Source organism: Fulmarus glacialis, unplaced genomic scaffold (assembly GCF_000690835.1).
Source record: "Fulmarus glacialis isolate BGI_N327 unplaced genomic scaffold, ASM69083v1 scaffold2353, whole genome shotgun sequence".
Lineage (NCBI taxonomy): Eukaryota > Metazoa > Chordata > Aves > Procellariiformes > Procellariidae > Fulmarus > Fulmarus glacialis.
In genome coordinates this window covers 64,305-119,940 of record NW_009202094.1, presented here as the reverse complement: position 1 = coordinate 119,940, position 55,636 = coordinate 64,305, and the positions used below count along the sequence as shown (strand labels likewise).

Below are 55,636 nucleotides of genomic sequence, written 5' to 3'. Positions count from 1 at the left end.
ATTCCATGATTCTATGTTTCTCCCCTCCAGTCAGAGCTGTGAAGTGTTGGTATTAGGTACAGGGTGGAGAAGCTTATAGTGTCCCTTACAGACAGAAATTAGAGGCCTTCATCACATCAAGAACCACTTGGGTTTCACATTTTTACTTGACGTAACAGTAGCTTTCCTTTGATGGGACAAAGTCTGTGCCTTATCCTGCCCGCTAATGGAGTTCACATTTGAATTGTATCAGTGTGAATATCCTGTTTAGTTAATGGACCCTTTTTAATTGTCCTGCCAAACATTTGCAGTCAAGTAAACTTCATAATTTATATAGTTGGTGCTATGATACCACTGTCACTATGATTTGTTTAGACAGCAATTAATTGAAACCTAACAGTAGAATTACAAGATTTAAAACATTCCTAAGTATTTAGTTTATTTATATAAGACCTTTATTCATCCAAAAGTAAGGTTTTCTCATCCTGTAAAATACAGTCAAGCAGTGTAAGTTCATTCAATTAAATTAATGGGGAAATATTTGAAAGGATGAGGAATCTGAAAGTTTGCTGGCAGGAGGAATGGTTACCTGGAGGTGTAGAGCTTGCTGCCTCTGCAAGTTCTCGTGAAATCTGTTTCTCCACCTCTCCCCAACCCCAACAACTCCCAACAGAAACTTCTGTCCTAGGTTTATGTATGTTCTTGTCCCTGTCTGCAAAGACTGAGGTAACTGCAGTAAGGTCTTCCCCCCTTCCTGGTTTAGAGCAGGTGATGGAGTGTGCTCAGGTTCTGCAGGATTTCTCCCCCAGGCCAGAGGTCTCATGAAGAGTGGGAAGCAGAAAGCCAGTTTTGTGAGACATGGAAAGAAAGGGATGGACACTGCCCTTCTGTGAAAGTGGTATTGTGAGATTCTTCCGTCTCTGATTCCTTTATAACCACTCCCCATCAAACCAGAAGAGGATCCCCAAACTAACCCTCTCTGCTCTGAGGAGAGAGTTGTGCCAGTCTCCTGCTCAGGCTGTGTCTGGTTATTTCACCCAGGAGAGGGGAAGGTGGAGGAAGCAGCCAGTCCGCAGGGGCTTCCCTAGGCGTGGTGAGACAGAGAGAGGAGGGCTGGAGCTTTTCTTATAACCGGAGCAGTATTTCTTGAACTGATACTCAATTATGAGAGTTTGCAACACTGTTTCACACATTATTATTACGCCTTGACAACAAATCTGGTTTTGCTACCCCAGCCACATTCACAGGACAGTTTAGTTTAAATGCATAAGCATCTACTCTGATGATAATCAAGGAGCAGAGATGTTTAGGTGAAGCTGCTTTTTATCTCTGATTATAGACTTCTAGATAAGCCAGATTTAGTAATGGTATACTTAAATTAGTTCCTGTGGTAAAGTCTAATTTATATTTCTGGCAAGCTCAAGATGACCTACTGACCACTCTCAATGCATAGAAAATATTTGAAGACATTTCTTTGAAAAAGCAAAAAGCCTTGGATTAAAATTTGTACAACCTGCATATTGAAAACTCAATCATTAACTAAACATAGCTTTCAGGTGTATCTATATCATGGAAAACGGACCTTCTAACTGAGGTATGCTGTTCACCTGTTGTCCTTCAACAATATGTTAATAGCCTACAGATAAATCATAATTTTTCTGAAAACAGATTTCTACTACTTTAAAAATCTACTACTTGAAAAATTTGAAAACATATGTGGATATTTGCATATGACCAGCATGGTTTGGGCTTGAGAGTTTTTTCCATACACATTTCCCAAAAAAACATTTCTGATGAATCTTGTGGTCAGCAAGTTGTGGCATTTCAGTTTCTGCCACCCCTAATTCATATGCATCTCAGTTTGTTAAATACAATTGAAAAGTTACAGCAACAAACTATTACATTAAGGTAGTTGGCCTTCATATGCAAGCATATTTTCCCTAGACCTCTGCATGTCTTGTGCTGCACAGCTTGCAGCTGTGCGGTTTACTGTGTATCTGCATGTTAATGTGTCCAGTTGACTTAATGGGCCAGATTTTCAAAGGCTACTCGGTGTTTGTAACAGCCATTCACTCTGAGGAAACCTGCAGGTCTTCAGCACCAGTTCTTTGGTTGTGTAAGGTTCATGGTTACAGAAGAAGCTGCATGATGTTATGTCTCATAGATGAGAATTAGTATGGGCTCATGTACATAATGAGGTTTTAATGTCTTGTAAAAACAGAGACAGAGTTTAGTCTGTATATACAGCATTATTCACTGGTATTTCCTGATTTTTGACTGTTTAACTGCATACCGTAAGACTTCTTGAAACTTTGTTTTATTAACACAAGTGGTTTTTGTGTAGCATTTCCTCTGTTTCCTTAGAAAAAAAAGATTGAAAGGTAGAAAAGATTAGGAAAAAACACCCCTTTGTTCCTCAGAGATTTAAAAGTTTGAAAATAGTTTGCATGTTGCATAAACTTAATCCCATTGTCTAGACAGCATTGTGTCTCTTCACTCTGAGCGGAGCAAAGATGGGATCTCCTTCCCCACACACTGCGGCGGGTGTCGAGAGTCCCTTTTCCGAGCAGAGCTGAAGAGAGCGGGTTGTGTGGCGTCTTCCTCAGCTGCAGCACTCCCGAGCTGTACTTGCATGGTCCGTCCCTGGTACATCTTAGGAGATCCACATGAGGGAGCCCATATGCTGTGTGCACCACCATACCAGCAAAGGCTGTTGGAGGAGTGTCAGGCTCTCTTGATTCAGGAGCGCACATGTTCCAGTCTGGTTTGCTTGAGCACCTCATACGCAAAAGCAGCAGAGCTTTTTTGCACCAGAACAGCATCATCCTTAGCCGGGACAGGTGATACCCTGACCAGTGGATTTCCTCACTGGCAAACAATATGTATGGTTGGTATGATCACAAAAGCCTCCTGGTGCAGCATCCTTGTCCAGTCTCTTCTCTAACTCTTTGTACGACATTTTCCTAAGACGTGGCAAGGCAGCCTATCCTCAGTTCAGCTGCACAGCACACCCAGGTGGCATGCCACAGCTGGAAAGGCGGCACTTGGCATGTGTCTCACTTTCCTGAGAGGTATGTCATATTCCATTTAAAGACCACAGCTCCTTGATCACGTTTCAGAAACGTGTTCATAATCTGGCGTTAACCTGTTAATACGAACAGGACTTGAATTATTCCCGGTGTATAACCTTAATGAACAATTGCAAGATCATATTTCTGAGGGTGGAATCGTGTTTGGATTTTTCATTTTTCTCAGAGTTAAAAAGCCTTGTGTCCATGCGACGGCTCTGGCAGTGCTATCAGAAATGCGCATGCCCTATTTGGGTGCATGGTTCTGTTGGTTTCAGTAGCGCGTTGGAGGACCCATCATCTCACTGATGATTCTCAGCTTAGTTTTTTCCTCACTCCAGGATAAGGAAATTTGAGAGTGTGGTGAGAAAAGTTGACGCCTGCCAACGGCATGGGAACAATTCGCCTTGCTTCCAGTGCCATTCCACGACAGCTTCAGCCAGGCTAGCAGCTGACACCAACCCATCTTCTTTCCCATCCCTGGTCACGCATTTCCATTCTCTTTCTTGTGCCAGTGCTGATGTGGCTGCTCAGGGAGCTGCTCTGGCTGAAAACTAGCCCTATAGAACGAAGTGATTAATTTTTAACTTGATCTGCTGTCTTGGTTAGCTCATCACATGGCTATGTCTGAAGAGGGCAGGACTGCCACAGCCCAGTCGTAGGCTGCCTTGAGCTGCCCTGGGGCAGTCCCGGTACTGCGAGCTGCAGAAAATGTGGCAAATCAAGTCAAAACAGAGAAACAACTCCCAAACCCAAAGCCTCTTCTAACCGGCAGAAATTCAAGCAGAACCAAACAAAACTGACCCTAACTCAGCTGACTGGTATCAAAGCGAGTCCCGCTACAGATGACAGGCAGGGTTTGACCGACAGGCTGCTGTGCCGAGCGCTGCATTTCTGCGCCCTGTATTGATGCAGGGAGCAGACCTGACAGCTCAGCAAGGTTTGCAGTGCGGGGCGTTGTTCTCCTCCAGTCTTTCTTTCTTTCTTTCTGAAAGTACAGTGGTCCATACTCAGTCCCGAGCTACTCGCTTCAGTTAGTCAATAAAGGCTGGTTTGGGGGATTTGGAGAACCTCCAGCAGCCTTTGACTCCAGCAGAAGTTATGGGTTGTGAGCACATCTGGGACGTATTGAGGGCCAAAAAGGACAATTTGGCCTCGGTCTGCAAGAGCAGACCAGATTCACCGTAGCTGTGCATCAAGGAATAAATTACAGCTCTTGATCTCAGCAAAACTCTGTAATCCCAAATGGGGGGAGTTATCTTAGAGCAGAGTATCGACTTCTGCTGTCATCAGACTGCCACTGGTTTTTCATCAGAGGTAAATTTGGGCTTGAGAAGGTCCACTCATTCACATCTGAAGCTGAACTGTCCCACTGGCGTTTTCTCTAATACAAATGAGGTTAGGGTCTGCAAAATGTTCTTCTGGTGAACGGCCAGCTGCTGGCCCTCCCTATCAGGATTTGTACTGACAGATGATAGGTCACATTATCCAGAGTAAAAAAAAAAAAAACAGACAGATGTAGCTTTCACAAAATAAACTGCATAACTTTCTGAGTACGACTCATTCCTGCAAGTGTGTGCAAAGGGTTTGTCTGGAAGCTCAACTTTACCCCAACTGTCATAAGTCTTCCTAATTTCTTTCATCTTCCCTGAATGGAGGATTGCCCTGGTCATGCCAGCACTGCCTGTATCAGAACACTACTTTTGTCTTTCACCAAGTGCACAAAACTTTTAACCTTTCTTAATCCCGTTGAAGAAGGGGACTGTAGCAGAAGGAAAAAAAAGGAAAACCAGCATGACTCTTTGCCATGTTCATCGTCTGAATCCCCTCTAAAGAAAGATTGTGACAAGAAGAAGAGAAAGCAAAGAAGACCGGCCTTGAAGAGTAGGAAGGGATTGGTACACGAGCAGCGGTACATGAGGATTTCTCCAAATAACTAAAACTCAGTGAAATGATACCAAGTGCGGAGAACTCTCTTGTGTTCAGCAGCGCAGCCCATGTGCCGCAGTGAAATTCAGGACTCGCCACCTCTCTGGGGTATGACTTTGCTAGCAAACCAGCGCAGAGCAAGTCAGCCGAGTGAGGCCAGGTGAAGATGCCTGCGCTGCGAATAGACTCCGTCTGCACCCAGGGAGAGAGAGAAAGGCAGTTCAAGGCAGCAGGAAAATCAGACTCTGGCTGGGCTAAATTTTCTTCTGCAAGTGCTGGTCTCTCTCCTCTGAGTGTACAGGAAGTCAAGGATGATCTGGCTTTGAAGAATATACTTCATTTAAATGCTGGAAGATATGTGGGGCCATTCTGGACCTTAACTCAAAAGACTGGCCCCTGTAAGACTGGTATGGTAACCCAGGGATGGAGCTGTGCAGACCCTGCCTACGGAAACAGCCTGAAAGACAGAAAAGTTGTTTGTAGAAACTGTTCAGTTTCTCGTCAGAAACTGGGGATAAGGTAATACTTCCCTGCCTTATTATGAAGATAAGTCCATCTTGCTTTGATAAAATCAAAGTATAGTTATGGAGGACATAACTATGTGGAGCCTGTGTGGTACATGGAAACATTATAGTGATACCTGTCCACATACTCAGGTCTTTTCTCAGTAGACAAATCAGTGTGATTTCACGTACAACAGTAAACACACAAGTTCCTTTTCACATACACTGATCAAACACTCTATTTAAATAATGAATTCTTTCATGGTAGTATCTAGAATTTGCTTTGGTCAATGGCAGCCCGTAAAACAAGAACAAAATTACTCTGGATATTCACGAAAAAAGGCATTTAAAATCCACGCAGCAGATGTTAAAAGACAGCAGTCAGGAATTTTTTTCAAAACCTTTTCACTGTAACTTTTAAAGACTTGTTTGATTGGAATACAAGGCTAAAGACCATTATCTACTGAGCAGTAAATAAAGAAACTCTCACTCAGAGGTGCTGCAAACTTTCTGTCACTTGGGTATACTAAAGGGGAAGCATCCCTCTTTGAGATCGAGAAGGACTCCAGTCTGACAGAAGCTGCTGTGAGATTTCATAACTTTTGAGAAAGTTCATTGCTTACATTTTGGAGAGAGATATTTATTATACGGGAGTGCCAGTTAAAGCCAAGAGTGAAACACATGGACTCAATAAAGGCCCAATTACGTGACCTTTGCTGTTTGCCACGCTTTTAACTTGTGTAAGTTATTGATTACACTTTCATGAGATCATAATCAGAAGGTTGTTCTTTGGTAATGGTGTGCTAGAGGAGCTTTATCCTCAACTTCAAAGCTGTCCTGTGAGGCTTAAGAATAAAGGGTTGGAAGTTTGAAGCACAGCCAAAATGAATCTGTGTGCATTATCCATGTTTACCACCATGCAAGAGGTGGATTAGCTTATTCTTCAGCTGTGAACTTTCTCTTGTCACATCAGATGAGCCACCATCTCTAAGGTTTACATCTGTGCTTTTAAAAATACTCTGTTTAATTAAATGTAGTGTCTGCTCAGATCTCCATCATAATTAGTCTAAATACTTGTTAGTGCAATCATTTCCCTAATTGTAAAGGTTTTATTGAAATTATTTTATGTTCTCTGAAAATAATTTTAGGGCTAATTTATTAGTTATAAATAAATCTATCCGGAGCCTGAAACTGCAGACAGTCTGTAATCTATGTAAAGATGCACTCCCAGGACCAGCCAGCCCAGGTTTTCACTTATTTTTCAAGCTGTGAGGGGAAGAAAATAACCTCACAGTTTATTTTCAATGTAGATAGGGCCGCATCGATGTGTTGCAGGTGCCAGTAGCAGACCTGTACAGCATTGTTTTGTAGGAACTAACCTGATGAGACCATATTTTAGGTTTTTTCTCTAAGGAGCAGTGGTAATTTCCCCCTTTTTTATTAGCCTTAGGAAATTGGCATTTTGGACATCCCTGATCATGAAATCTCCACTGGAGAGAGCACTGATCTTTTGCTGAGTGACAAAAGAATGAATTAGCCCTTGCTAGCCCGGAACAAGAAATAACTTTTCAGGAGAAGAGCTTTTACCAATTCTCAAGATACCAGAACAATACGTTTCATTAAATATTTTAAGATAATGAACACTTGTGTATCTTTTACTTTTTTTTAATTTGAACTCTTAATGCTATTTCTTTTTTTTGTGTATTGCTTGCTTCTGTCCCCTTCCCCAAAGCAGAGTTATCTAATTTTCATCTGTAAGACACAGGAGAAAACAATTTAAAGGAAACTTGTGCACCACATATACATGCCACCCTGGTTCATGCTGAGAAATATAATTCCTTGCTAGAGGTTTTCAAGATGTAATTAACTGTGCATATTTATCAAAACCCTAATGAATGATTTTGTCTCCTTTTAGCTTAATTTTCTCAAAAGTAACTCTAGTGAAGCAGTAATAAAATACATTACAGAAAATCTGTTAAACAAGAAAACATCTAAATATGGGGAGTTGTGCTCTCTTGCTTTCTCTTTTGTTTCTGAATAAAGCAAGGTAGAGAAGGAGTGAGAAACTCCAAGACTTTCCTCAATAAGGAGCTGTAAATTTGTTGTGACTGTTTTTTAAGAAATCCTGCATGCCACATGCCTTTGTATCAGTGTACTTCTACTTACCTGGAAATTGCTGTGGATCTGTTTGCCTGTATGCTGCTTTCCAAGGCTTTAGCCTTGTGGAATGGCCCCACCGTCCCCATTGCGGTTACCTACTGCGTCAAGGGATTGACTCTCATCTAAACCAAAATCATATTTTCATTAGCAGGCTAATGATGGACAGGAATGTGCAATAGGCATTTATTTGGCCCTCTGTTTCAGGTAGCCTGCTTTTCCTGGCCGTGAGGATGAGTTTCAAAGTTAACGCTCTGCTGGTGTACTTGGATTTTTCTTTTTCACTGGTGTCCCTCTCGAACCCCACTCTTTCTGCCAAGCCCTTCAGCTTCCAGTCTCGGGTTGGTTTCAAATGACCTCTTCAAATTCTAAAGTGCTTCCAGAGGTCAAGGTCTGGTGAGAGAAAACATCAGCTCAAAGTAGCCACCCTGTTTCCCATGTCTCCCAAAGAGCAGACAACTGCCAGAAGCTCAATTGCTAAATGTAATCTAAATCTATTACTTTGTGGCCTCACCAAGCTTCTTGACAGTGATTTCTTCGTATTACTTATCTTTACAGAAATTCTTTTCTCATTACTTGGAGGAAAGGCTAATGTATTCTGCAAAGATTTCTGTCCATCTCTCCTGTGCAAAGCATTCTTGGAAGCCTGCAGTGTCACTTTTCAAAATCTGGGGCTCCTTTTGATAGCAACCAAGAAATTTCTCTTTTCCAGCTTTCTAAATCATTCTGTTGGAGGATCTGATCTGCCATCCACAGTTGCAGGCGACAGGAGACATTAAGCACCAGTTAGTCATCTTGCATTGACAAAATCAGAGAGTTTTTGTACCGTTCTTCTTCTAAAACCATTAAAACCACAAGTGGTTATTGTTGAAAGTTGCATGCAGAGATTCACTCTGTTGTTAAAAAAGTCTTGCTCCTCGTGCATGGATTTTCTTCAGTCTGCCACAGTTTTCTTAACATGAAGAAAGCAGGCATAAAACAGGCTCTGCAGAGCTGCGTGCATTTCACTACAGCATTGTGTAATTAACACTGTCACGTAATGTATTTTTCTTTGAGATTGCCCGTTTCACTGAATTCTAATTTGGGTCCTTCTTTTTTAGAAACACCAAAATGCCTCTATTTTTCCTTCTGTGTGCATCTCTGCTTTTGTTAATCCTTCTGCTTTGGTTCATTCCCATACCCTTAGCAGCCGGTACTGGAAAATGGGCCAGTTATCCCGTCTTCTGTGTAAATCGGTTTTCTCAGTGTCTTTCTGTATCACTTGATATTGTTAAGCATGCCTCCCACTTTGAGACTACCTTGTGAGGCTGATGGCAAGTCTCTTTGAGTGTCACACTGAGGTGCAAAAAATGGTTTACCCACTCTGTGACAGGGCCAATTAACAGGTAAGGCAAAGCTACCTTCCCTAGCAAAAAATAAAACTTTGTAGGTAGACAGTTTATCATCTGCTTGTCTAAGGAGGCGTCATTATGTTGTTCATTACAGCAGTGTCTAGACTGCACCACAGTAACAAAATGTGCTGCTGACATACATATACATACTCTGGCCAGACTCCTTCAATAGCCTGGTACGGGCAGTACGGCTACGGCCTCCCCTCTTTGTTGAAATTCATCTCTTTTTGCTTCATGCTTCATCCTGGAACATAGACCAACTTCTCTGACCTAATGCAGTTAATATCTTGGAGAATCAATGGTCCATACTGTAAACACCTAACAAACACATACATTGCCTCACTTTGTGATTTTATTTATGGCATATGCAGCTGTGAGCATCTGCTATGGATAATGCGTGCTAGAATCTTCTAGTGTGTGCATAGCCAGAAATATCCACGGATCTGGGATAAAAAGGAACTTTTTTCATTAGTTTCTTTCTTTAAATGTAGAAAATTGGTGTTAGGGTATATTTGTAATTTAATTGATAACAGAATAGAACAATTAGCACTGATCTCTTTAAAATAATGAGAAGAAAATATAGTTAATTTCTTACATCTACTTGCAAAGTTAGCACACATTCTCTTTTTTTTTTTGTTAGAAGAGCTGCAGATTTCATTAGGTTATTGAGCTGTGACATACAACAGTTTAAGCTACTCTTGCTTCGCTTCAGGTACTACCATTACTTCTAATCCTACGTATTTCATGTAAAATGAAGAAAACATAAAGCATATTCCTGTGAATGCTTTGATTAAATATGAAACAAAAACAAGGTAGGCACAACATGGCATCCAAGTGATAAGAAAACTCTAACACAGTAGATCTTGTACTGAGGTAGAGTTCTGTAGGAATTTTAAGTGTATATCCTTTAAAACCAAACTGCCGACAGATGTTTGCTACAATACTTGTTAGAGGGCTTCGTTATTTTTATAACCTTTTAAATTCCTCTGATTTATAGAAAACAGCCATTTAAAGTCCATAAAAGTTAATCCCGACCATGGAATTATTTGCCTAAAACGAAATTTCCTCCCTTTGCTGAGGGCTTTGCCCACATGGGGAAGTGTTAAAGGGCAGCTGCGCAGGGCTACCTGCTGCCTGAGTCCCCAGACTGTTCACACAAGGTCTGCAGGGGCCCTTGCCTCAGTTTCTGAGGGTCTTTACACAAAAGTAAAGCGTATTCTTCCTTGGGTGCTTCCTGAAGTCAAGCCAAAACCAAAAATGCTTCCATGCATGCAGAGTGCGCAATTGTCAAAGATCAACAATTTATCTCAAAATCCTCCATTACCTCTGATAACACCGTTCCTCTGAGATTTAGCTTCAGTACCAAATTTTGCCCCTCATGTACCAGACAGTTCATAGGCTGTCTTAAAAAAAAAAAAGTCACAAGAATGTTTTTGTAATGGAAAAGGGATTATAGATTATGGGGTTTTCCCCTTTATCTCTCAACAATATCCAAGGAAATTTTGTTCTCACTACCAGGTCACTCACAATGACCACTTGCAGCACAAATTATGGTAGTCACTAGACAATATTTTAATTGCACACACCTATCTCTTCAATTAACCATCATGACTAAATTTCATGCTAGGCTGGAGCATGGGAAATATTTGCTGAGAGTGTGTTGTTTGCTTTTCATTCATGATGATTAATGCAAGTTAATTGGCAATCAACTCAAATTACAGCAGGACAATACTGGAGACTGGATGTAGGGATTGTGTCAAGACAGATTTTTTTCCAAATAGATATGATTTATGGCAGCCAAATCTTGTTTTGGATTCACAGGTTTGAGGAGTTAAACTACTCTGCTCCACTGTGCAGCTTCTCTAGACTGTGATTTTTGTATATAATTTTTATATCAAAATTTAACCAACTCAGTCCAGCACACATGATTTGCAAACGTACTCTGCAGCACATGGCTTCATAACTTTGAAGTCATGCTAGCTGGATCTACCTGAGGTGTTTCAGGTCTTCTTAGATACTATCATTTCAATAAGTTCAGTTTTTGTCAACTCAGCAGATGTACAAACCTTTGTACAGAATTAGTGAGAGCAAGTATCTCCCCCCAGTGCAATGCGTGGTTTTCCTCCTTAGCAGCCTGCTGCTTGGGCAGTGTCTCTTCCCATCTTTTTAACGTGTGAGCAGAACGTACTCCTGCCTTAGGCACTAATCACTGCTATGCCTCTACTCTGGTTAGAGGAATTCCTTCACTGAAAGGTGGTGAGTATTGTGGCTCATGCAGCAATCAGTCCTCTTTCCCACAGCGATCTTTCTTTTTGTCTTTGTCCTCAGGCATCGTTTCGACTCTAGAAAATGGGATACCAGTTCCTTTCCTACAAATCAGGGCTCTGGCTCACAAGCTGACCTGCTACAACAGCGTGGCTGGAATGGAAATATGGGCGTGGAGCTATTTGGTCTAGTTACCAGTTGTTGTTTACTAGAATAGTAAGAACATAATGTTTTAATATCCCAACCCATTATGACCTGGTTTAGATACAACCAAACATCAAAGCTAACCAATGAGAAACAGACAGTACAGCACTGACTCACTCACTGTACTATTCTATAGATGTGTGGAGACATATAATTATTTTTCTGAACCAAAGTTTTATTTGAAAACAAAAATGTTCACAATCTGACTTTATGGCTTGTTTTCATATTTTGGCATGGTATATTGTATTGGAAAAAATGTCTTTAATTAAAAGCAGCCTTTTGAACATTACCCCAGACTTCAGTTTTCATCTCCTGTTTAACTGCTTCTCTCCATGTCCCCTCTCCCTCTCACATACCCTCCATGTGTTTAACCCACCCTTAAAAACTTTCATTGCTTCCTTCCCTATTGTTTTGCGAGTCCTCCTCTGAGGTCTCCATGCCTACACAACACCCTCTGAAGACTGTCTGTGCAGATTGTAGCCCCTGCATGCTGTTTGGGGTCTCCTTGCTGTCCCCACAGAACGAGTCGATGTGCTGCCAGGGCTGATGAGGAATTTCATAATGACCTTTCTACCCAGCCCACAAGTGCTTTGCTGGTGTCATCAGGAGCTACAGGGAGATGTCTCTCACGCTGCCGGGGCTTCTGCTCAAGTTAGCAGAGCACAGCATCACAGAAGGGCTGAGCCTGATCTGAGCCAGGATATTACAGGAGAAAAAGGATGTCTTCTGGCTAAGGACATTGACTGCCATCTTGTACACATAAATTAACTACCATTTATCAGCCCGAAGCTCTCATCAATTTTTGGCTTTAATCTCTCTTATTCCACTATTTTAGCTAAAAAGCAGCTAATACTGTGTACTATCAGTGGGTTGCTGGATGAAGACACATATTTGCCAGTGCCCATGCTAAGGTTTCACGTGCTTTTCTGAGAGCAGCAGGTACAATTACCTGTGATCCCTTATATGCTTCAGGGTAAATGAGAAGCCAGACTTTAGGGTAAAAGGTTCATTTCCACTTGCTCTGCACACCTGCAGCCATGCCATTGACAGTAATGGAAGCCTCCAATGACTTGCTAAGATGCGTATATCTCAGGTGCACGTGGTGTGTACATCTATGCTGCAGATGCATGACGTCACTTTGCATTGAATATGAAGAAATATTGAACAGATGACTCAACAGAGAGGCCAGGGTCCCATGGAAGAAAGTGCCAAAGCCTACAATCTGTGCCACAATGCAGGTGCATATCAGGAGTAGGATGAAGGTAGTGGAAAGTAGTTTTTAAATCATGGCAACACCTTTTGGGGATCGCCAACACAAATCATTTATGTTGCGGTTAATAATGAGTGACATGAAGCCAACTCTGTAGGAGAGCTCTCAGCTCCACCGTTGGAACAATTTAATGAACTGAGGTTGAACAAAGCAGTGTTGGAGCTGTAAGCAAGATACATGTCCTTGCATGGCACTCCAGTATTGTGGCACTATTCCCCAGGGCAGTGTGCTGTGCTGTGCAGATCAACCAAGAGCAAGCTCAGATATTCTCACGCCACAGTTGGTATTACGCATTTGAGTATGTCCTTTAAGCTGCGCTTGTGGTGCAGGCAGGTATCCAAGCCCACCAGTCAATCCCAGGAGTATTCTGCCCAAAAAACAGCTTTAAGAGTTAGCTTACTGTTCATGCATTTTTTGTGGTCTGCGAGATGAAAGGTGTGGGTTGTAAAAAACGTCTGCTCTGTATAACATTCATTCACTGTATGCATGCCATTTTCCTTGCTGTTATGCTGCATCCTGATTACTGTATGGTCACTTACAATCTTTGAAATAAGAGGAAAATATTTGAAAATTATGCTTAAGGTAAAGAAGCACTCAAGGAAAATAATAGAAACAAATCCAGTGAATGGCATAATGAAAAGTGTGGTATTTTCTGCTGTAGTTTATATGCTAAATAGTTTGCTGCCATGAATGCAATTATAATACATGTCGATTTTTTTTTTATTTTGTCATAGGCTGAGTACTTCTACGAGTTCTTGTCTTTGCGCTCTTTGGATAAAGGCATAATGGCAGATCCAACTATAAATATCCCTCTGCTTGGAACAGTTCCTCATAAAGCATCAGGTTTGTGCTGTTGATATTATAAATTGTGTTCCTGTAAAAAATATTCCACGGCCAGTAAAGTCTAAATGTCTTATTATGAATTGCAGTTCTGAAGTTTATTGCTAAAGAAATGCTTGCCACAGAGCTTGACATTGAGCAGTTCATGAGTGCCTTGCCTGACTACAGCAGCATATTTTGTCTGAGCCAAGTCACATGAAGCTTTTATGTGTAGATAAATGAGCAGAGACTTGTGCAAAATTGTTGCATAAAATTCATGTGCGTGAATATTATTACTTAAGTTGTGCAACTTTTGGAAAACAAAATCTTTGATCACTGTAAGGAATAGTTATCAAATTATTCTGTTTCTCAGAGGTTGCAGTTTGTGGACGTTTTACTTGCATTTGGGGTCAGCTGTTTTCACCAGATGTTCAGCTCAAAGACACAAGTTCTAGTTTAGGATATTATCATTTACCACTTTTCCCTTACTTGTGCATTCTCAGTCCTTCACTGGAGCTTATAGCTCCACAGCAGAGGCTGAGCCCAAGCCAACAATGAGTGCTCCAGAAGCACCCTGGTGCACAGTGAACCAGGTGGGGTAAAACAGCTTTCCATGAGAGGTTATCGAATCCACTTTGCTCTGAAGTGAATGAATAACAGTCTACCTGATCTGTTCCAGGGCTAATACGTGGTAGTCTCTGGCAGAAAGGCAGAAATGTACATCTGGGCGACAGTAGTGTCTTAGTGATCGTGGTTTCATGATCACCCTTAGCCAACCTAAGACCACGTGGGAAAAATGGGAAAAAACTGAGAAAAAGAATGAGAGGATGGGGCTGCATGTGGATCCAAGTGGAGCACTGATACACAGGTTTACATGTTTGACTGGTCGTTCTTTCTCTTCTCTTTTTTTAATGTATAAATTCTGAAAGTTTGTGTTTGATGTCTTCCATTTTCGGCTTGTAGTAGAATGGTGTTGAAGTAATGTTGCAGCACAGCTTTTTGCTGTGGGACCTGGAATTTAACATTAATGATTGGTCTCTCCATTCACTGCGGACTGAATGAGTGGTATTGAAAATGGATTTGGATGAAGAGTGCTGTAATATTTGCACCATAATTGCTGCAATTTAATTGATTGTAGGCCCAATAAATTGGCAAGTAAGGACATTTACTCTAAATGTAACTAAAAAGGTCACAAAGGCAAAATTCTTGTTAAGCATTGAGATTATTTCCATCTCCATATAAAGCAGGTGAGATATGTGGGAAGCTCTGCACTCAGCATCCTCTAATAAAAGCTACTTTCTCCTTTAATTTTTAACTATCTAGAAAGGCTAGACTAAAGCGACCGCCTTCTGCTTGTGTTTAGGAAAACATATAATCTACAAGTGAAGGGAGGCTGGAGATGAGATCTCACAGTTCCAGCAGAAGGTCTGTTAACCATCGTGGTAGGAGGTTCTGATTAAAGCCAAAAAGGACTTACCCTGTTTGCAGCAGTGGTACCTCAGTTCCAAGACTAATATGGGCATGTCCATGGCTTTTCCTTACGTGGAGCATGTGCAGTGCACCACCACACTTAGTGTATATAAGCTGTATTTAAGTCCTGTTTGGCATTATAGTGAGTCTGGTGTTTAACAGCAGTTGATAATCAGTACATGTACAGTATTTGAAGCATGTACACTATTTAACAGTGAGCCACTAGCATGATGGTGTTTGTTTTATGCTGCCTGCTAGCTGGCCGAAATTAACTAAATACCCTTAAATAAATACATGCTATAAAAATAGTGAATGGTGGCTACTTTGTAGTTATTTCTATAATTTATATGTTTGCAAAACTGTTCTGACAAATCTAGTCTAGTTTGGTGGAATCTATTGCATTACCAAATAATTTTTCTACACATATGCATGTCAGAAGAAATTCAGTCACAAGCTTGTATTTAATAACAAATCAAGAGTAGTAAGTTATTTCTTGAAAAAGCATTTTAGCCCGAAAGATTACACTAGACAATTAAGGAAGAATAAAAGAGGAAAGACAGCTGTATTAGACATGAGAGTGGGAAACAAGAATGAGGATTAACAGTTAGATATCTTACTCAGAGGTAGTTGAACCCAGTGGTCTTGTCAAAATCAGTGGACTTTTAAAACTTCTTTGAGGATATTTGCCTACCACAATAAAGCATAAGGATGGCTTTAGTGCTTTAAGGCCTGCCTAGCCTGCATTTTGTCTCATGGCCAACAGTGGCCATAAGAAGACCTGTAGAAGAGCAAGGGGAGGGCAAGCATATGTGATACTTCTGTTTACCCTCTCAGCTCTGACTAGCTTCAGCTCAGAGGATTTCCTGAGTCTTAAGTGATTTGTCTTTTTTAAAACCCCACATGGGTTACGAATCTCTTTCCAGTACTTATCCTGGCTCTTCTTGGGTCCATATAATCTTCTGGTATCTCCAATGGCTTTGGCAAGGAGTTCACTGCCTCCCATTGCATGAAGATCCCCCTCCTGTTGTTTCGAGTCTGGCAGCGACAGCTTCATTTGATGGGCACTAGTCCTTGTACTGGTAGAGACAGCAGTCAATCCATACGGTTGGTCCTATCCATGCCAGTCATGATTTGTAGATGTCTATTATGTCCCCCCTAGTTCTTCTCTTTGCCAGGCTGAAGAGTCACGGCCTACTCAGTTGCTCCTCATTGGATGCAGCCTTGCTGTCCTTCTCTCAACTTTATCAAGTACATCCTTAATGAGATGATGTATTAAATTATCATTAAATTTAAATTAGATTTAAATCACTTGGGTTCCTTAGGCTCATTTGAAAATCCCACCCCCAAATCCCAGGATTGCTACCTGATTTAGCATTTGCAACATAGGTATTGTTGCACCTAGCCACATGGTAAGATGTTAAGATATGGTGAGAGGGCTGGAGAAGATGCCTTTCAGTGAGAGCTTAAAGAGCTAAGACTACTCAACTTGTCCAAAAGAAGATGTTTGAGAGGAGTGTGGATACCTGTCCAATGAGAAGAGGCTGGCTGCTCGTTTCATAGGGGAAAGCCTGCAAAGATCCAATGGTTCAAACTGAGGTCAGTAAGTTCAAAACGAAGTCAGGCGTTTTTGGTAGTGGCAGTGATTAATGCCTTGAACACCACACTGAGGAAGGTCAAACCAGCTATTGATCTGTGCCCAGAAGAAACGTAGTGGCCTGTAACTGAGAAGGAGCTGGCCTCCTAAGTGACCTGAGCCATCCCCTCCTGTCCCTGTCTGCACCAACCAGTGCAGTGCCGTGCTGGTGCCACCGCTGCAAGCTGATGTGCCTGGGCTGCCAGCACAGCATTGCCTCGTGTGGGTCACACAGCCCCCCCAGCCCACTGGTCAGGCTTAGGACACCTCCTCTCCCTGCCCACTGTTGGTGTTGACACATTAAAACGTACGTGCTGAGCAACCAGGCTTGGTGCGAGAAACTGGTGCCTTCTCTGGGTGCAGCAACATCTCTGCTCACTCTGCCATGCTGGTAGAGAGGGACAGTGGGCTGCAGGGCTGTGCATGGACTCCCAGTCTTCTCCAGACCCTGCATGTCTGCTTCTACTGGGATTGGTAATTCAGAGATGTCCCATAAACAATCCCACCCCTGAGACTGTAAGTGGCTTTTGGTGGTGGCTTTTGCATGTTAGCCAAGTGGGTAAAGCAATTGCCTGCAAACTTGAAGACCTGTGCTACCAACACAGGAGTTACTTTCAACCTGCCTCTACTGGAGACAATTTAGGGAACCTCATTTTCCTGAGCAGAAGGAAAAGACATTAGCTCCCAGACAAAAGGGATTAGACCTGCATCCTCCACATCCCAGGAAAGCATTCTAATTACCAGCTAAAATTAAATTAGATATAAACCATTAAGTTTCCTTAGGTTCCTTTTCAAATTAATTAAGTTGTCCTCACTTCTGCTAGAGCCATCTGCTCTGCAGCCCTGGGTGCAAGTGCTCCAGAAGATGCAGAGTATAAATGTGCAAGAGAGGCAATTCTGTGGCCTGGTGGTGAGATGATGATTAGCAGAGAGAAGTCCTGAGCTGTGATTCCCTCTCCTTGTTTTTAGCTAGTGATGGGCAAATGTAAACTGCATCCTGAATTTGGGAAGCAGAGACCAGACCTGAGATTTGCCCTGCTGCAGCCCTGCTCAGCACTTCGGTAGCCCACAGGAGCTCACAGCCATAGTTCTGGATGCAAGGGACTTTTGCTCTGTGCTTTGTTTTGACCGTAGTGCTGTCGCATGCCTGTTCAAGTAGGCAAAAAAAGGCAGGGATTCAGGCAGAGTTTAGGGACTTTATTTCAGCTCTGAACCAGTACAGAGCTCAGCCAGGATCCAGGTGCTTATTGCTTGTAGGAGAGTCCTTTACTGTATTTCTGTGTGCCTAGGAGTTCAAACATATGCTAAGTTCAAAAATATGGATGCTTCTAGGGTGGGGAGTGCTGGAATAAGGGGTTTCTGACCTGTCCCCTCAGACTTTAGCCCTAAGGGATGCATGCCTGGTCTTTGCCCTAGGCATTCAAACCTATAGCCAAAACACAGGGGAGATCAGGGCTTTGCTACCGATTCAGTGAAGTCTAGATACAACTCTAGTGCCATCACTAAATTTCTGCCATATCTTCCTCCTCGTAGCAATTTGTTCAGCTAAGCCACACACATTCTAATGCAAGCACTGATTTCCTGCACTTGTGCTGTGAGAAGGTTACTACAGTTTAAGAAGTTCACTGCATTTAAACTGTTTTTAATCCACTGTAAGAGTTTTCTTCTTACCATATGGTTACACACATTTTGTAATGGTCTTTTAAAAGATGTGTGTAAAAGTGCTTCAGTAATGAAATTGCTTTATAATGAAAACTGAAACAGACCTTTCAGCCTGTAGGACTTACCAGAAGCAGAATGTGCTTCAGCAATAAATTATTCTGTATTATACCAAGGCAACAAATAACAAAAATTGCCCAATTAAGATTTGCAAAATTTTTTATAACATGCAATTTAAAACAAGCCAAATGTAGGGCTGCTAGCTCAGTATTTGGTTCTGAAATCTCAGGCCAGGCCAATTTCAGAAGAAATGAATAAACAATTTCTATTAGCTGGATCTAACTTATAAAGCAACTAGGAAGAGCCAATTTTGAAGAAAAGAGATAAAATCATTTCATCTGAAGATTATTTAAGATCACTTGTGACAATCACAGAGGAGCATTCCACAGCTCTGAGGTATCAGGCTTGCTTCCTCATTAAAATACTCCAGATTTACTGGCCTTAATTATTTACTTAAACTCTTTATAGTTCATAAGTGTTTGAATTCTTTTCCTGGAAAGGCAATCTCCAAATATCGCTACACTTCACAAGTTCTGTTGGAGTGATGTGTCTCTGTCTTGTTTTTAAATATTTGCACCTATGGTCTTATTTATGAAGTGTACCATCTTCCCAGCACTTTATGGAGTAAGTTTTCATTAAATCAGTATTTTATTTAAGTATTAATTGCAATATCCAAAGCAGCAAAACATATCTAAAGTAACTTTTTTCCCAAAATGTATAAGATGTTTTTGTAGAAGTTGTGTGAGAGCCTGCAAGATTTAGACTCAGAAGTGATCAACTCAGCTTAGAAAATTAAATATAGACTTCCAGGCTTGTTTTGGTGTATCCTTAGATACCTGCACATGAGTAATTGCCTTGTCTGCAAGCAAAAGTATGTTTGTGTTAAGATTGCTGTCTGTGCTGCAGACTGTTGGGGTTATGTCAGTAAATGAGCGCAGGCTCATCTCCTGTGCTGCTGTGCTTCCAGTCCTGGAGCCGCCTATGACTAAGGTGATCTGTGTATCTCTGTGTTACAACTTTTCATCGATGCCATTACTCTAAAGCTTAAATATGAATATTATCTCTATTTTTTAGTATTTTGATGTATGCTTTCATATGCATATAGATATATGTGCATGTAAATATAAATATTATTGTTATTATTCTCCTTTAAGTTGTTCAGGTTGGATTTCCTTGCCTTGGAAAACAAGATGGGGTCGCTGCATTTGAAGTGAATGTGATCATAATGAATTCAGAAGGCAATATTATTCTCCAGACCCCTCAGAATGCCATCTTCTTTAAAACCTGTCAGCAAGGTAACGCTAAAGAGGACATGCCGACATACCGTTAGACCTGGTCACCTAACTTTCTTATGTTTCATTCAGGAAAATGGCTAGAGAAGATGGAAGTAAAGTGCTCACACAATGTGTAGCAGTGGTGGTGAATGCCAGGCTGTTCTGGCTCTGTCTGTGGATTTGGTGTTCATTTACCACGTTTACTAACCCTTTTCTTACTGTCAGCTATGTCTCCCTTAGCAGACTGGGTTGGAGGCATTTCGCCTTCTCTTCACAGCTCATCACGTCAAGGATGTTGATAGAAATGTATCATGTGAGAAGCACCTGTTAGCAAATGTTTTCAGGTGCTTGGAGGAGAGCTAGTCCTGTGAAAACAAGCTGAGGCTAACATTTCCAGAAGTGGTACATAATTTGAAGGACTGAATTTCTGGGATCTGTAGTGGGGACACTGACTTCAATAAATACTGTGTGGTGCCTTAGTTCAACAGTTCCTTAACTCTCCCCTTGCACATACAAACCAAATGCAAAAATCCTAAATCAGAACATTTTTGCAAAATTGGCTTTACCTTCTCTGGAGCTCAGATGGCAGCTTCTTGGTTTTGGATACAGGTAAGGTGGTGGAAGCTGGTCCTCAATACTTGCAGTCATCAAGCAGTAAACACACACAGGATGCGCTGGTAGAAGAAGGGCACCATGAAGTTATTGCAGTGTTTACTTGGAAAGGAGGGAACCTGTTTAATCAGCCAGTCTATGAACCATAAACACTATGTAATAAGACTTTCTGGATTAATTTGATACACTACAAACAACTATAATTATCACTTTAAACTGAGGCTGTGGAAATTGAAAAATCAGTATCTAAGATAAAGCAGTTATCCCATGTCGTGTGCAATTGTATCAAATTAACCCATGACAGGCCTAATGTACAAAGAGTGAGATTTTTATTCTTCTCCTATTAAATCTGCATTCCCAGTCCCACACTTTCTTCTCTGCGCTCTTTTCTCTGAGCTGATTGGCTGTAGTGTGGCTTCAAAGAGCAAGCAGCAGGAGCAGGAGTTGTTTATTCTTTGAAACCTCGCTACACCTAAATAGCAAAGCTGCTTGTCTCCTTTGAAGCCTTGCTGCTGCCAATTAGCCCAGGGAAAGTGAAGGAGGGGGAGAAGTGGACAGAGAAACAGGAAGGAAAATGGGGGCTTAATGGAAGTAAAATCAATCAGATCTCGTGTACGAAGTTGGTTGTCTGATGTAAATACAACACAAAACATTTGCTATCTTTTTATTCTCAGTTCAGTTCAAAGATACTGAACTTAATAAACCTTGGAAATAGTGTTGGGGTAATCTAATAGGAAAAGCAAAGTTCTGTATTGTGGAAAAATGTGGTTTTAACAGAGAGGGCTCCAAACTCAGTTTAGTACTAGCATTCATCCAAGTTATCGTTTCTGTGCTTCTTGTCGTTGTTGTTATTGTTGTTACTATTTTGATATGAGATGTAATATTTAACAGTTCAGCAGTATTGCCTCATATGGCCTCTCAGGAAAGCTGGGGGTGATTATTGTCCCAGTCCTTTGTTCCCGGAGCCGGCTGAGAGATGCAAGGACGATTTCCCAAAGTCTAGAGGTGGGCAGAGAAGGAGTTTTCTCACCTTGTCTCTTTCAGTGCATACTGGGGTAACTCCCGCTCCTGCCATCTGTCCTGTGAGGTGGACACCACAGTGTTTTGGGACAGATGCTGAGAAGGATGAGAATGTCCTTACCGGCTGGTGTTAGAGTAGGGGTGAGTTTCCTCCCTCTGAAAGACATTGTTCGTGGCGAGGAGTTCCGATTCCTCCTGCTGGGGCCCTGGTCACTGTTTCCAGTCATTCTTGGCCATCCAGGAGGGCCTCCGCCAGAGGAAGTGAGAGGAGCAAGGGAGCAATTTTGTGGGAGAGGAGAGGCTTTGTTGTGGCCACACAAAAAATTATGTTTTCCTATTTTTCTGTTTGAAATGGCATGTATTTAAGCATGCATTTTCTGTAATGAATAGCAGCTCTGCATTCGGGTACAAAGAGAGAAGCATTTCCAGAAAGAGTCCTAGAGTAGAGTGTTGGAACACAATAAGACAAAAAAGCTTTTACCACTATTACTACTGCTGCAAACAGCTTTGCAAAAAAAAAAAAAGCAACACTTTTTGCTTCATGTATCTATGGCCTTGAATGGAAGAGTGTTTTAAAATTATACCTTTCCTCCTCTCTCTTTCCTGTTTGTTTGGCAGTTGTACACAGCATCCAGCCACCTGACCAGTACATCAGATTTTCTTTCCTTTCGCTTAGTCTCAGAGTTACCCTTCACATCCCACTAAATAGGGAGCTATAACATGAGTGCAGCAGAATACTGCTTGTAGTTATAGCAGCCGTCATTTCCTGTGGCTCTAATCAGCTGTTAGATAAATTTTCAAAAATGAAAGTTTATTTGTGTATGAGTCTAACTAACAGATATGTCACCTGACTCAAATTTTAGAAGAAGGGAGAATCATTCAAATTTGTTTAAAACCAGGGTTATCTTTTCCTCTGTTTGAATAGAACTTACAGTTTAAAGAATCTCTGTGGGCTGCAAAAATGTCTCAGGCAACCTGACCCTCCTGAATTTAGAGACATCCTGCTACTTCTTACCACTTTAAACAAGTGCACTTTAAAGGCTCTAACACTTGAATTTGAACTCAGGTATTATTCAGTTGGGAATCAGTGTGAATCAGTGGTACATCTTTACAGCCTATGGATGGTAGGTGCCAGCACTTCCTGATGAAATCAGGTGACAAGGCAATGGAGAAGAATTAAGGATGCTGTTGGCAGGTGTTGTCAGTCACGATGTTTACAGCACTGTTACACTAAAAAAAAAAAAGACAATTACTGTCTAATAGATGACCTTCAAGTTTGGGTTGAGATGGTTGCAATAAGATTGCTCTCTGAGTTTCGGTCTACCCAGAGTTTTTTGAACCTTCTCACTCAGAGTGTCACGCAGCATAGCATCAAGATGAGCAGGTCATGCCTACTCTACTGAAGCTGCCTTGTGGCCCTGGTATCACTGATCACAAGTCAGGTTCACTTTTTCTACAAGAGTAGGCAGCCTCTCCTGCCTGCCGCCTTCTCTGTGAGAGATCTAGGAAGGTATTTCGAGCAATTGGTTTTCTACCCAGCAGTCATGTTTTCATGGGGTTCCATAGGGTTCAATTGGTTTTGCCTCTTGTTCGATGGTCTCTGGTGTTTTGAGGATGGTGATAGTACCCAGAGGTATTTCTCGTCGTTGCATAATGCAGCCAGTGTTCCCAAATGATTTAACCAGTGTTTGATTGATAGCTGAGATGTGAATGAGTTGGATGATGATGGAATGCTTTCATCTTCCTTTCTGGCCTTCTTTCCTCTAGCCTTGAAGCTGACTCTTTCATTTAAATACAGATTTCATCACTTTGTCACCTCAGGAGTAACAGATGTAGCAATTAATGTAATGCAAGCTGCAGTGCAGTCTACTTAAGGCTGCAGAAATTGAAATTGGTTCTGCATACTGAGGGCAGGTCTAACCAGCCATGCAAGTCCTGCACTGTCTGCTTGTTTCTACGTGGAGGAGAAAGTGCTGGATTGAGCAGAGGATCCACATTACTCGTGCACTTACGGAACAGCAGAGCAATGGAAATGCACAGTCAGTCAACAAGCACATCGTGTGTTTGTCTGAATAGGTGATGAAACCTCTATCTGTAGACTAACAAAAAAGAAACTAATTTCTCTTGAGGAAGTCTTAGCTGAACTTCCATTTCTGCCAGCATTTGCCTGTCTGTCAGCAAATACTTTTACTGTTGTGTCAAAGGAATATATTGATCCTACCGAGAATTGGCTGATAGCTGAAATATGTAATATCCAATTAAGATTGTTGTTATATTTTCTGAAGCGGAGTGTCCAGGAGGATGCAGAAACGGAGGGTTTTGCAACGAAAGACATGTCTGTGAATGTCCAGATGGATTTTATGGGCCTCATTGTGAGAAAGGTAATTTAAAAAAAAAACTTCTCAACTGTCTTCTTTACCATAATCTCAACAAAACTGTAGCTACTGCACTGTAATCTCTCCTAAAAGAATGGCCTATTCTGAAGATTTCATATATTTTGAGTCCACGCATGTAAGAGAATTACTATCATTATCCATGGTCTAATGGAAACATTAATTGCTTACAAGAAAGATGTTTTCTCTCTAAGAGATTGCTTTTGACAAGAACTGACACAATAGTTAAGTGATTCTTAATCACAGGGAATCCATCTAGTAAAAAGATTAAATAAAATTCTTCTGCTAATGAGGACTAGCTGGGAAGCAAAGCACAGGACTTTTGTTGTTCAGCATTTGTTTATTTGGAGATAATATCTAATTTGGAGATAAGATCTAATTTGGAGGCAGGCTGGCAACAAAGATGGGAAGATGAAGGAAAGAGTCTCCTTTTCCTTTTCATTAGTGACTAACAGCCCCAAATGACATTTCCAGGAGTGAGGGACCAAGAAATTGAGTGACTCGGTGAGGAAACTAGCTCTTCTTCCTATCTCTTCCTTCATCTCCCCCAGTGGCAGACCTTCCCTGGGGTTACTTGAGATGGAGCAGCCATCTTCCGTGGGCATCCTATTCCAATCGCATCCTTCACTGAGCTCCCAGACACTCTGGCTACATCCAAAATATGAAGTACAAAGGATGAGTTCTCTGGCCTGGAGGCCAACTGGGACGGTGCAGTTTGCACTCGTATGTTTAATAAACTCTCTTACGCTCCAAAAAACCACCCTCCAAAATACCTTCTGGGAGGAGCCCATGGCCGCTGCTCACTCCAGGGCCGTGCCTGCGAGGGTTTGCCAGTTGGCCAGGGACAAAGCCGTGCCAGGAATGGTACCAACAATTTCACAGGATGGATGATCCTGTGCCCCCACTTGGCCCCATGCCTGGGTGCTGTTTAACTCACTAGTATGGACCCAGCCTCCCTCCGTGTACCAATTGTGGGCAACCACAAAATGAAGCATTGCCACCTGACATGCCTCCCTGGAAGAGCCTTGAGGGGTGGCCACAACTGCAGAGAAGGCTTGGGAGAGCACCGGAGCTCTGGAGAAGGTTCATGGGGAGCATGAACAGTTTGGCCACCAAACCAGGCCACGCGACAGGCTCCCCTAGGCTAAATTAGGTATCTATGCTTATGCTCAGGTATGCAGAGGGAGAAGGGAGGGTTCATTGTAAAGCCTGCCTGGGAACCCCACTGCATTGCTGACACCTCTGAGCGCAGCCCCTAACAAGACAGTCCTGTCTGCAGAGCTGAGGCACCAGCTGCAGTACCAGTTATAGAGAGGCAGGGGGACTTCAAATATCCAGAGGGCGTAGGTGGGCACTTTGCTCTCCCCAGTTTGGAATTAAACTGTACAAGAGGCAATTTCTGCTTACGTATGGAACCAGATTTGAAGACAAATTCATCTTCACTTTTTTAGTAATGCTGTATACAAATTGCCAGATACAAACCACCAGATACCCCACTTACAAAAATGCTTTACAAAGGTGACTTGTTACATTCAGTAGAAGGAAAAGTAGCTTAAGGAGACAATGTGCTGCGTATTCACATAGACAGTTACTATCACACCAGCAATGTTTTTTCTATTCTTCCTGCTCCTCAGCACTCTGTGCTCCTCGCTGCATGAACGGTGGGCTCTGCATTACACCTGGCCTCTGCATCTGCCCCCCGGGGTTCTACGGCATCAACTGCGACAAAGGTAACTGCCAGCTAAAACCCCTGGGCTCTGTATCTGGCAGCCACTCTTTATTTCCCTGTGTTAGTTTCCCTCTAGGAGTAGATTCTGGAAAGTCAGGCAAGTGATTAAGTGAGTAAGTTTTCAAAGTTTTGTGATTCTTCAATAGATGCTCTAGCACAACCTGGGAGCTGTTGGAAGTGCTTTGGCAGCTGAATGTGCAGGCATGCATATATGCCAGCTCTGGGAAGGGTAATTCAGATAATCACTTTAGTTGATCCACTGAAAGCTCTGGGACCTACCACAAAATTCACGTATTTCTGGCCTAGGAAAAAAAATTTTCTCGATTTGAACTCTAGTTTCCTGGAGTAAAATTAGTTTTACTAATTATTAAGTACATTAATTTGCTGTATCTGGACACATGAAAAAATAAGCAGGCTATTCATTTTTTGTTGCTGCATTGTGGCTCAGGAAGGATAAAAAGGAACAATCAGTTGTTCAGAACAGTCATTTGGAGCAGTCCAAGCTACCACATAGAAAAAACTAAGTAGTTTCCTGCAGAAATATAACTGACCTGCTCATGGCAGAGCAGATTACAGAACATCACGTTGCATTTATTGATGCAGAACTGTATGAAGTAAAGACTAAATGCAAAAGGTCCTAGTGGACTTTCCAGCAAAATAATGGGAACCTTCCTAGGCCTTTAGGTATGCTTGCACATACTGTTATTGTCAATGTCCTTCTGACTTGTATCTAGTCCTTGATGAGACTTTTACCCCATTTTAAAAATGTTTCAAAAGTGTACTGTAATGAAATTCTCCCAATGTCTTGAAGGATTAATGTGAATCCCAGCCTTTTGGTGAAAAGTCACACCTAACACAATGTAAGTAATTTGGCCAGTGAGAGACAGCATTTGCATCTATGTCACCACACAGCAAAAACTAATAAAGGTTTCTTTCTAGTCAAGGCATTAATTAAGAACGATAGTGAAGTATCCTCTTGTAGAAGTAACTTCCTGTCCTAGGTTATGCTCTTTTTATCAGACACTGGCAGTTTCAATAGCAATAGTGACTTGATCCTTCAGCAAGCTTTACACGTGAGGATTGATAAAGGTGTAACGCAATCTGTCCTCGGGGATCTCACTGCTGTATTTTTCACTTGTCTCTTTCTATATTGACTTCTGTGTGTGCCCGTGTAAAGCATTACATAGGAAAAACCACATTTCAGTCTTCCTTTGTAAACCAGATGAAAAGATGTTAATGCAACTTTTTTAAACCTACTCTCAATGTTTATTTATGATGAGCAGCAGAAAACATGAAGGCCAAGTGAGACTGAGTTCGTATTAGTGACTTAGTTCATTCCTGTTTTGTTTCAGCAAACTGTACAACAACCTGTTTCAATGGAGGAACGTGTTTCTATCTGGGAAAATGCATTTGTCCTTCGGGCTATGAAGGAGACCAATGTGAAATTAGTGAGTAGCATCTCCGTGTGCTTGCTTTCACTTACATCAACTTATTCTAGTGTCGGTGTCTGAATGATGAAGTGCTACCTGCCTCTGCTGGGCTCACAGCGAGGGTCTCACACAACAGGTTGGGGCACTTGGAGAGTCAGATGCTGCATGCTTTCAAAGGAGTTTCCTACTGCTAAGTTTGACTTATTGCTAGACCATATCATCCCCTGCCTTGTTTTGTTTTTACTAGTAACTGGGCTTGGTAACAACCCTCAAGCCATAAGTATGCAAGCAATATTCTGTGGCAGACAGATGTGCTGCTGTGCCGAGCCCGCGTGGAGCAGCTATTTTCAAAAGTTACGGCAATTCATACTTGTGCACAGCAGATTAGGTTTGAGCCCACACCTCTGAAAGGGCTACTATAAGCTGGGAATGGAAGGGTTTGGGGTAAAGGGAGGACTGAACCGTAAGAGCTGAGAGCTTTCGCTTAATGTATTAAGTTGCATTCACATGGCAACTTGAAAATCCGTGTCACAAACATCAAAAGACTTGCTATTTTCAGAAGTTTAGCATCAAAGCAATTCAAAATATTTTAGCTCATGGTTGATCTGAGTATGCTGTGTAAAGCTGGGGGTGGAGATATGGCCAGGCTGGAACAGACCTGGGAGGTCAGCTGTCAAGTATTTGATCTCACTAAAAGAAGAGTTTTCTCATAGCTCAGTTAAATTGGATTAATTCTATAGTTCCCCACACTTGAATAGAGTATGAGCATTTCAGTTTTGAGAACGTACACCTGGGTCATTCTTTCTGGGCTTAAAGCTTCTAACAGGATGCTGTGCGAGGAGCTTCCCCTGCTGTAAATAATCTCACTGCCATTCCCCAGTGCCTTCACAGGAGCATGGAGAGCAGCATTTGGCCTGGGGGAGCCCGTAAGAGCTGATTTCTTAATATGCATCAGTAGACACAGGCTCTTCTCACAGTTATGAAATTTGTATCATCAAATAATTTGGAAACACACGCAAATAAACTCTAATGCCAATACGGGACAATAAATGAATTCCTGTGCAAAGAAAGAACACAGATACCGTAAGACCTACATTTTGCACAGTATTTACATGTAGATAAAGAGTAGACTTACATAAATGTTTCACCGTATCTCTATACATTACAAGGCATTTTGCAACTCCTTTTTACCTAATCAAAACTGGAGCCAAATGGAAACAGTAAAGCTTTATTGTTATTAAATTAATGAAGATTACCCTTTGATATAAATTCAGATCAGACGTCAGCAAGAACAACAGTGTGGGTTTCCACTGAATTTACCTTTGCTTATATCAAGTTCAAATTTGACATTATGACAGAACCTCATTTCTTTCTTCGGTCCCCAAGAAGTCAACTACTGATACTTCTCAGATGATGAATAAAGTTTGGTTCAAAGTTTGAGAAGCATGTATTTTATGTCAGTGGTGGTTTTTTGAGGAAAATTCTTAGAACTGATATCACAGCACATATAATTAAGGGTGCTCCACTTAATTGGTCTGTCCCAGGGGCTCTTAAGCTCATTGTTGTCTACTGCTACTTGGGATAGGTACAACTGACTTTGGCTTCTTGCAAAGGCTTACCTGTGCAATGCAAATTAAATTAACTAAAATACAGGGAGTAAACTAATTTCTGTACAAAAGAAAGAAAAAAAAATTCAGGATCAGAGTATGCTGAGAGCTAAACTGGGATCATGTTGATGAGAGCAAGGAATGCTATGCACTTGCCTTGGCTTTTGTAAAGCTGGGACAGCAATTGTTAGACTGTGATTGATGGCTGCTGCCACCTCTGGGCACTGCACCAGTGCCAGCACAACAGTGGAAGACTGCAAGAAATGCTAGACGAGTCTTAGAAACACCAGAGGAGAAACACAACTCAGTCTCTTAGATCCGGGGCCAGCTACATTCAGTCATGGGGGTCTTGAAATAACAAGGGGAGAAAACCTTTCAACAGGCAGGAAGCCATCTTCTGAAAACTGCAAAGTTCTTTTTTTGCGTTTTTAATATTGTTTAAAGATTTGGAGTGCTTGTCTAATAGTTGAATCACTCTCTAAGACTCCTGGGAAATGTACTGGACCCAGTCTGCAATACTAACGAGCATTCACAGTCTTCCAGATTTTTTCTAGTTATAGTTTGCATTGTCTCTAATTAGTGTTCCAGTTTGAGCCCAGAGAGTTTTATTTTGTTTTGGATTCCTCCTCCATTTGTCACCAACTGTTTTGTTGCTTTTTCTGTTTCTCAGTCAATAAGAGAAAGAGTTATTACTCTTTCCTTCATTCTGTGAAATAATTTAGTCCAAAGTTAATTGAGCTGTGCTGAGCCAAATATTTGCCTAATGTAACTCTGTGGAAGTTTGTATCACACCTTGACCCATATTCTCCGGATTTACTTCAAGAACTAGGAGAATCCCTGGATTTCCTTAGCATTGCTCTTTTCTGTCATTAGTTTCTTCAGATCCAAATGCTTGCAAATTAGAATACCTACGTGTTCCCTCTCCAGAGGCTTCTGCAGGGAAATAGTGCTTTTGCAGAAACTCTCCTTAGCATGGTTTGTTCCATCAGCTGGTTGTGAAGCTTGTTTCAGGGCTATTAAAATAATTATGCACATTAGGAACAAATGTTTCTTTTATATTGATGATACACACATGCATCGCAGAAGTCTGATGGGGTTGAGAGCTGAGCAAGTGCTAACTGGGGTATTGAGCTCCCAAGGGGCAGGCTGTGATCATGAGATGAGTGCGTTTGCTGAGGTTTTCAGCGCAGCAAGCCAGCAGTGGAAACGATGAGTGTTGATGCTTAAATTATCATGTGCAGGTCTCAGTTAACATCCTTTTTTTAAAAAAAGGAAAGGAAAGGAAGCAGGTTACGGTTTTTGTTTGCTCACAGATTCAGGTAAATATTAGTGCTAAATCTAGGAAGGGCTTTTTTTTCTCTTTTCTGAAGAATCCAGAAAATGTTCTGGGATTAGAAAAGTTGAAAAAAGGTTTTGTACGACAGTGAGAAAAGCTGCACTGGTACATACGGCCACCAGGGAGGCAAGTGTGTAGCTCCTGATGGCCCGAGAGTGCCCAGGGACGTGGCGGTGAGCCTCCCTCGGCCTGGGGGTGGCCTAGCTTGTGGCCGCTGTGCTCACCCTTCCTAGAGACGAGTGAAGATTTAATTAGTTCAATAATGCAGACAAAATTCTAACACGGGATTGACAGTCTGGTGATGGGAGACTTGATGTTAAGTTTGAGGAAGGCCCGTGGTGTGAGTCAGGCCCAGCAGGAACTTGAGTGTGGATCTCCTCCACCAGCGTGGACCTCCTCCCGCCCAGGAGAGCCAGGGCCAAACAGCGCCGTCAGACCCAGCCGCTTCCTCTGGCAAAGTGTGAATGTGAGGGAAAGTAATTTCCGGACCAAAAGCCTTGAAAAATGTCTGCCAGTTCTAATTACTGTTACCAAAGATGCTCTGTTCTTTGCAAACAGGAAAGAAGGGCATGGCTTTTTTAATGCGCCTTTAGTTTCTGAGCTGTGGTCTGGAACAGTCCTCATTGCACCATCCACAGCATCGTGGTGCTCCACAGCCGCAAGCTGACAGGCCAAGCCAGTCTGTTTACTGTCTGCAAGTAGCGGCCATACCTGTCAGTTCCTGAGCTTCCTAGTGCTTAAAATCTCTCTTGGACGCCACCAGATTTTCTTCTGCTTGTGCCCCCCTGGGTATGGATCCCACTCTTTGCAGACACGAAGTCTGGACACTGCTGCCTCCCCCACCAAGGGTGAGGGGAGCAGGAGGCAATACTGACCGGTCGTGTGGGGGACTCTGCGGAGTCCAAGTGGCACAGGTCTGGGCAAAAGCTGCATGGACACACGGGCTTTGGACATGACAAATTATTGTCATATTTTCAAAGATATATGCAGAAGAATGCGTATAAATTGGAAGCACAGACTTGCAACAGAGTCTTCCTGACAGATCCACAGTGCACATTCCTACGCCAGCTCCCGATGAATTTTTCGGGTCAAGGCAGGCTTCTTAGACACTTGTCTCTAGCAGGTGCCGGGGACTAAGATCATTGGTTTTGTGCTTTTGATTTCTAGGTAAATGCCATCAGCCCTGTCGAAATGGAGGCAAATGTACTGGTAAGAATAAATGCAAATGCTCCAAAGGCTACCAGGGAGACCTGTGTTCAAAGCGTAAGTACCAAAGCCACTCCATCAATCCTTGTTGTAGGAGCATCAAGCTGGCTGTACAGTATCTTTTTACACAATGTCAGCACTAATTGTTTGTTGTCAAAGTGTTTCAGGTTAATTTACTTCCTGGACATACAGTGTACACCAGACTTAAGGGAATTATGAAACCAGAAACATTTTTTACAAAAGCCTCCCCACAGTTTCTTCTGTACTCTGAGTTTCTGTAAAACAGCAATGTGTCAATTTAGTAACAGCAGTTTAGTAATAGAGAAATGCTTAATAGAACGACAATACATTGCAACATCAAAATCTAACGGGAGCACTTTGTGAGAGGGATGCTGGGGGCTACCCTCCTCTCCTGCTGGTTCTGGTGTACGCTCAGCTCTGCTGTTCCATCTGCTTCTCTCTGCCAGAGACTGAGCCAGACCTTGCAGGGAAATGGGGGGTGAAATGTTTCGGGGCTCTGCACACACTCAGTGCAAAGTCACTGATTTACTGTGAGAGCCCCAGCCTGTGCCAGGACCAACCCATCGTGAGGAACAACAGCAGGGAAAGCAAATATGCAACTCTGTCTCTGGATGAAATGTCAAGAGGTCAGGCGTATGCGCTCGCTTTCTTACAGCTGTCTGCGAACCCGGCTGTGGCCCGTACGGCACCTGTGCTGAGCCCAACAAGTGCCAGTGCAAAGAAGGCTGGCACGGGAGACACTGCAATAAAAGTAAGTGAGAAACAAAACCCAAGAGCCCATGTAAAGGCTCTTACATATCTGATGCCATACAGAAATGACTGCTTCAAGAGCCTTTCTAGCCTCATTAATGACACCGCACTTCATTTTTTCTAATCTTTAATCCAAACAGTAAAATGGAGATTTTCAATACTCCATAATTTTAACTACTTAAAAAAAACTTAGAATCGTTTAGAAGTGTTTTACCAAGATCACCCTTGTATTAGAAATTCCAGAATGTGGTATCAATCAGATTTCTAGATGACCTCATGTGTCTTCCACCCATGGTATGGAAGGGATCTGAAGTCCTTCAGTACTCCTTGGTAATGTCAGCTGGCTTTAAAATGTTGGGTAGGCATTTTTAGAAATAAAACTCTGTCAGGTTTTAAAGCGGATTAAGACTTAGAAAAAATGAAATGTCCTTTAGAAACTTTGGTGGAAACTTGAAAAGTTATCAAGACCTATGCTTACCGACTTTCAAGTTTTGTCCTCCTCTTCCCCACCCATGCTACACAGACCACAAAAGATATTGTCCCAAAGCAAAGTTAAAGTCCTTAAAATGAATTTCTGTTGTGCTTATTGACCCAATTATCAGTGAGGCAACTGATCATTTCACTGGATTTAAAATAGCACTATAAAATTATTTGAAATACAATTGGATATATCCAGTAACAACTCAGATTTAATTTTATATTTCATGTGCAATAGTGCTGTGACAGTAGAACTTCAAGAGACATTCCGTACATTCTCCTGTGAGGTATTAATGTTTAGCTTAAATACCGTTAGCTAATAATTCACATTTCATGTTTTAAGTGGCAATGATAAAAAAGTTGAAAAAATTTTCAGCTATAAAACCTACCAATTAGCCATAAGAAGTATGAATCTTACACTGCAGCATCAACTGAATGTTCATTTTTATTAAATGCTGTTGATGCGTGTGATTTGTATCGCATTAAAATGTATCAGAGTAAATATAGTTGTTTCATTAAAAAATGAGTATTATCTAACTAAAATGGATTATGCTGTGAAAATTAGGTTTGGGGAGTCTGCTTTTCTGCTGTTAGCTAGTGGACCTGTGTTTAAGTATTTATGTCATTCCCTGAAGGAGAAATACCATTAGTATAAGTTATGGTTAGAGAAAGTGGAAATCAATATGAACTTCATAAGTTCAATATGACCCTTCTGTTCTTGTAATACTCTTCTTATGTAGAACTCAGATAGCAAGTGAAAAAAAAAATGTACTATGGATGACCATCCCCAAAGAAGTAATTGCCTGTGCAACAAAACCAAAACTCATAACTACCATGTTATGAGGAGTCAATAGTCACACATTATTGTCAGCTCCATGGTTTTCCATCCATAATTACTTGGAGTTTGGATACAGTCCTGCTGTGTTTAGCATTGCAAAACTCTCTTTGTATTCAGCAAAGAAACTGAGAATAGGCCATTTCGATAAAATTCACCCCCATTTTAAGGGCCCATATAGGGCTTAAATTGCACATATGAGTCTGCATGCACTGCAATTCACTCTTTTCAGCTAAACCCAAGCATCTCCTGATCTTGAGAAGAGATTTATAGTTAATTTGAGAGACTTGCTTCACATTCCATGAAAACAATAGCTCCTTGGCAAAGCTGTTTTCTTAAAAAGAAGTGGTTAAAAAAAATTGAACCTGGGACTCAGTTTTTCAACATCATTTCCATGAGCTTTAAGTAATGAGATGGGTAAATGAAACTATAAATGATTACAACATAATACTTTGAATTCCATTTTTATTGTTCGTTTTCATTTTCCACAACAAAGCAGCTCTGCTAAGCCTGTTTCAGACTGCTTTTTTTTCCCCCTAGGTGTTTATTGTCGCTGCTGTTCTTTCTCTTTGCATTCAGCCATAAACCAAAGCCAAGCTCAGGTAGCTGGCGCAGATTCTCCCCGGCTTACACCCCTCTTTAGAGCCCGTTGCTGGCAGATCGGCATGACTCTCACCCACCCGGTGTGGGCTGTGCATGTGTGAGCCCAAGGCTGAGTGACAGCCTGGGTATGCTGATGGTCCCCTGGGCTCCCTGGCGAGGCGAGAGCATCCTTCCATCTGGCAGCACCTCGTCCATCCTGGGAGGCACAGAGAGGGGCGAGCGCTTGTGTAAGGCATAGCAAACCCCTTTGTTCAAACGGGGGGGACGGTTTCCACTTGAAATATTAGCTGTGGATTGCGAACCCGCTTCTGTGGTTTCTTTTCTCTTGAACTGGATAATTTTCCAGGGTACGGAGCCAGCGGTCTGAGCGCCCTGAGGCCAGCAGGCAGTAAGCACAGGCAGCACACGCCTTCGCCGAAAAGGGCCGAGGAGAGGCATGTTCCACCCGAATCCAATTATATCTGGTGAACTCCAACATCTGAAATGGTTTGTGTTACACAAAGTTCATAGCCTTCATTAACCTCTCATGGATTGAACGTTAAAACGCTGTTCATTACAGTTAAGATTACCGGCTGGAATTTTATTAGCTTCATTATAAACCACTGAGCTGATATTTACTATTCCTTTTAAGTTTTATAAATACTTCTATAGCATGATTATATAGGCTGCTTCTTTCAGTGCTTTGGATGGTGTTTTGTACTATACTTCAGTTACGTTTAAACTTCCTTTTTTGATTATATAGCTGCAAATATTTTCCAAAAATTAAGTAACAATATTCAAGCAGAAAACCTCGTAGATGCTAACCTGAATCATTTCAATGACTACAGATTTAATTTGCCTAAGACAAAGAAAAGGTGCATTTTACATTTTTGCTATTGTGTATTTAGACTTTCCCCTAAGAAAAATAAATAAATGTTGCCTAATTTAAAAACTGAATAACTCAATTCAATGTTATTTTTGGCCTTACAGTTTTGCAAAGTACTGTGTATTAAAAATACACGGCAATGGTGCCATTTAACCAACATAATATATTGTAAACAAAGTAGAACTATGATGTGTGAACTTTCTGCATCAGCTTGAAGCAATATAATATATTGTAAACAAAACAGCTCTTATGTAATAAACTTTTTATACTGACAATTATGTATAAAATAAAGATGCTGCTTTAGTTTTTTGAGTACTGCTCTATGTGGCCTGTTGCGGTCTCATCAGTGCTGGGTTGGGACGATGGTTTTTCTAGAGCACCCTCATAAAACAGTGGCACTGTGGGCTCAGTTTCCCTGTCTTTGCTTTTAGCCCCACAGCTCTTAAAAATGTTTCAGAATCATAGAATCATAGAATCATTAAGGTTGGAAAAGACCTCTAAGATCATCAAGTCCAACCATTAACCCAACACCACCATGCCCACCAAACCAGGCTCCCTAAGCGCCTCATCTACACGTCTTTTAAATACCTCCAGGGATGGTGACTCTACCACTTCCCTGGGCAGCCTGTTCCAAGGCCTGACCACTCTTTCAGTAAAGAAGTTTTTCCTAATGTCCAGTCTAAACCTCCCTTGGAGCAACTTGAGGCCATTTCCTCTCGTCCTATCGCTTGTTACTTGGGAGAAGAGACCGACCCCCACCTCGCTACAACCTCCTTTCAGGTAGTTGTAGAGCGCGATGAGGTCTCCCCTCAGCCTCCTCTTCTCCAGGCTAAACAGCCTCAGTTCCCTCAGCCGCTCCTCATAAGACTTGTTCTCTAGACCCTTCACCAGCTTCGTTGCCCTTCTCTGGACACGCTCCAGCACCTCAGTGTCCTTCTTGTAGTGAGGGGCAAGCAACTACTTCTTGTGCCTTCGCAAAGGAGGGGGTAGCACTGAAGGGCAGGTGTTTCTGTCCCTGTATTTGCCTTTCCCTCCCTCACTGCCAGCCCGTCATGCCGAGCTGGCCTGCCCTGGCGGATCCGGTACCCAGGATTTCTCCTCAAGCAGGTAACAGTCCAGCGCTGGCGATGTTTCCTGTTCAAGGGTGGTGCTCCCGTGTCGTGTTGTGTTCAGTCTGTATAAGGTTTGGGTGCTACTTCTTGCGATAGTCAAGGGTCACACAGTTTGCAATGTTCTGTGGCTAGGAAGCAATGAAAGTGATTTCTGTCTGCGCTGAAGAACAATACCTACTTCAACAAATGATTACTGACCCTTGCTATACTGCAGTTCTGGGAACCTTATTATCTGGGAGACAAATTAAAAAAATTAAAAAAACCCACATAATTTGGGGCATAAAATTAATCTTAATGAGTGAGAGGTTTTGCATTACAAAGGAAAAAGTCTAGTTTATTAACCTGACCTTGCTGCTCTTACTTAGTCAATGGACCCGTAGGCCCAGTAAGACGACTTGCTTAGGCCAGAGAGAGGGAGGACAGCTCTCTAAGGACCTGTTTTTATGGTGGGACTGTAGATGCTGCCCAGCAAGCCTGAGCCGACAGGAGACCAACCCCTCCATCACCACACATGGCTGCAGCCCTCCAGGTCCGGTGCAGGGAGAAATGTGGCTGGGGAAGGAGGAGCAGGGCCAGACCGGCCCCTTGTTACACCCTGGGTGATAACAAGAAACAGCCCAAACAAGGTGGCTTGGCTGCTTGCCTGATATCCTTCCCCAGGACGGCAGTAAAACAGCTCAGGTTGGCGGAAGAAGGAGCTTTCTTAGCATGGACGTGTGTAACAGCTATGGCTGGTGGGCTTCAAAGTGGTGGTGCCCCAGCCCTCAGTCTCACACCTCCCATGGGACCCCCAGCACCTCCCCGACCTCACAGGGGACTGGGGCGAGCCTGGGGCCCGGGGCCCTCGGGTGGCAAGGCGGGGCAGGGTATGACCTGCAGCCAGCTTGCCTCTGTGCATGCTGCATCGCTGTGCTGCGGGGGATTTTGACGAGCAAAGCCCAGTCCCCACAGCAGCCCCCATACTCTTTCCTATGTCCTGGCAACCTGTGGATCTCTCACCCACACCAAGGCTGTTGTTGACTGTGGTGAAACCAATTTTCCTTTAAAAAGGATAATCTGCTGTATCTACAGGCAAGAACGCAAAACACCCACTGCTGGTGTGAGCTGGGCTTTTCCTTTCAGCGGGGCCAGCAAAGTGGGCTGTGGGGCAGGAAAGGAGCTCAGCCTCTGCCCTGATTTAGGGCTCTCCTAAAAGCACCCTCTTCAAATCGAAAGAGGATGGAAAACAGGGAGCCTGAGGCACAGGAGAAGACACTTGGGTGATGAAAACCCAGGGCGGGGCAGATGAGGCCAGAAACATTTTTTGAGATTTTTCCTTAAAAGCGATGAAAGAAGGAGATTAATATCAGGCTGAGGTTAAATGTGTAAGTGCTCTATATCTCCAGGGATGCTCCAGGAGCCGTTTATAAACATGGATGTCACATTTGCTAGCTTTTTGCTCTTTCTGTACCAAAGATTGGCTTAAGCGATTGGTCACACGCTACAGTAAAAAGCACAGAAATGTCTTACTTAAAATTCCTCAGATATTTTGGCTGAACTTCTTCTGCTTCTTAGAAAGTGCTTCCTTAAAAATAACAAGTGTATTCTTTTATATGGAGTAATTTATTTTGCTGCTTGTTCCAAAGACACTAAATGCTGCTGCTTTGTGTTCTGAGTTTCACCACTGATTTTTGGAAAGATCATTAATCATGAGTAGAATATGGTCAGAAAGGAAAAAATATTCCTCAAAGTACACACTGTAACACAACTCTTGTTCTTAAATAACATCAACTTTTTACACGCAAATTTCCCATCACTTTGCCTTTAATGCCAGTGTGAGCACAAAGTTTCCTGTGTAGAGGCAGACCCCCCATGTCACAGAAGTTTTAAGTCAAAGTCTGTGATATCTGACAATGCTAAAAGAAGACATTAATTCCTCAGAAAAAGTCCAGCAGAAAGTTGGAAGCAATTTTGCCATTAGCAAATAAACTACTGAATTTATCACACCCTCTCAATGGACAGGGCGTATATATGGGAAAAACAAATGTATGTGCCATAGACGAAAATCAGTTTAAGAAAAATAACAAGAAAAGTCAAAATGCAAATCTACTGCAGTAGGTCAGACAGAAACTGCCTTTTCAACAACATTTGTAGCTAGAGTGAGATGCCAAATGTTGCGCTTGTGAGCAGCAGCTATGAAATTATCAAAACTGGTAAAAGAACTATAGCTCTACACCCAAAATCCCAATTTAAGCAACTGACAAAATTATAGCTTTATAAAGTGCTTCTAATAGTGCTCAATAATTTGGATATCTAATATTAGCATCCTGCTATGGTCAGGTGCACACAAGAGTTCAAAGGACAAATACATAAGGCACAGAAAGCAGACACAGGCACCATAAAGGCAAACTGTTTTTTGTACCGCTGCTATTAGTGAACCGATGCACATGCTTTTTTTTTTTTGGTAATTTACAGTTTAGGTTAGTATCTCCTTAACTCCCACTATGCCGCCTGATTTCAAATACATCACTTTAAATGCCTCTTCACTTGACTCTTTGGGAGCTGGAGAGAATTTGGGCCTTTTCTTGTTTGTGCTGTGCGTGATTTAGCAGCATAACTTCATTACCATCTGCAAAGCAAGCTCTGTGGCTGTGCCGCTGGGGTAGCAGGGGGCCGGCACCGCCGTGCACATCGGGTGACGCTCACGGGGTGTCTCTGACCGGGAGGCAGCGCTGGCTGCCGGGACCCGCCACACTTTCCCCATGTGGTGCGAATGCATGGTCCAGTTGGTCTTCTTCCAGCTCCAGCTGCATTTCAAGGAATATTAAGGTAAAAAAAAGATAAAGAAAAAAATTCAAAGCTGTTCCAGATGACTCGCTGCCTGTAAGGTTCAAACTCCAAAAGCCAGGCTCAAAGCTCTGGCCAGACCTAGTGCTGTTAGTTCAAACACTGCAGCTTTTTTTCTGCTGGACAGATTTGTTACCTTTCCCTCCCTCTCACTCCTCTACATCACCTGTTCTACTGAGTTTGCCTACTATGGAAAAAATTCCTACTTGCGGATACTAAGGGAAGATCGGGCAGCAGCAGAGCGGGAGCTGCCTGAAACGGCCTGAACTTACGCCAGGGTTTCTCCGGTGCCTGCCCTGCCCACGGCACTGCAGCGGCTGCTGTCGAGGCATCGCACAGAGCCACAGCTTCACAGCAGCTCTAGGTCTTGCAGTCATTTCAGCTCAAGTCTAGAGAAACTGCATCAGCCAAAAGTGCTTTCATCCATGACAGGGATTAAATCCTACTAAATCCCACAGGTCTTGCAGTGTGAATATGACTTCATGTTCGGTAAGGTGACGAGGTGCTATGATTAGCCAGGCCATACCCAAACCTTAAGTTCGTGATTAGACCAGCAACATCCTCTCCAGCTCTGAACTGTGCCAGCAAGATTTGCTCACATGATGCTTTAAATGAAAAAGCATCTAGTTAAAAAAAATTGTCAAGTGAAATGAGTCCCAGTTGTTGTTGTTTATTTTTTCTTGCAGCTCTCTGACGGGGTGGCTGCTGAGTTACAGGCCAGTCATTCGTGCTCCTGCTGGAGCACGGCTAATTGCATGCTCCGGCTTGGTGCCTGGCTGGAGGCAGCTGCCCAGCCCGGCTGTGCAAGTTCACTGACATTCAAAAATGATGCAAAGCTGAATTGGGCACAGAACAAATGGGTTAGGAGAATGGCAGGGTTTGGAAAATGCATGCATGCAGATCTGAGCAGATTTATTGCTTACCTCTGTGGCTTTCTAAAGTTTGCAATATTCAGACAATATTAATTTAAATGAACCATCACGATTTAAAGTTAGAAACAAACCCACCCTATATTTTTGTCTAGAACAACATATTCTATTATTTATACTAGTTACAGAAATTGCATTTTAATCCCTTTCCACATAGCCCATCAGAAGACAGGAACAGCCTTGTTGCACAGATCTTTCCACGGAAATGTGAATTTTTCAGAGGGTTTAGCACTTAATTTAAATGAACCATCACGATTTAAAGTTAGAAACAAACCCACCCTATATTTTTGTCTAGAACAACATATTCTATTATTTATACTAGTTACAGAAATTGCATTTTAATCCCTTTCCACATAGCCCATCAGAAGACAGGAACAGCCTTGTTGCACAGATCTTTCCACGGAAATGTGAATTTTTCAGAGGGTTTAGCACACATCCCCTGTCTGGCCAAGCCACAGCTCATAAGCAGTTCAGATGGTTATGAGGGACATCCGCACAAGCCCTTTCTAACACTTTCTTCCCTGGTGTATCCTTGGAGGATCTCATGGCTGGGGAGGAAGAGAGGCCAGCCTATGCTTTAAGCACATACTTTGCAGAAGGGACCTCTCTCCTCCCACCCGGTCTAGAGGGGTAACTTCAAGGGCTAAGCATACTTGGTGACCAGCTGCTTTTGGGCACATGTTCCCCTAAATGACAGAGAAGCTGTGAAACGTGGTGCTGGCTTCAGTATCTGGCCTTGCTGGTGCTACCTGGGGACAGTCTGGGCAGAGGAGGAGCTGAGGCTGCCCACAGCCAGCAGCGAATGGGGCCCTGCAGTACCCAAAAAAAGAAACCAAAGAGAAACACCTCTTTAAAAGCTTGCTTTTCATTAGAACCATTTAAATATTTGTCAGGGTGTCTAAATCAAAAGCCTAAGTGTCCCAGGAGAAGGAAAAAGGTCTGCGTTCAAGACTAGCAGTGCTTCCAAAACATGTTTCGGATATTTGGAGTCCAAGTAGATTTTATTGGGTGAACGAGGTGTCGGCTTGAACTTGCAGTGACACCATTCACGCTGCCTATTGGCTTAACACGCTCCACCGTGCCTGAAAAGCAGAACACGATACCAGTGTGTCATACAAACAGCAGCTCCAATGAGTACACCACCTCGTAAACCCACTCAGCACAACAAGGGGGTTTTGGATACCTTCCTTCTGGGTCCCTGCTTATGCAGATCCTGCACGTAATGAATGTGTTGAGGGAGTAGTGCACTGACTGCTTGTACTGAAGAGCTAAATAGTTGCAAAACCAAAATGCAGGTTAATGTTTCTTGTACCACTGGGTTTTGCAAAAAACGTGTTTGATTTGAGTCACACGCCCATCTTTGACTCCTCCTGCTCTGCCCAGCGTGGCATCCTATCAGCCTGCGCTTCCAGAAGCAAACTGTGCAGCATCTGCAGCACAGTCCTTGAGCGAGTGTTTTTTAATACACCCCACCCATTGCATCTGCAGGATTAAAGATACAGATCCAGAGTCACTGCAACCAGGCACCATCTTCCCCAGGCTCCTTCTAGCCATGTCCACTCTACACATGCAGAAGCCCCACTTTTGGAATGGCACCTTTGGCTTGCAAGAAAGGTGCTTTTACCCATGTTTAATCATCCTGCCCATCCTGTGCCCTGGATTACAACTGTAGAACGCATTTATGCACATCCTCATTTCCATTGTGTGTGAAACCTTGCACTGAAAGAACCTAATTTGCGTTGTAAAGTCAAACACTCAGAGCAGCCACAGCCAGCTGGCTCTGTAAATCCTATGTAGCTCCCCCCAGCAGGCAGGTATTTGCCCCACTGGTGTCCCTACTGTATGAGGACCCCTGTGTCCCTGAAGGCTGCCAGCCTCTGCCCTTGCACGCAGTGACAGTACAGCTCTTCAGGCCTTTCCATGGTCTTCTGCGTGCAGCCTCCCTGGACTTCCCAGTGTGCTGCCCACACTCCTCTCTCTGCTTTCCTGGCATGTTCATCACCACCCTAGGACAAACAGAAACATATTCTTTATCTCCTCCCGTATTCCTCATCAGTTTCATAAGAATCATCTCATAAAACTGATAAGGGTCTAGAAAAAAATTAAGGACATTGCTGAGTGCCGAATTGTTCATTTTTGCTGACTTACCATCCACAATAGCACCCCCAGTTTCTTCCCTTCACTTCGTATTTCCTAGTTTCCATTCCGTTACACTTGCCAGCTCTTCCTACCAGCAGTTCCAATAAAAGTCCAAAACTTGCACATCACATACGAGGTGCTTGGTGCACTGTTTCTAAGCCGGTCACGTGCCGATACACATCCCTTAATCAGCGCCTGCCAGTTGTGCTGCTTCCTGCCTGCCCAGCGACCCCGGCGAGCTTCACATAGGCAGGGACTGGCAGGGCTCCATTAATTCTCCAGCAGGCAGTATTTGGAAAGGCCACCCCACACTGTTTATACCTCGTGCATCACGTTTCAGCATCTTCTGTGTTATCCATCACACCTAGCTCACAGGAGCCTTGCCCAAACGCAGCTCGCCATCACCCTGGCCTGGCGTTTTCCCCAGTCCTCATACTACTGATTACCAGACTTTATTGGACAAACTTGGCTACTATGTGAATTCCTTGTGTGCTGGACTCTGGCTTGCTTCAAATTAGGCTAATCCAGCTGAAAGTCAGAGTGCTCAATTAAAGTCTCGGTTATTTGCAGCATGCACAATTCCACCCTTCAACAAGAGATTGGTTGCTGTGGGTACAACTCCTCCCGTGGTCTATCTGGAGAATGACTGCTCCACCTATACATCTCCCAGATGGTACCACTATTAAAAAAGTTAAGTGAATGCTCAGCACAATTCAAACCACTTTATTATGTAAAGGAGTAAAGATCTCTCCCCTTTTACAGTTACAGCCACAATAAAGAAGGTATTTTCTGAACCAGAAACTCGGTATTGACTGTATTGCTTCACTTTATTTATCACGTGTAAGACAGTGATTCAGTAGCAATAATTCCACCTTCAAGGATTATTCTTAGAAGGAATCAACTGCATTTGAAATGCAGCTGAAATGCTCACCTAGTTTGACACTTTCTCCCGCCCCCAAAATTACCAGAGCTCCTGAGTGTTTCAGATGTCACAAGTTACACCTATCCATTTAACAATGAAGTGTGAGGGTTTTCCAGGGAGAGGTGGGTTTGATGTTTTTTTTCATTTCTGTATACTTTTGAGATCAGTGGGAGTAGGAACTTCCCCAACCCAGAGGAGCCTCGCCAGTCGCTGTTGGGGTGAGGGCAGCAATCCCAGGTGAGGTGGGTGCACTGACCCTCTAGAAGCAAATACATCTTTGTTGCCATCAGGGAGTTGAAACTGGGATCGCCATAAGCCCTGTGGGTCTCTGCAGCTGCTCCTGAAACTCTTTACAATGTGTGATTTAGTAATACAGAATCACAGAATGGTTTGGGTTGGAAGGGACCTTTAAAGATCATCTAGCCCAACCCCCCTGCCATGGGCAGGGACATCTTTCACTAGACCAGGTTGCTCAAAGCCCCGTGCAACCTGGCCTTGAACACTTCCAGTGATGGGGTATCCACAACCACTCTGGTCAACCTGTTCCAGTGTCTCACCACCCTCATTGTAACAAATTTCTTTTTTATGTCCAATCTAAACCTACCCTCTTTCAGTTTAAAACCATTGCCCCTTGTCCTGTCACTGCATGCCCTGGTAAAAAGTTTCTCTCTGTCTTTCTTGTAAGACCCCTTTATATATTTGAAAGGCTGCAATAAGGTCTCCTTGGAGCCTTCACTTCTCCAGGCTGAACAGCCCCAACGCTCTCAGCCTTTCATCAAATACTTGATTTAGATTTTTCCCCTCTACTACTACTCCCTTTTTTGGGTTGAGTTAAAACTCAGTAACTTCAAATAAACAAACAAACAAAAAGTCAAATAGACCCCAAGTAAATTGAAAATCCACAAGAATTGCATTTGTTCAGAATTCCCCACTTCTGGCCTATTTGGAGGAGCCATTCAATACTGCAGTAACACCGTGTTCAACTCCACACTTGTCCCTGGCTGTACAATAGTACTACAATGTTTCTGAACACCTTGCGGACCACCCACAAGCAAGAGGAGCAGCAACCATGTGGCCAGCAGAATGCCTTGGATGTGACGTTTCCTTGGGGATCTAGAGGACAATAAGAAAATAGTTTGTTGGTTAGTATTTTGACTGAAATAGGTTTTGATCACTCAGACGAATCTGTTCCGCTTGAGAGAGCAGTCTTCTCTGAAGCAAATGAGTAACTCAAACACCTAAGTAAAAAGGGTGAGCTGTTAAGTACAGAAAGTACCTGAAAAGAGCCATGAGGGTAGTTAAATATTTAGATTCCTGCTCACTTTGTAAGTGGATTTGACATGTCCTCATGCAACAGCTCTGACTACGCTGCAGTACTCTCATATCCATTGCAAAGGTTGTTCTGCAAGAGTTTAGGCTAAAAGAAAAAGTTCTGCTGAACACATCTTGATGGAAAGAGAAATGCAAAATCCCACATTTCTTTTTAACTCTGCTTCCCTTCCTAGCAAAACCCATTCCTTTTGTATGTGTCCCCTTCAACATCCCAGAAAATAGAGAGGGAATAATTACAAGGAAAAGACTGGCTAATTGGGAGGTATGCTTTGTCCATCGTACCCAGCACAAGTAAGGTCCCTAAAAGACAAGCCAATGAATGTCCCTTTGAAAAGAAGGGGCAGGGGGGGGAGAATCTTTTAAAAACCCTGCAAGCGATTTACAGTAATTATAACCTCATCCGTTATTAATGCCACCTTCCTATCCATTGTGTAACACTCCACTCAGGCTTCCTCCTCTTATAAACAGACAGTGAAACAACAGTATTATTTCATATCTCTGAAGTTGTTATTAGAGGCAAATAATTTTGCTGTGAAGCTGAAGTGCAGCTATAAAGCTGCCGCCTCACTGCTTTGGATCTGAAAACACAGCTGCATGGCACAAACTTAATTTGGCTCTTTATGGGACTGTATCTGGAGCCTCGAAGTAACTTCTGCTGAATGCATGAAGGTTTGTTTGACTTTCAGGCCATTCTGGGTCAGCTGTGTTAGCCAAACCCTGGAGATTGTCCCAGACTCAGGGGCATCTTGAGCTGTTTCATCCTGCCCGCTTTTCCCGGTTAAACAGAGCTCTCCCAGCTGAGTTACCTGTCAAAGGACAGGGGGGAGCAGCAATGAGGAGCTGACAGTGGCTCTCTTCCCTTTCAGACAGTACTGAATCATCGCTCACATGAAAGGGCAAGAGAGGACCTTGCAGTGATGTTGATGTAACTTTTTATGACAGACAGAATTAAAGATCTTAACCAGATGTTGTTATTAAAGAGGTGTAGCACTAGTTCCAGAAAAAAAGAAGTCTGCTTCCAGTATCCATGTTTCAAAAGGGATCTTGGAAAATTTACGAGAATTGAGAAGAAAGCAGCAAGAGCTATTCAGAATAGTGGAAAAGTGTGTCGAAGAGTAAGAGACTTTGAACACGATTCAAGAGGACTGGCTGAGCGGCCCGAATTGCTCCCTGCCGCTAGAAGAGAGGTCTTTTCTTCACCCCATGCACCATCCTCACCAGAAAAAAGTAGTTTTCTGCTGGATAAGTGAACTCAATCGGCTCTCCATCAGATCAGCGGAAGGGAGGAAATCTTGAAAAGGTATCTCAGGCACAGTCTTCAGCTACTCGCAGGACCAACTCCCTTTTACAGAAATACCCGCTGGGGCTGAAAGATTGAATCTTAATAAATTTCAGACTGCATCCAGAGTACAGGTTTTTAGCAGTGAATTAAGTAACCGTTGGGTTTCACCTGGGACTGTTGCAGATTCTTCATCACCCAAGTCTTAAAAGCAGGGCCTTCTGAAAGATACGCTGTTAGTTAAAAATGGAGTTACAGGCTTGATGTAGAAATGATCAGACAAGGTTCTGGTTCTTTCTACAGTGAGTGCCTCTCTATTGTTTCACTCCAGAGGTGGATGAAGCTTATTAGTGACTGAAGCCACAGCTAGGTATTGTTCATACACTGATATTTGGTCCACAACAGGCACGTTACAACTTCAGCTAGTGACAAAGCAAAGGACTCAAGGCCAGGTCAAACCCTAAAACGTATAATTTCCGAAGAGCTGTGGCTTTTTTATTTCCTTCCTTGCTCCTGAAGTACATTTTTCACTGTCCCATGGCAACTGTTTCTCTTCACCCTGTTGCTATGTGAGAATTGGGATTTTAAAAAGCTATTTTCAAAGAGTTTTGAGAAAAACTTCAAAAGTTCACACCATTTAAAGATCAGGAAATTGTGAAAGACAGACAAAGAATAGCAGCAAGCCTGCGATACGAGCCTTTGTAGAGGCAGTTACTCACAAAAGCCCCACAGCAGAATGAATGTCTCGGTATATTTTAAATGAAGTGGTTTTGCAGATACAGTTACAGCCGTGTGGCCTTCACTTTCCTGGGTACCAAGTGTGGGTGACAGTGGGTGACGTGATTGCTCCTGCATATCTTGGCACGTTGGGTTTTCCAGTCCTGGCCAAACTCCACCCTGGACAAGTGATGCCTTCATTTGCTGGCAGATCTTTCAAGGGATCTTTTTGTGCAAGTGACAGCTGAAAGGCATTAAATTGTACAGTAAATCATTTAATTGGAGCCTAGAATGTGTGAACACTGAACCACAAACTCTGACAGAAGAAAATCAGAATTTATTTTGTGTTTTGAACAGTTTCAACATTAATGGCCCAGTTTAACCACATATAACAAGCATAATCTGTTCAGTTTTCAGCAAGGTCTTCAACTGGATATTGTATACCTCTGTGGTGGTTTCCTCTAAATTATTTGAGGTTTCTTACTTGGGATTTTTGTTGTTAAAATGAATTTTATTCTCTTGAAAGGTGACAGAATGTTAGCTGGGGAAGACAAAGTCTGTCCACACCACTTTTTTTGCAGTAGCAAACCTCGCACACTTCCCCTGCTCCCACCGTGCAGGAACAAAGGATGAAGAAAGACAATACGGGATGAACTGCAAAAAACTAATGACAGTTTTCACACTCAGATTTGAATTCTCCGCATCTTGGGGAGGGTCTGCTTTTTTTTCTTCTGGGTTTCAAGAAATGCTTCCTTTTGACAGTTTTATTTAAACAAAAAATACATTCTTACGAGGAAAAAAAGTTGGTTTTGATGAATCAGTATTTTCTACAAGAGCCATTTCCTCGAAAACTCCTGAGTCACTCTATTCAGAAAGTATCCTCATCCAGCATCCAGTCAGTTTGGCTTCGTATAAACCCAAAAATGTAAGCCATATTCTGAAGTCAAAGGGGACCAAGCCAAGGAGAAAGCCAAAGGCTGAAGGAAAGCTAGGTCTGGGCAGGCAGAAGATGACAGCTGTTAAAGGGAGACCTGCTGGGGCCATCCTGGGAGCTGTGAGCAGGTGCCGCTGCTGGCAGGAGGGACAACAGACACTTACGGATTTACCCTGGCACTGAACTGCCAATTATTTGTTACAATCACTAATAGCTTTGCACCCAAATTCAGCCCAGCTTTTCACTTGCACAGCCATCAGAGAGAAAGCCTTGGTTTGTGGGAACATTGGTGTGCTGTAGCCAGCCTAGGGCTTGGAAAGAGGCGATGGCGTTGATGCTGGAGCATCTGGCTGCCCGCTTGCCCGCCAAGCTGGACTCCCCAGCACCTTCTGCCGCAGGAGGAGATACCGCACTTGCAAATGGCCAGCGCTGCACGGAGGTACCATCTTCTGTCCAGGAAAGGTGCTCATGGCCATCAGGCTGCCCATCTCCTCTGCTGGCCTTGCCTTCTCCAGCCACCCATCCATTTCTCAGCCACAGCTTCCGGGTAGACACAGCCTGTTCACAGTCACTGGGGTACCAAACCTCTGGGTTTAGTGACATTAGGAATCAACTTCCAAACTACAACAAAACTGACAAAAACCATATGTCCCCAAGACACCACCTGAGGTAAGAGTCTCAAGAGCACAATAGTGCCAATGTGACCCTGCTCCAGGGGCCCCGAGTCTCCGCCTTCACCCTCTCTACCTTCTTCTTGCAGCTGGACCGTTTAGTGTGGCACAGTAAGCAGAGGCTTTGGTTTCAACACTACTGCTCATTTCAACAGAGCCAGGGCACGCATACTGCTGTCGTTCCTTCCAGCAGCTACCCTCCGATGGACAGACGGTCAGTCCCTCGGCAGCACTGTCCACAGCACCCTGCCACCACCCTGCTGGACTCCCAGCAGTCCAGACCTCTAGGAAAGACGCTCCAAGTGCCACCATGTTGCAGAGCAGGAGAGCAGAAGGACTTGGTGTGTGTGCATCTTTGGTCCTGCGAGGCACTGCCAGGCCGCCCCACCGCCATTCGGGGCTCCCGCGACGGTGGAGTTTCAGCCTTTTTGACTTCCAGCAGTTTGGATGCCTCCTGTGTTTGAAGCTGCTGGAACCACATCAAACGGCCATGAGCAAAGAATGCCGTTGAAGGATTTATTCAGCCTGGATATGAGTGTTGCTGATGGGAGAGAAGGGAACAACAAAGATTTCTCAGCCACCATTGAGATCTACCCATTTAAAAATTAAAAAAAAAAAAAGAAAGAAAGGTTCCTTTTACTATCAAAACCATTTGGCTGAGCATTTTACTGCAGACCCTGAGCAAGTTCCAAATTGCCTGGCTTACATAAATACCTCTACCACCAGTGAGCCTTTGCAGAAGGAAAATGTTTATAATTGAGTAGTAAACCTTACTAAGCGACAATCATGAGATACAATACATTTTTAAAAAGCCAAGTGTCAGACTTCTGAATTGAAAACCTACAACTGGAAATATAAATTCCCAAACAATAAGTCTATTAAAACATTACTGTAATTAAATTAGTTTCATATTGGTACAGTAATGCATCTGTGTACAAAAGGTAATAAATTGTAACTTTTTCTACTTAGGGAAGCTGGTTTTTAATACCAATAATTTTTCTTAGTTCCTTTTCTTTTTTCCATACTTTATTCCAGATTCAGGGAAGAACATCAGTCCAATATATTTTTATCTTTATGTTATGTTTAGTGCATTCAAGAGAGAGCAAAAACCCAGTCCACAAGTACATTTGCACTAACTAAATATACCCATTTTAAAAACTAGTTTGCGCATTAAACCAGTGCAACTTCCCCTTCCCTCTTCCTATCTAATCCCAATTACATCTCTTTAAACTGGGCGTTTCCACTGCCTTTTCATGCTGGTCTTCTACAAGAACAGGAGCCATCCAGGGTGATCTGGACCCCTCTGTAGGGCTTTTCACAATCATTGGTACTGCCCCTGCTTTAACAGTGTGTCCCATTACCAGATTTAAGCAACACACAGCATTTTCCTTTCCTTGCTTTTGTTCTTCCTTCTTTGCTGCCGTTACAATGGGTGCACCTAAAGGGAAGGTGTAGGGAAGATGGAGCCAGACTCTTCCAGGAGGTGCACAGTAACTCAAGAGGAAGCAGCAGACATCATAAGCTGCAACAAAGGATATTCCAATTCAATAAAAGGGGAAAAAAGGGATTTACCGTGGTGACGGTCAGACACTGGACCAGATGTTTAGGGAAGTATGGAGTCTCCATCCTTGGGGGTGTTCACACTTGCCCAGACACAGCCCTGTGCAGCCTGATGCAGCTCCCAGCTGGCCCTGCTCTGAGCAGGGGTTGGACCGGGTGATCTCCTGAGGTGCCTCCCAACCTGAATTACCCTACGGTTCTGTAATGGCCCTTAATGAAGGGACACAGACAGGTATGTCTGGGATCTGTAATAAGATCACAGACAGCTATGCACCGTACCTACTGTCTATGTGCTAGTTCCGCACATCATGTGGAGATGGGTTTTAGACAACAGATGAAACTATCCATGTCAGACAAGTCGGACAGGAGCGATTCCCTCAGACCTGTTTTGTTTTTCAAAGATACATCACAGTTCAGTTCAGTTCTTGGGATGCACAAGCATGACCCATAGTGCTCAAACCAAAACTTTTTTTCCATATCCGTACCTGAAGACATCTAGAATTTGAAACAGTTTAGCGCCTCGGATGTGCATGTCCAAAAGACATCCTTTATTGGATACCTTTGCATTTATAAACAGCATTGTAAGTTTAAGGCACAATTTGACCATGATTTGCCATGCTCTGCAACAGTCATAATCTCACCTGTCATTAATGACCTGCTTCACACATGGCCATACTTTGCAAAGGCTGTAATCCTTGGGACTGCCGTTTCCTCAGCATCTGTTGCCATCTTCCCTGCTGGACACTGGGTCAGAGCAGGAAAAGGAGGAAAGTGGATGGAGGCAGGACCAAGATGAGATAGTAGGGCAAAAAAATTGCCTACCAAAATGTGTAACACTTAAATTTTGTTTAAAAAAGGGACAGGTGAAATCAAGGGTTGCTGGCTTGGCATTCTTTTTGTCTCAGGACCAAAAGAAACATCCAAGCAGGACTGTCCTTGGAAGGGGAAGAGCAGCAACAAATTAATGAGAAGACAGACAGGAACCTGAAATACTACCTCAAACCCTCTGGCCTTTCCCTCTGACTGGTGGCCACTTACCTCTCCTTTCCTCAAGCAGCAAACAAAGCAAATAACCTCTCCTTGCAGTGCTTTCTTTCTGCCTGGTGAGAGCCACAGTACTAAAATACCTCAGTTTCAGTTAGTATTTCATGCTAGTTTGGAAATATGTCAGGGGGTTTTGTGTGTATAACATAAATACCTCCCCCTGCAATTAGTCTCTGCTACTGGGAGAGGAACAGACCGCATCAACATTGCTTTTCTGTTGAAGTGCTGCTGTAGTTTCAGTTCATCCTACAAATGTGGCATTGTCTCCTAAAATTACATTACTAATTACAGCTAATACACCCAAGCCCAGATGAATGCAACTTTGATCTGAGTAGCACCCCTACGCAATCCCTCTGGCATGCAAATGGAAATTACACAACAGGGCTCAAATACAGCTTGAAAGCAAAGATGTAAGGCCAATTTATTTAGTGCCCCTAGACTAAACAAGGTGCTTATTCCAGTGCCAGATTATGATTGACCGAGATTTACTCACAAAATATTTCCCACTGAGAATGTGCGACAAACTGCAATTATTACTAGTCCAGTTGGTTTAAAAAAATTTAAAAAAAAAAAATTAAAAGTCCATCTTTACCTGCAATTTTGGCTGGGCTGCCTGACAGAAATTGACTGCCAACTACAGCAGCAGAGCAGGCTGGAGGGAGTAGGTGTGGGGGTACGAAAACCAGAACAAGACAGGTTTGGGGGACGGCAAGGAACAATGGGAAGGAAAGAAAGAGAGCGAGGAGAGAAAGGGAGAGAGACTATAGCTGAAAGGGAAAAGGAAAATAGAGAAAATAAGAGAGGTTAAAGGAATGTAAGGGCACAGAAAGCAAGTGCGGAAAAGAGAAAAACAGATGTGAAAAAATGAAGGAAATTGAGAAAAAAAACAGAGTAGACAAGTCAAAAAATATAATAGAAGGACTAGCCAAAGATAGTTCCCTTGAACACTTGCCACAGACAAGCTCACTAGGGCAAGAGCAGGAGCACATGCCTTCAGCTTTTGGAAGGAGCCAGTTTAGGCTGCTTCTGCTGCAATCAAGCACGTGAAATCCCCATTTCTCATCTTAAACAGCTACAGGCATGAGTTCAAGAGCAGAGCTCTCCTCAGCACAGCTAGAAGAGAAAGCACTTGCCACGTGGCACTTAGTCCTAGACGCTTTGTGTGCAAGCTCTGCCACAAAAACCTGACTGAAAAAAGACTTTGTTTAGGAAAAAAGAAATGCAGCGTCAGTAATTTAGCAGTACACTGTGACAGCACTAGAGACCTGCAAAACAGACATACACATTTGATTAACAGGTAGGTAGCAGTTATACTCTGAGGAAAAAAAAATATCAAAGGAACAGAACTTTTTCACTGCACAAAACCAGAGATAGATAAGCTTTTCTGCACACGTCAGAGTTACAAGAGGGGTCACAAGCCAAAAAAGGTTCCTTTTTATTGTCAGCAAGGAAAGCAAGTCACCCCAAACCTTTGGTTGATATATCAGAACAGAGCTGAGGTGGATAAGAAAAACCGACTGTTAATTGCAAAAAAAGCAAAGTAATCTGAAACCATTTACAAATTCTTACCCGTTTGAAGAGACACCAAAAAATGGATTTAGAAGATACAAATGTGGTCTTGTATCTTTTTAAGAAAAAAAAAAAACAAAATAAACAAAGAGCAATTATGTCAGAAAGACTGAAGTTAACAAAATAGATAAATTCTGTTTGCCTTAAAATGGAGGGTGATGCAAAGCCAGCATCTTACTTTTTAACTCTGATTTATTCTTTCTTTTAATTCAAATCTTATTTCTATGATTTAACATCCACATTTAAACTCACCGAGATAAAGTCTGTGGCTCTCAAAAAAAATACAGCCTTAACCCATGCAAATAGAAGGGTTATTCAAACGTTGATTGAAAGGCACATAAAATTGTCATTTGCAGTAAGAAAAATAATGCAGGTAGCATTATTGATGAGTAATGAATGAAATTCAAGCCGAGCAGAAGCCATTTCAGTAGCAACCAAATGACATTTTTAAGCAGGAGTTAGGGACTAAACTTTACAGGAGGATAAAATCCTTCTGATGACTCACCCTAAGCTTATCTACTGAAGTCCTGCATAAATATTCAAGGTAATTACTACATAATCACTAAGTCATGCTGGCATGTGGGCCTAATTTGTTTTAAGGGAGATGAAAAATGTGAATTGTCTCTTCAAGCAGGAGATCAGGGCAGGAAACCCTAGGGGAAGGAGTTCAGGTTCTTATTTGTGTGCATTATTGTTTTCAAGTTAAATCAGTCAAGCCAAGCTCACAGAGTAGGTCTGACTGCACAATAACCTGGCCTCTTTCAGTTCTTTGGAGCAGTAAGTAGGGTTTCTATCTATTTCAATCCCCACTCAGAACATCCTTTTCTTATAATTATTAAAGGAAAAAAAAAACAAAACCAAACAAAACCCACCAAAACAACAAACAGGAAATAATTTGAATACCTTAATAACAGAATTCCTGAAGTCAAAGGTTTCCTTTCATAACCTGATGTAGAATTTACAAGATCAAAGAAACCATATACCTTTAAGCCATAATCTTATAAGTCACCCTTTACAACTGAGGTTCCAGGCTCAGCAGGGCTGTGCTTGTATTAACTAGTTTTAAGGCATCCATCACACACAGAAGGTAAGTGTGTACATCAAACTTTGCCAGATGGGTCTCACCTATATGATTTAAAAAAAAAAAAAATGCCCCCCCCTCCCTTGCTGTTCTAAAAAACCTTGCTAAAAAAAGCAGCATAGGCTTTCAGCTCACTTTTTCCCCTGAATAAAGGAAGAGCCACCATAGGAGTTAATGTACTAAACTGAGTCCAGCGTAGCAAAATCAAGCAATGTTGTGCTGCACGTGTTGACTTTGCCACGCACTGAAATTTTTTATAAAAACCAAAGGACTGTGGTGGTCACACTGAACCGGGGAGCTCTGGGTTCAGCTCTCTGCTCTCATGCAAACTTGGATAGTGAGCTTGGGCAAGGAACTTAGTAAATCTCCATCTGTAAAATGAAGATAATAATTGACTGTTACACACTTAGATTTGTCAATTCAGGCCTTGAACTAGCAAATGCCCAAAGCCTGTGACATCCTATGTGCGGGCAGTCATGAAGACACCAGGTAGTTGGAAGGTCAGAATTTGACTGAAAACTGTTTTGAGAAGCATCTCGCTTCCGAAGTAAGACACCCAGGACAACAGGACTACAACGTCAATAACAAACACTGCATTCTGTGGTCGTTTCCTGAGCCAAAAGCAAATGTTCCTGCAAAATATGCAATTAACAAGATGCTAAAATTGTTCTGCGGCTATGAAAGTGCTCAGAAACATTCATTTTTAGCTCTCAAATTATTTGGGTAGACTTTTCAAGGGACTGGATAAACACAGTTGTCCTGTGAGAACCATTGTCAGCTTCAGATTGGTGTGCCACCTTATTCCTACGGCTGTAGATCTCCTGAAACATTTAGATACCCTCTCGTTAGCACTGGCAAAACAGTGAAGATATTGTCACCAGATACAGCTTCACAGCTGCACAGAGCTCCCAGATCCACCCAGTGGTGGGTGCCCAGGCTGTGCAGGGGTGCCACAGCACACGGAAGGGGTGCTGGTGGCTGCTCAGTGCCATACAAACAGCCGTCGCACCAGAGATTACAGGACAAGACACTTCATTTCAGCTGCTGACAAAGGAATTAACTGAGCACCTAAATTTGGGGTTAAAGGCTAGATGCATAACAGATTTAGGATGGGATTTGTGAAGTTAATACAGCGCTTGGCACCCAAGAGTCAAGCAGCTTACTAACTGAGTAGGATCCATGGAGCTCTACATATCCCTCCTGAGCCTAAAACTCAGAGTAGCTCAGGACATCAGAAAGATGAGGGAAGATGCTTTACTGATCCCCAGGTAAATCCTAAGTGCTTGAAAAAGCACTTGGATTGTTTTTATGGGTTTCATCTGCAAGCATCCAGTTCTTAGGCTTGCAGCCACCCAAGCCACAGAGTTCCGCAGGCTGCACTAGGTCTTCATGCCTTCTGTGGTGGAGCTGGTCTCCAGTTCTGTGACTGGACACCTGCAGATGCCTTTTCCAGTGCCTTTTCTGAGGACTCCTACCCAATGAATGTTTCGCATAAAATACAGGACTGGCGTCAGGAAAGGTAAGCAAACCCTGAGACTGTCTCCCCCCAGTGAAGGCCCCTGTCACCAGCCCACTTTTCCTACGTCATTGTTTCTTGAATTCCTTGTTGTATCATGATCCGGCTTCATATATACATCTCTAATCTCTCAGGTGAGCACTCCAACCACCACATTTTATAACAATGAGGAAGGACAGCAGCAAGCATTTTTTTGAAACCTTGGCTCTGGCACCTCAACTGAAAGTAATGGCTTTTTACCCTATATGAATGAAACTACCTCTTGAAACCCTAAATGATGAGGAGGTTTATGTTTGCTGCATTTAGCTTTCTGGCTGGCATGCTAGCTACTTCAGCTCTTCTTCTGAGGGTCCTGGGCATCTTCCTAGATGTTTAGATCGAAGCTTAACTTTGTTCATGGATGTAGTCATATACCCAGAACTGCCTGGTGCCAGGCTGGAAGTCCCAGCAGGTTCTCAAGGAATGATCCAATGCAAAGTCCTGCTGAGACACACATAAACTCCTTTTAAAACCCAGCTATTGTTCCAGCACATAATTCATTTTTTTCCACCCCTTTTTGTGTCTATCTGGGGATTCCTGAGAATAATGCTTCTAGAAAAGAAAGAGCAGAAGTTCCAAATTTTCCCCAAGTCCCTGGGAATTTCTCCTGTAATTTAGTTCTTCCTCTAGGGCGAGAAGTCCCTCTCTGCTCATATGTGCATATGATAAACATATGGATGGCTAGGGAAAATGGTTTAGCTTTCCTTCCTCTTAAATCACTTTTTCAGTGATCTTTTCACAGGACATAAAGAAGTTTATTTTTATCTCTCTTTTAAAACTCAAATCCAGTGGGACATCAAGCAAGAGGCAGCTTTGCTAAAAAAATTGGTGGAAAGAGTTTTCCTCTGGAGAAGCAAGCTTTGCACATAGCAGTTTTCTTCTCTCTCCCCCACCCCTTCCAATTTATACCAATTATTCAGTCCCGGAAAATACCAAGACTTTTACTTGGTTGTTCTTGCTTCCCGCTTGATCCGGGTCCTGTCAGCCATTTCCTGACAACTGCCTTGCAAAGGGCCACCTGGCCCAGCTGTGGCCAATTTGACAACTAATAACCAACCAAAAGAGTTACAGCAGCTTGATGAGAATCGTTCATGACTACTATGCTCTACAACAGACCCAGCTGCACCCGGGTTTTACTGTAGCCCCCTCTCCTACAACAAGAGTGTTTTAGAAGAAGGCTGTTCAAAAATAGATGAGTAATCCCATAGGCACAAAAGCTGTAGAACAGATTCTGCCCTCCACTGCCTGCATGAGTTTTGGATGAAAAAGAGACTTGATGTTAGCTCCCTGCGACCATTTTCAGTTGCTGACATCAGCTGAGGTGGGATAGGTCTCTGAACTGGGAAAGGGCAGAAGAAATCAGAGGTCCCCAGGTGGCCGTGCCTGGGACGAGAGGAAAAG

General features: G+C 42.8%; 1 protein-coding gene across 1 annotated transcript; it reads left to right on the top strand.

The window, feature by feature from the left end:
- Positions 1–13,500: 13,500 nt before the first annotated feature.
- On the top strand, positions 13,501–34,871 carry WIF1 (WNT inhibitory factor 1; the record flags this gene model as incomplete). Its single annotated transcript, XM_009574152.1, has 8 exons — positions 13,501–13,609; positions 19,562–19,702; positions 23,599–23,694; positions 25,341–25,436; positions 26,788–26,883; positions 30,976–31,071; positions 31,691–31,786; positions 34,047–34,871. Coding segments are annotated over 8 exons (852 nt in total), but the record flags the coding sequence as incomplete, so codon positions are not given.
- Between the last annotated feature and the right edge of the window lie 20,765 nt (positions 34,872–55,636).